Source organism: Narcine bancroftii, chromosome 13 (assembly GCF_036971445.1).
Source record: "Narcine bancroftii isolate sNarBan1 chromosome 13, sNarBan1.hap1, whole genome shotgun sequence".
Classification (NCBI taxonomy): Eukaryota; Metazoa; Chordata; class Chondrichthyes; order Torpediniformes; family Narcinidae; genus Narcine; species Narcine bancroftii.
In genome coordinates, this window is record NC_091481.1 from 55,749,767 (window position 1) to 55,815,144 (window position 65,378).

Sequence of the window (65,378 nt, forward strand, 5' to 3'; positions counted from 1 at the left end):
TGAGTGGAGCAGTGAAGGAGTGGCTCAGTGAGTGAGTGAGTAGAGCAGTGTAGGAGTGGCTCAGTTAGTCAGTGAGTTGAGCAGTGAAGGAGTGGCTTAGTTAGTGAGAGGAGCAGTGAAGGAGTGGCTCATGACTGAGTGAGTGGAGGAGTGAAGGAGTGGCTCAGTGAGTGAGTGGAGCAGTGAAGAAGAGGCTCAGTTAGTGAGTGAGTGGAGCACTGAAGGAGTGGCTCAGTTAGTGAGTGAGTGGAGCAGTGAAGGAGTGGATCAGTGTGTGAGTGGAGCAGTGAAGGAATGGCTCAGTGAGTGAGTGAATAGAGCAGTGAAGGAGTGGCTGAGTAGGTGAGTTGAGCAGTGAAGGTGTGGCTCAGTGAGACAGTGAGTAGATTAGTGAAGGAGTGGCTGATCAGTGAGTGAGTGGAGCAGTGAAGTAGTGGCTCAGTGAGTCAGTGGAGCAGTGAAGGAGTGGCTTAATGAGTGAGTGAGTGGAGCATTGAAGGAGTTGCTCAATTAGTGACTGGAGCAGTGAAGGAGTGGCTCAGTGAGTCAGTGGAGCAGTGAAGGAGTTGCTTACTGAGTGAGTGGAGCCATGAAGGAATGGCTCAGTTAGTGAGTGAGTGGAGCTGTGAAGGAGTGGCTCATGACTGAGTGAGTGGAGGAGTGAAGGAGTGGCTCAGTGAGTGAGTGGAGCAGTGAAGGAGAGGCTCAGTTAGTGAGTGAGTGGAGCACTGAAGGAGTGGCTCAGTGAGTCAGTGGAGCAGTGAATGAGTGGCTTAGTGAGTGAGTGGAGCCATGAAGGAGTGGCTAGTGAGTGAGTGAGTGAGCAGTGAAGGAGTTGCTCAGTTAGTGACTGGAGCAGTGAAGGAGTGGCTCAGTGAGTGAGTGAGTGGAGCTTTGAAGGAGTGGCTCAGTGAGTGAGTGGAGCAATGAAGGAGTGGCTGAGTGAGTGAGTGGAGCAGTGAAGGTGTGGATCAGTTAGTGAGTGGAGAAGTGAAGGAGTGGCTCAGTGAGTGAGTGGAGCAGTGAAGGAATGGCTAGTGAGTGAGTGAGTGAGCAGTGAAGGAGTTGCTCAGTTAGTGACTGGAGCAGTGAAGGAATGGCTCAGTGAGTGAGTGAGTGGAGCTGTGAAAGAGTGGGTCAGTGAGTGAGTGGAGCAGTGAAGGAATGGCTCAGTGAGTGAGTGAGTGGAGCTGTGAAGGAGTGGCTCAGTGAGTGAGTGGAGCAGTGAAGGAGTGGCTCAGTGAGTCAGTGGAGCAGTGAAGGAGTGGCTTTGTGAGTGAGTGGAGCCGTGATGGAATGGCTCAGTTAGTGAGTGAGTGGAGCAGTGAAGGAGTGGATCAGTGAGTGAGTGGAGCAGTGAAGGAATGGCTCAGTGAGTGAGGGAGTGGAGCAGTGAAGGAATTGCTCAGTGAGTGAGTGAGTGGAGCAGTGAAGGAGTTGCTTAGTTAGTGACTGGAACCGTGAAGGAATGGCTCAGTGAGTGAGTGAGTGGAGCTGTGAAGGAGTGGCTCAGTGAGTGAGTGGAGCAATGAAGGAGTGCCTCAGTGAGTGAGTGGAGCAGTGAAGGAGTAGCTCAGTGAGTGAGTGAATAGAGCAGTGAAGGAGTGGCTGAGTAGGTGAGTGGAGCAGTGAAGGTGTGGCTCAGTGAGACAGTGAGTAGAGAAGTGAAGGAGTGGCTCATCAGTGAGTGAGTGGAGCAGTGAAGGAGTGGCTCAGTTAGTGAGTGGAGCAGTGAATGAGTGGCTCAGTGAGTGAGTACAGCAGTGAAGGAGTGGCTCAGTTAGTGAGTGAGTGGAGCAGTGAAGGAGTGGCTAAGTGAGTGAGTGGAGCAGTGAAGGAGTGGCTCAGTTAGTGAGTGAGTGGAGCAGTGAAGGAGTGTTCATTGAGTGACTGAGTGGAGCAGTGAACGAGTGGCTCTGTGAGTGAGTGGAGCAGTTAAGGAGAGCTCAGTTAGTGAGTGAGTGGAGCACTGCAGTGAAGGAGTGGCTCAGTGAGTGAGTGGAGCAGTGAAGGAGTGGCTCAGTTAGTGAGTGAGTGGAGCAGGTAAGGAGTGTTTAGTGAGTGAGTGGAGCAGTGAAGGAGTGGCTTAGTTAGTGAGTGGAGCAGTGAAGGAGTCCCTCAGTGAGTGAGTGAGTGGAGCAGTGAAAGAGTGGCTTAGTTCATGAGTGGAGCAGTGAAGGAGTGGCTCAGTGAGTGAGTGAGTAGAGTAGTGAAGGAGTGGCTCATCAGTGAGTGAGTGGAGCAGTGAAGTAGTGGCTCAGTGAGTCAGTGGAGCAGTGAAGGAGTGGCTTAATGAGTGAGTGGAGCAGTGAAGGAGTTGCTCAGTGAGTGAGTGAGTGGAGCCATGAAGGAATGGCTCAGTTAGTGAGTGAGTGGAGCTGTGAAGGAGTGGCTAGTGAGTGAGTGAGTGAGCAGTGAAGGAGTTGCTCAGTTAGTGACAGGAGCAGTGAAGGAGTGGCTCAGTGAGTGAGTGAGTGGAGCTGTGAAGGAGTGGCTCAGTGAGTGAGTGGAGCAATGAAGGAGTGGCTGAGTGAGTGAGTGGAGCAGTGAAGGTGTGGATCAGTTAGTGAGTGGAGAAGTGAAGGAGTGGCTCAGTGAGTGAGTGGAGCAGTGAAGGAATGGCTAGTGAGTGAGTGAGTGAGCAGTGAAGGAGTTGCTCAGTTCGTGACTGGAGCAGTGAAGGAATGGCTCAGTGAGTGAGTGAGTGGAGCTGTGAAGGAGTGGGTCAGTGAGTGAGTGGAGCAGTGAAGGAATGGCTCAGTGAGTGAGTGAGTGGAGCTGTGAAGGAGTGGCTCAGTGAGTGAGTGGAGCAGTGAAGGAGTGGCTCAGTGAGTCAGTGGAGCAGTGAAGGAGTGGCTTTGTGAGTGAGTGGAGCCGTGATGGAATGGCTCAGTTAGTGAGTGAGTGGAGCAGTGAAGGAGTGGATCAGTGAGTGAGTGGAGCAGTGAAGGAATGGCTCAGTGAGTGAGGGAGTGGAGCAGTGAAGGAGTTGCTCAGTGAGTGAGTGAGTGGAGCAGTGAAGGAGTTGCTTAGTTAGTGACTGGAACCGTGAAGGAATGGCTCAGTGAGTGAGTGAGTGGAGCTGTGAAGGAGTGGCTCAGTGAGTGAGTGGAGCAATGAAGGAGTGCCTCAGTGAGTGAGTGGAGCAGTGAAGGAGTAGCTCAGTGAGTGAGTGAATAGAGCAGTGAAGGAGTGGCTGAGTAGGTGAGTGGAGCAGTGAAGGTGTGGCTCAGTGAGACAGTGAGTAGAGTAGTGAAGGAGTGGCTCATCAGTGAGTGAGTGGAGCAGTGAAGGAGTGGCTCAGTTAGTGAGTGGAGCAGTGAAGGAGTGGCTCAGTGAGTGAGTACAGCAGTGAAGGAGTGGCTCAGTTAGTGAGTGAGTGGAGCAGTGAAGGAGTGGCTCAGTGAGTGAGTGGAGCAGTGAAGGAGTGGCTCAGTTAGTGAGTGAGTGGAGCAGTGAAGGAGTGTTCATTGAGTGACTGAGTGGAGCAGTAAAGGAGTGGCTCTGTGAGTGAGTGGAGCAGTTAAGGAGAGCTCAGTTAGTGAGTGAGTGGAGCACTGCAGTGAAGGAGTGGCTCAGTGAGTGAGTGGAGCAGTGAAGGAGTGGCTCAGTTAGTGAGTGAGTGGAGCAGGTAAGGAGTGTTTAGTGAGTGAGTGGAGCAGTGAAGGAGTGGCTTAGTTAGTGAGTGGAGCAGTGAAGGAGTCCCTCAGTGAGTGAGTGAGTGGAGCAGTGAAAGAGTGGCTTAGTTCATGAGTGGAGCAGTGAAGGAGTGGCTCAGTGAGTGAGTGAGTAGAGCAGTGTAGGAGTGGCTCAGTTAGTCAGTGAGTTGAGCAGTGAAGGAGTGGCTTAGTTAGTGAGAGGAGCAGTGAAGGAGTGGCTCATGACTGAGTGAGTGGAGGAGTGAAGGAGTGGCTCAGTGAGTGAGTGGAGCAGTGAAGAAGAGGCTCAGTTAGTGAGTGAGTGGAGCACTGAAGGAGTGGCTCAGTTAGTGAGTGAGTGGAGCAGTGAAGGAGTGGATCAGTGTGTGAGTGGAGCAGTGAAGGAATGGCTCAGTGAGTGAGTGAATAGAGCAGTGAAGGAGTGGCTGAGTAGGTGAGTTGAGCAGTGAAGGTGTGGCTCAGTGAGACAGTGAGTAGATTAGTGAAGGAGTGGCTGATCAGTGAGTGAGTGGAGCAGTGAAGTAGTGGCTCAGTGAGTCAGTGGAGCAGTGAAGGAGTGGCTTAATGAGTGAGTGGAGCAGTGAAGGAGTTGCTCAGTGAGTGAGTGAGTGGAGCATTGAAGGAGTTGCTCAATTAGTGACTGGAGCAGTGAAGGAGTGGCTCAGTGAGTCAGTGGAGCAGTGAAGGAGTTGCTTACTGAGTGAGTGGAGCCATGAAGGAATGGCTCAGTTAGTGAGTGAGTGGAGCTGTGAAGGAGTGGCTCATGACTGAGTGAGTGGAGGAGTGAAGGAGTGGCTCAGTGAGTGAGTGGAGCAGTGAAGGAGAGGCTCAGTTAGTGAGTGAGTGGAGCACTGAAGGAGTGTCTCAGTGAGTCAGTGGAGCAGTGAATGAGTGGCTTAGTGAGTGAGTGGAGCCATGAAGGAGTGGCTAGTGAGTGAGTGAGTGAGCAGTGAAGGAGTTGCTCAGTTAGTGACTGGAGCAGTGAAGGAGTGGCTCAGTGAGTGAGTGAGTGGAGCTTTGAAGGAGTGGCTCAGTGAGTGAGTGGAGCAATGAAGGAGTGGCTGAGTGAGTGAGTGGAGCAGTGAAGGTGTGGATCAGTTAGTGAGTGGAGAAGTGAAGGAGTGGCTCAGTGAGTGAGTGGAGCAGTGAAGGAATGGCTAGTGAGTGAGTGAGTGAGCAGTGAAGGAGTTGCTCAGTTAGTGACTGGAGCAGTGAAGGAATGGCTCAGTGAGTGAGTGAGTGGAGCTGTGAAAGAGTGGGTCAGTGAGTGAGTGGAGCAGTGAAGGAATGGCTCAGTGAGTGAGTGAGTGGAGCTGTGAAGGAGTGGCTCAGTGAGTGAGTGGAGCAGTGAAGGAGTGGCTCAGTGAGTCAGTGGAGCAGTGAAGGAGTGGCTTTGTGAGTGAGTGGAGCCGTGAAGGAGTGGATCAGTGAGTGAGTGGAGCAGTGAAGGAATGGCTCAGTGAGTGAGGGAGTGGAGCAGTGAAGGAGTTGCTCAGTGAGTGAGTGAGTGGAGCAGTGAAGGAGTTGCTTAGTTAGTGACTGGAACCGTGAAGGAATGGCTCAGTGAGTGAGTGAGTGGAGCTGTGAAGGAGTGGCTCAGTGAGTGAGTGGAGCAATGAAGGAGTGCCTCAGTGAGTGAGTGGAGCAGTGAAGGAGTAGCTCAGTGAGTGAGTGAATAGAGCAGTGAAGGAGTGGCTGAGTAGGTGAGTGGAGCAGTGAAGGTGTGGCTCAGTGAGACAGTGAGTAGAGAAGTGAAGGAGTGGCTCATCAGTGAGTGAGTGGAGCAGTGAAGGAGTGGCTCAGTTAGTGAGTGGAGCAGTGAAGGAGTGGCTCAGTGAGTGAGTACAGCAGTGAAGGAGTGGCTCAGTTAGTGAGTGAGTGGAGCAGTGAAGGAGTGGCTCAGTGAGTGAGTGGAGCAGTGAAGGAGTGGCTCAGTTAGTGAGTGAGTGGAGCAGTGAAGGAGTGTTCATTGAGTGACTGAGTGGAGCAGTGAACGAGTGGCTCTGTGAGTGAGTGGAGCAGTTAAGGAGAGCTCAGTTAGTGAGTGAGTGGAGCACTGCAGTGAAGGAGTGGCTCAGTGAGTGAGTGGAGCAGTGAAGGAGTGGCTCAGTTAGTGAGTGAGTGGAGCAGGTAAGGAGTGTTTAGTGAGTGAGTGGAGCAGTGAAGGAGTGGCTTAGTTAGTGAGTGGAGCAGTGAAGGAGTCCCTCAGTGAGTGAGTGAGTGGAGCAGTGAAAGAGTGGCTTAGTTCATGAGTGGAGCAGTGAAGGAGTGGCTCAGTGAGTGAGTGAGTAGAGCAGTGTAGGAGTGGCTCAGTTAGTCAGTGAGTTGAGCAGTGAAGGAGTGGCTTAGTTAGTGAGAGGAGCAGTGAAGGAGTGGCTCATGACTGAGTGAGTGGAGGAGTGAAGGAGTGGCTCAGTGAGTGAGTGGAGCAGTGAAGAAGAGGCTCAGTTAGTGAGTGAGTGGAGCACTGAAGGAGTGGCTCAGTTAGTGAGTGAGTGGAGCAGTGAAGGAGTGGATCAGTGAGTGAGTGGAGCAGTGAAGGAATGGCTCAGTGAGTGAGTGAATAGAGCAGTGAAGGAGTGGCTGAGTAGGTGAGTGGAGCAGTGAAGGTGTGGCTCAGTGAGACAGTGAGTAGAGTAGTGAAGGAGTGGCTCATCAGTGAGTGAGTGGAGCAGTGAAGTAGTGGCTCAGTGAGTCAGTGGAGCAGTGAAGGCGTGGCTTAATGAGTGAGTGGAGCAGTGAAGGAGTTGCTCAGTGAGTGAGTGAGTGGAGCATTGAAGGAGTTGCTCAATTAGTGACTGGAGCAGTGAAGGAGTGGCTCAGTGAGTCAGTGGAGCAGTGAAGGAGTTGCTTACTGAGTGAGTGGAGCCATGAAGGAATGGCTCAGTTAGTGAGTGAGTGGAGCTGTGAAGGAGTGGCTAGTGAGTGAGTGAGTGAGCAGTGAAGGAGTTGCTCAGTGAGTGACAGGAGCAGTGAAGGAGTGGCTCAGTGAGTGAGTGAGTGGAGCTGTGAAGGAGTGGCTCAGTGAGTGAGTGGAGCAATGAAGGAGTGGCTCAGTTAGTGAGTGAGTGGAGCTGTGAAGGAGTGGGTCAGTGAGTGAGTGGAGCAGTGAAGGAATGGCTCAGTGAGTGAGTGAGTGGAGCTGTGAAGGAGTGGCTCAGTGAGTGAGTGGAGCAATGAAGGATTGCCTCAGTGAGTGAGTGGAGCAGTGAAGGAGTAGCTCTGTGAGTGAGTGAATAGAGCAGTGAAGGAGTGGCTGAGTAGGTGAGTGGAGCAGTGAAGGTGTGGCTCAGTGAGACAGTGAGTAGAGTGGTGAAGGAGTGGCTCAGTGAGTGCCTGAGCGGAGCAGTGTAGGAGTGTCTCAGTGAGTGAGTAGAGCAGTGAAGGAGTGGCTCAGTTAGTGAGAGGAGCAGTGAAGGAGTGGCTCATGACTGAGTGAGTGGAGGAGTGAAGGAGTGGCTCAGTGAGTGAGTGAGTAGAGCAGTGTAGGAGTGGCTCAGTTAATCAGTGAGTTGAGCAGTGAAGGAGTGGCTTAGTTAGTGAGAGGAGCAGTGAAGGAGTGGCTCATGACTGAGTGAGTGGAGGAGTGAAGGAGTGGCTCAGTGAGTGAGTGGAGCAGTGAAAAAGAGGCTCAGTTAGTGAGTGAGTGGAGCACTGAAGGAGTGGCTCAGTTAGTGAGCGAGTGGAGCAGTGAAGGAGTGGATCAGTGAGTGAGTGGAGCAGTGAAGGAATGGCTCAGTGAGTGAGTGCGTGGAGCAGTGAAGGAGTTGCTCAGTTAGTGACTGGAGCAGTGAAGGAATGGCTCAGTGAGTGAGTGAATCGAGCAGTGAAGGAGTAGCTGAGTAGGTGAGTGGAGCAGTGAAGGTGTGGCTCAGTGAGACAGTGAGTAGAGTAGTGAAGGAGTGGCTCATCAGTGAGTGAGTGGAGCAGTGAAGTAATGGCTCAGTGAGTGAGTGGAGCAGTGAAGGAGTTGCTCAGTGAGTGAGTGAGTGGAGCAGTGAAGGAGTTGCTCAGTTAGTGACTGGAGCAGTGAAGGAATGGCTCAGTGAGTGAGTGAGTGGAGCTGTGAAGGAGTGGCTAGTGAGTGAGTGAGTGAGCAGTGAAGGAGTTGCTCAGTTAGTGACTGGAGCAGTGAAGGAGAGGCTCAGTTAGTGAGTGAGTGGAGCACTGAAGGAGTGGCTCAGTGAGTCAGTGGAGCAGTGAATGAGTTGCTTAGTGAGTGAGTGGAGCCATGAAGGAATGGCTCAGTTAGTGAGTGAGTGGAGCTGTGAAGGAGTGGCTAGTGAGTGAGTGAGTGAGCAGTGAAGGAGTTGCTCAGTTAGTGACTGGAGCAGTGAAGGAGTGGCTCAGTGAGTGAGTGAGTGGAGCTTTGAAGGAGTGGCTCAGTGAGTGAGTGGAGCAATGAAGGAGTGGCTGAGTGAGTGAGTGGAGCAGTGAAGGTGTGGATCAGTTAGTGAGTGGAGAAGTGAAGGAGTGGCTCAGTGAGTGAGTGGAGCAGTGAAGGAATGGCTAGTGAGTGAGTGAGTGAGCAGTGAAGGAGTTGCTCAGTTAGTGACTGGAGCAGTGAAGGAATGGCTCAGTGAGTGAGTGAGTGGAGCTGTGAAGGAGTGGGTCAGTGAGTGAGTGGAGCAGTGAAGGAATGGCTCAGTGAGTGAGTGAGTGGAGCTGTGAAGGAGTGGCTCAGTGAGTGAGTGGAGCAGTGAAGGAGTGGCTCAGTGAGTCAGTGGAGCAGTGAAGGAGTGGCTTTGTGAGTGAGTGGAGCCGTGATGGAATGGCTCAGTTAGTGAGTGAGTGGAGCAGTGAAGGAGTGGATCAGTGAGTGAGTGGAGCAGTGAAGGTGTGGCTCAGTGAGACAGTGAGTAGAGTAGTGAAGGAGTGGCTCATCAGTGAGTGAGTGGAGCAGTGAAGTAGTGGCTCAGTGAGTCAGTGGAGCAGTGAAGGAGTGGCTTAATGAGTGAGTGGAGCAGTGAAGGAGTTGCTCAGTGAGTGAGTGAGTGGAGCAGTGAAGGAGTTGCTCAGTTAGTGACTGGAGCAGTGAAGGAGTGGCTCAGTGAGTGAGTGAATAGAGCAGTGAAGGAGTGTCTCAGTGAGTGAGTGGAGCAGTGAAGGAGAGGCTAAGTTAGTGACTGAGTGGAGCACTGAAGGAGTGGCTCAGTGAGTGAGTAGAGCAGTGATGTAGTGTTCATTGAGTGACTGAGTGGAGCAGTGAAGGAGTGGCTCAGTGAGTGAGTAGAGCAGTGAAGGAGAGCTCAGTTAGTGAGTGAGTGGAGCACTGCAGTGAAGGAGTGGCTCAGTGAGTGAGTGGAGCAGTGAAGGAGTGGCTCGATGAGTGATTGAGTGTGTGGAACAGTGAAGGAATGGCTCAGTTAGTGAGTGAGTGGAGCAGGTAAGGAGTGGCTTAGTGAGTGAGTGGAGCAGTGAAGGAGAGGCTTAGTTAGTGAGTGAAGCAGTGAAGGAGTCCCTCAGTGAGTGAGTGAGTGGATCAGTGAAGGAGTGGCTCAATGAGTGAGTGAGTGGAGCAGTGTAGGAGTGGCTCAGTTAGTCAGTGAGTTGAGCAGTGAAGGAGTGGCTCATGACTGAGTGAGTGGAGGAGTGAAGGAGTGGCTCAGTGAGTGAGTGGAGCAGTGAAGGAGAGGCTCAGTTAGTGAGTGAGTGGAGCACTGAAGGAGTGGCTCAGTGAGTCAGTGGAGCAGTGAATGAGTGGCTTAGTGAGTGAGTGGAGCCATGAAGGAATGGCTCAGTTAGTGAGTGAGTGGAGCTGTGAAGGAGTGGCTAGTAAGTGAGTGAGTGAGCAGTGAAGGAGTTGCTCAGTTAGTGACTGGAGCTGTGAAGGAGTGGCTCAGTGAGTGAGTGAGTGGAGCTTTGAAGGAGTGGCTCAGTGAGTGAGTGGAGCAATGAAGGAGTGGCTGAGTGAGTGAGTGGAGCAGTGAAGGTGTGGATCAGTTAGTGAGTGGAGAAGTGAAGGAGTGGCTCAGTGAGTGAGTGGAGCAGTGTAGGAATGGCTAGTGAGTGAGTGAGTGAGCAGTGAAGGAGTTGCTCAGTTAGTGACTGGAGCAGTGAAGGAATGGCTCAGTGAGTGAGTGAGTGGAGCTGTGAAGGAGTGGGTCAGTGAGTGAGTGGAGCAGTGAAGGAATGGCTCAGTGAGTGAGTGAGTGGAGCTGTGAAGGAGTGGCTCAGTGAGTGAGTGGAGCAGTGAAGGAGTGGCTCAGTGAGTCAGTGGAGCAGTGAAGGAGTGGCTTTGTGAGTGAGTGGAGCCGTGATGGAATGGCTCAGTTAGTGAGTGAGTGGAGCAGTGAAGGAGTGGATCAGTGAGTGAGTGGAGCAGTGAAGGAATGGCTCAGTGAGTGAGGGAGTGGAGCAGTGAAGGAGTTGCTCAGTGAGTGAGTGAGTGGAGCAGTGAAGGAGTTGCTTAGTTAGTGACTGGAACCGTGAAGGAATGGCTCAGTGAGTGAGTGAGTGGAGCTGTGAAGGAGTGGCTCAGTGAGTGAGTGGAGCAATGAAGGAGTGCCTCAGTGAGTGAGTGGAGCAGTGAAGGAGTAGCTCAGTGAGTGAGTGAATAGAGCAGTGAAGGAGTGGCTGAGTAGGTGAGTGGAGCAGTGAAGGTGTGGCTCAGTGAGACAGTGAGTAGAGTAGTGAAGGAGTGGCTCATCAGTGAGTGAGTGGAGCAGTGAAGGAGTGGCTCAGTTAGTGAGTGGAGCAGTGAAGGAGTGGCTCAGTGAGTGAGTACAGCAGTGAAGGAGTGGCTCAGTTAGTGAGTGAGTGGAGCAGTGAAGGAGTGTTCATTGAGTGACTGAGTGGAGCAGTGAAGGAGTGGCTCTGTGAGTGAGTGGAGCAGTTAAGGAGAGCTCAGTTAGTGAGTGAGTGGAGCACTGCAGTGAAGGAGTGGCTCAGTGAGTGAGTGGAGCAGTGAAGGAGTGGCTCAGTTAGTGAGTGAGTGGAGCAGGTAAGGAGTGTTTAGTGACTGAGTGGAGCAGTGAAGGAGTGGCTTAGTTAGTGAGTGGAGCAGTGAAGGAGTCCCTCAGTGAGTGAGTGAGTGGAGCAGTGAAAGAGTGGCTTAGTTCATGAGTGGAGCAGTGAAGGAGTGGCTCAGTGAGTGAGTGAGTAGAGCAGTGTAGGAGTGGCTCAGTTAGTCAGTGAGTTGAGCAGTGAAGGAGTGGCTTAGTTAGTGAGAGGAGCAGTGAAGGAGTGGCTCATGACTGAGTGAGTGGAGGAGTGAAGGAGTGGCTCAGTGAGTGAGTGGAGCAGTGAAGAAGAGGCTCAGTTAGTGAGTGAGTGGAGCACTAAAGGAGTGGCTCAGTTAGTGAGTGAGTGGAGCAGTGAAGGAGTGGATCAGTGAGTGAGTGGAGCAGTGAAGGAATGGCTCAGTGAGTGAGTGAATAGAGCAGTGAAGGAGTGGCTGAGTAGGTGAGTGGAGCAGTGAAGGTATGGCTCAGTGAGACAGTGAGTAGAGTAGTGAAGGAGTGGCTCATCAGTGAGTGAGTGGAGCAGTGAAGTAGTGGCTCAGTGAGTCAGTGGAGCAGTGAAGGAGTGGCTTAATGAGTGAGTGGAGCAGTGAAGGAGTTGCTCAGTGAGTGAGTGAGTGGAGCATTGAAGGAGTTGCTCAATTAGTGGCTGGAGCAGTGAAGGAGTGGCTCAGTGAGTCAGTGGAGCAGTGAAGGAGTTGCTTAGTGAGTGAGTGGAGCCATGAAGGAATGGCTCAGTTAGTGAGTGAGTGGAGCTGTGAAGGAGTGGCTAGTGAGTGAGTGAGTGAGCAGTGAAGGAGTGGCTCAGTGAGTGAGTGAGTGGAGCTGTGAAGGAGTGGCTCAGTGAGTGAGTGGAGCAATGAAGGAGTGGCTGAGTGAGTGAGTGGAGCAGTGAAGGTGTGGATCAGTTAGTGAGTGGAGAAGTGAAGGAGTGGCTCAGTGAGTGAGTGGAGCAGTGAAGGAATGGCTAGTGAGTGAGTGAGTGAGCAGTGAAGGAGTTGCTCAGTTCGTGACTGGAGAAGTGAAGCAATGGCTCAGTGAGTGAGTGAGTGGAGCTGTGAAGGAGTGGGTCAGTGAGTGAGTGGAGCAGTGAAGGAATGGCTCAGTGAGTGAGTGAGTGGAGCTGTGAAGGAGTGGCTCAGTGAGTGAGTGGAGCAGTGAAGGAGTGGCTCAGTGAGTCAGTGGAGCAGTGAAGGAGTGGCTTTGTGAGTGAGTGGAGCCGTGATGGAATGGCTCAGTTAGTGAGTGAGTGGAGCAGTGAAGGAGTGGATCAGTGAGTGAGTGGAGCAGTGAAGGAATGGCTCAGTGAGTGAGGGAGTGGAGCAGTGAAGGAGTTGCTCAGTGAGTGAGTGAGTGGAGCAGTGAAGGAGTTGCTTAGTTAGTGACTGGAACCGTGAAGGAATGGCTCAGTGAGTGAGTGAGTGGAGCTGTGAAGGAGTGGCTCAGTGAGTGAGTGGAGCAATGAAGGAGTGCCTCAGTGAGTGAGTGGAGCAGTGAAGGAGTAGCTCAGTGAGTGAGTGAATAGAGCAGTGAAGGAGTGGCTGAGTAGGTGAGTGGAGCAGTGAAGGTGTGGCTCAGTGAGACAGTGAGTAGAGTAGTGAAGGAGTGGCTCATCAGTGAGTGAGTGGAGCAGTGAAGGAGTGGCTCAGTTAGTGAGTGGAGCAGTGAAGGAGTGGCTCAGTGAGTGAGTACAGCAGTGAAGGAGTGGCTCAGTTAGTGAGTGAGTGGAGCAGTGAAGGAGTGGCTCAGTGAGTGAGTGGAGCAGTGAAGGAGTGGCTCAGTTAGTGAGTGAGTGGAGCAGTGAAGGAGTGTTCATTGAGTGACTGAGTGGAGCAGTGAAGGAGTGGCTCTGTGAGTGAGTGGAGCAGTTAAGGAGAGCTCAGTTAGTGAGTGAGTGGAGCACTGCAGTGAAGGAGTGGCTCAGTGAGTGAGTGGAGCAGTGAAGGAGTGGCTCAGTTAGTGAGTGAGTGGAGCAGGTAAGGAGTGTTTAGTGAGTGAGTGGAGCAGTGAAGGAGTGGCTTAGTTAGTGAGTGGAGCAGTGAAGGAGTCCCTCAGTGAGTGAGTGAGTGGAGCAGTGAAAGAGTGGCTTAGTTCATGAGTGGAGCAGTGAAGGAGTGGCTCAGTGAGTGAGTGAGTAGAGCAGTGTAGGAGTGGCTCAGTTAGTCAGTGAGTTGAGCAGTGAAGGAGTGGCTTAGTTAGTGAGAGGAGCAGTGAAGGAGTGGCTCATGACTGAGTGAGTGGAGGAGTGAAGGAGTGGCTCAGTGAGTGAGTGGAGCAGTGAAGAAGAGGCTCAGTTAGTGAGTGAGTGGAGCACTGAAGGAGTGGCTCAGTTAGTGAGTGAGTGGAGCAGTGAAGGAGTGGATCAGTGTGTGAGTGGAGCAGTGAAGGAGTGGCTGAGTAGGTGAGTGGAGCAGTGAAGGTGTGGCTCAGTGAGACAGTGAGTAGATTAGTGAAGGAGTGGCTCATCAGTGAGTGAGTGGAGCAGTGAAGTAGTGGCTCAGTGAGTCAGTGGAGCAGTGAAGGAGTGGCTTAATGAGTGAGTGGAGCCATGAAGGAATGGCTCAGTTAGTGAGTGAGTGGAGCTGTGAAGGAGTTGCTCAGTGAGTGAGTGAGTGGAGCATTGAAGGAGTTGCTCAATTAGTGACTGGAGCAGTGAAGGAGTGGCTCAGTGAGTCAGTGGAGCAGTGAAGGAGTTGCTTACTGAGTGAGTGGAGCCATGAAAGAATGGCTCAGTTAGTGAGTGAGTGGAGCTGTGAAGGAGTGGCTCATGACTGAGTGAGTGGAGGAGTGAAGGAGTGGCTCAGTGAGTGAGTGGAGCAGTGAAGGAGAGGCTCAGTTAGTGAGTGAGTGGAGCACTGAAGGAGTGGCTCAGTGAGTCAGTGGAGCAGTGAATGAGTGGCTTAGTGAGTGAGTGGAGCCATGAAGGAGTGGCTAGTGAGTGAGTGAGTGAGCAGTGAAGGAGTTGCTCAGTTAGTGACTGGAGCAGTGAAGGAGTGGCTCAGTGAGTGAGTGAGTGGAGCTTTGAAGGAGTGGCTCAGTGAGTGAGTGGAGCAATGAAGGAGTGGCTGAGTGAGTGAGTGGAGCAGTGAAGGTGTGGATCAGTTAGTGAGTGGAGAAGTGAAGGAGTGGCTCAGTGAGTGAGTGGAGCAGTGAAGGAATGGCTAGTGAGTGAGTGAGTGAGCAGTGAAGGAGTTGCTCAGTTAGTGACTGGAGCAGTCAAGGAATGGCTCAGTGAGTGAGTGAGTGGAGCTGTGAAGGAGTGGGTCAGTGAGTGAGTGGAGCAGTGAAGGAATAGCTCAGTGAGTGAGTGAGTGGAGCTGTGAAGGAGTGGCTCAGTGAGTGAGTGGAGCAGTGAAGGAGTGGCTCAGTGAGTCAGTGGAGCAGTGAAGGAGTGGCTTTGTGAGTGAGTGGAGCCGTGATGGAATGGCTCAGTTAGTGAGTGAGTGGAGCAGTGAAGGAGTGGATCAGTGAGTGAGTGGAGCAGTGAAGGAATGGCTCAGTGAGTGAGGGAGTGGAGCAGTGAAGGAGTTGCTCAGTGAGTGAGTGAGTGGAGCAGTGAAGGAGTTGCTTAGTTAGTGACTGGAACCGTGAAGGAATGGCTCAGTGAGTGAGTGAGTGGAGCTGTGAAGGAGTGGCTCAGTGAGTGAGTGGAGCAATGAAGGAGTGCCTCAGTGAGTGAGTGGAGCAGTGAAGGAGTAGCTCAGTGAGTGAGTGAATAGAGCAGTGAAGGAGTGGCTGAGTAGGTGAGTGGAGCAGTGAAGGTGTGGCTCAGTGAGACAGTGAGTAGAGTAGTGAAGGAGTGGCTCATCAGTGAGTGAGTGGAGCAGTGAAGGAGTGGCTCAGTTAGTGAGTGGAGCAGTGAAGGAGTGGCTCAGTGAGTGAGTACAGCAGTGAAGGAGTGGCTCAGTTAGTGAGTGAGTGGAGCAGTGAAGGAGTGGCTCAGTGAGTGAGTGGAGCAGTGAAGGAGTGGCTCAGTTAGTGAGTGAGTGGAGCAGTGAAGGAGTGTTCATTGAGTGACTGAGTGGAGCAGTAAAGGAGTGGCTCTGTGAGTGAGTGGAGCAGTTAAGGAGAGCTCAGTTAGTGAGTGAGTGGAGCACTGCAGTGAAGGAGTGGCTCAGTGAGTGAGTGGAGCAGTGAAGGAGTGGCTCAGTTAGTGAGTGAGTGGAGCAGGTAAGGAGTGTTTAGTGAGTGAGTGGAGCAGTGAAGGAGTGGCTTAGTTAGTGAGTGGAGCAGTGAAGGAGTCCCTCAGTGAGTGAGTGAGTGGAGCAGTGAAAGAGTGGCTTAGTTCATGAGTGGAGCAGTGAAGGAGTGGCTCAGTGAGTGAGTGAGTAGAGCAGTGTAGGAGTGGCTCAGTTAGTCAGTGAGTTGAGCAGTGAAGGAGTGGCTTAGTTAGTGAGAGGAGCAGTGAAGGAGTGGCTCATGACTGAGTGAGTGGAGGAGTGAAGGAGTGGCTCAGTGAGTGAGTGGAGCAGTGAAGAAGAGGCTCAGTTAGTGAGTGAGTGGAGCACTGAAGGAGTGGCTCAGTTAGTGAGTGAGTGGAGCAGTGAAGGAGTGGATCAGTGAGTGAGTGGAGCAGTGAAGGAGTGGATCAGTGTGTGAGTGGAGCAGTGAAGGAATGGCTCAGTGAGTGAGTGAATAGAGCAGTGAAGGAGTGGCTGAGTAGGTGAGTTGAGCAGTGAAGGTGTGGCTCAGTGAGACAGTGAGTAGATTAGTGAAGGAGTGGCTGATCAGTGAGTGAGTGGAGCAGTGAAGTAGTGGCTCAGTGAGTCAGTGGAGCAGTGAAGGAGTGGCTTAATGAGTGAGTGGAGCAGTGAAGGAGTTGCTCAGTGAGTGAGTGAGTGGAGCATTGAAGGAGTTGCTCAATTAGTGACTGGAGCAGTGAAGGAGTGGCTCAGTGAGTCAGTGGAGCAGTGAAGGAGTTGCTTACTGAGTGAGTGGAGCCATGAAGGAATGGCTCAGTTAGTGAGTGAGTGGAGCTGTGAAGGAGTGGCTCATGACTGAGTGAGTGGAGGAGTGAAGGAGTGGCTCAGTGAGTGAGTGGAGCAGTGAAGGAGAGGCTCAGTTAGTGAGTGAGTGGAGCACTGAAGGAGTGGCTCAGTGAGTCAGTGGAGCAGTGAATGAGTGGCTTAGTGAGTGAGTGGAGCCATGAAGGAGTGGCTAGTGAGTGAGTGAGTGAGCAGTGAAGGAGTTGCTCAGTTAGTGACTGGAGCAGTGAAGGAGTGGCTCAGTGAGTGAGTGAGTGGAGCTTTGAAGGAGTGGCTCAGTGAGTGAGTGGAGCAATGAAGGAGTGGCTGAGTGAGTGAGTGGAGCAGTGAAGGTGTGGATCAGTTAGTGAGTGGAGAAGTGAAGGAGTGGCTCAGTGAGTGAGTGGAGCAGTGAAGGAATGGCTAGTGAGTGAGTGAGTGAGCAGTGAAGGAGTTGCTCAGTTAGTGACTGGAGCAGTGAAGGAATGGCTCAGTGAGTGAGTGAGTGGAGCTGTGAAAGAGTGGGTCAGTGAGTGAGTGGAGCAGTGAAGGAATGGCTCAGTGAGTGAGTGAGTGGAGCTGTGAAGGAGTGGCTCAGTGAGTGAGTGGAGCAGTGAAGGAGTGGCTCAGTGAGTCAGTGGAGCAGTGAAGGAGTGGCTTTGTGAGTGAGTGGAGCCGTGAAGGAGTGGATCAGTGAGTGAGTGAGTGGAGCAGTGAAGGAGTTGCTTAGTTAGTGACTGGAACCGTGAAGGAATGGCTCAGTGAGTGAGTGAGTGGAGCTGTGAAGGAGTGGCTCAGTGAGTGAGTGGAGCAATGAAGGAGTGCCTCAGTGAGTGAGTGGAGCAGTGAAGGAGTAGCTCAGTGAGTGAGTGAATAGAGCAGTGAAGGAGTGGCTGAGTAGGTGAGTGGAGCAGTGAAGGTGTGGCTCAGTGAGACAGTGAGTAGAGAAGTGAAGGAGTGGCTCATCAGTGAGTGAGTGGAGCAGTGAAGGAGTGGCTCAGTTAGTGAGTGGAGCAGTGAAGGAGTGGCTCAGTGAGTGAGTACAGCAGTGAAGGAGTGGCTCAGTTAGTGAGTGAGTGGAGCAGTGAAGGAGTGGCTCAGTGAGTGAGTGGAGCAGTGAAGGAGTGGCTCAGTTAGTGAGTGAGTGGAGCAGTGAAGGAGTGTTCATTGAGTGACTGAGTGGAGCAGTGAACGAGTGGCTCTGTGAGTGAGTGGAGCAGTTAAGGAGAGCTCAGTTAGTGAGTGAGTGGAGCACTGCAGTGAAGGAGTGGCTCAGTGAGTGAGTGGAGCAGTGAAGGAGTGGCTCAGTTAGTGAGTGAGTGGAGCAGGTAAGGAGTGTTTAGTGAGTGAGTGGAGCAGTGAAGGAGTGGCTTAGTTAGTGAGTGGAGCAGTGAAGGAGTCCCTCAGTGAGTGAGTGAGTGGAGCAGTGAAAGAGTGGCTTAGTTCATGAGTGGAGCAGTGAAGGAGTGGCTCAGTGAGTGAGTGAGTAGAGCAGTGTAGGAGTGGCTCAGTTAGTCAGTGAGTTGAGCAGTGAAGGAGTGGCTTAGTTAGTGAGAGGAGCAGTGAAGGAGTGGCTCATGACTGAGTGAGTGGAGGAGTGAAGGAGTGGCTCAGTGAGTGAGTGGAGCAGTGAAGAAGAGGCTCAGTTAGTGAGTGAGTGGAGCACTGAAGGAGTGGCTCAGTTAGTGAGTGAGTGGAGCAGTGAAGGAGTGGATCAGTGAGTGAGTGGAGCAGTGAAGGAATGGCTCAGTGAGTGAGTGAATAGAGCAGTGAAGGAGTGGCTGAGTAGGTGAGTGGAGCAGTGAAGGTGTGGCTCAGTGAGACAGTGAGTAGAGTAGTGAAGGAGTGGCTCATCAGTGAGTGAGTGGAGCAGTGAAGTAGTGGCTCAGTGAGTCAGTGGAGCAGTGAAGGCGTGGCTTAATGAGTGAGTGGAGCAGTGAAGGAGTTGCTCAGTGAGTGAGTGAGTGGAGCATTGAAGGAGTTGCTCAATTAGTGACTGGAGCAGTGAAGGAGTGGCTCAGTGAGTCAGTGGAGCAGTGAAGGAGTTGCTTACTGAGTGAGTGGAGCCATGAAGGAATGGCTCAGTTAGTGAGTGAGTGGAGCTGTGAAGGAGTGGCTAGTGAGTGAGTGAGTGAGCAGTGAAGGAGTTGCTCAGTGAGTGACAGGAGCAGTGAAGGAGTGGCTCAGTGAGTGAGTGAGTGGAGCTGTGAAGGAGTGGCTCAGTGAGTGAGTGGAGCAATGAAGGAGTGGCTCAGTTAGTGAGTGAGTGGAGCTGTGAAGGAGTGGGTCAGTGAGTGAGTGGAGCAGTGAAGGAATGGCTCAGTGAGTGAGTGAGTGGAGCTGTGAAGGAGTGGCTCAGTGAGTGAGTGGAGCAATGAAGGATTGCCTCAGTGAGTGAGTGGAGCAGTGAAGGAGTAGCTCTGTGAGTGAGTGAATAGAGCAGTGAAGGAGTGGCTGAGTAGGTGAGTGGAGCAGTGAAGGTGTGGCTCAGTGAGACAGTGAGTAGAGTGGTGAAGGAGTGGCTCAGTGAGTGCCTGAGCGGAGCAGTGTAGGAGTGTCTCAGTGAGTGAGTAGAGCAGTGAAGGAGTGGCTCAGTTAGTGAGAGGAGCAGTGAAGGAGTGGCTCATGACTGAGTGAGTGGAGGAGTGAAGGAGTGGCTCAGTGAGTGAGTGAGTAGAGCAGTGTAGGAGTGGCTCAGTTAATCAGTGAGTTGAGCAGTGAAGGAGTGGCTTAGTTAGTGAGAGGAGCAGTGAAGGAGTGGCTCATGACTGAGTGAGTGGAGGAGTGAAGGAGTGGCTCAGTGAGTGAGTGGAGCAGTGAAAAAGAGGCTCAGTTAGTGAGTGAGTGGAGCACTGAAGGAGTGGCTCAGTTAGTGAGCGAGTGGAGCAGTGAAGGAGTGGATCAGTGAGTGAGTGGAGCAGTGAAGGAATGGCTCAGTGAGTGAGTGCGTGGAGCAGTGAAGGAGTTGCTCAGTTAGTGACTGGAGCAGTGAAGGAATGGCTCAGTGAGTGAGTGAATCGAGCAGTGAAGGAGTAGCTGAGTAGGTGAGTGGAGCAGTGAAGGTGTGGCTCAGTGAGACAGTGAGTAGAGTAGTGAAGGAGTGGCTCATCAGTGAGTGAGTGGAGCAGTGAAGTAATGGCTCAGTGAGTGAGTGGAGCAGTGAAGGAGTTGCTCAGTGAGTGAGTGAGTGGAGCAGTGAAGGAGTTGCTCAGTTAGTGACTGGAGCAGTGAAGGAATGGCTCAGTGAGTGAGTGAGTGGAGCTGTGAAGGAGTGGCTAGTGAGTGAGTGAGTGAGCAGTGAAGGAGTTGCTCAGTTAGTGACTGGAGCAGTGAAGGAGAGGCTCAGTTAGTGAGTGAGTGGAGCACTGAAGGAGTGGCTCAGTGAGTCAGTGGAGCAGTGAATGAGTTGCTTAGTGAGTGAGTGGAGCCATGAAGGAATGGCTCAGTTAGTGAGTGAGTGGAGCTGTGAAGGAGTGGCTAGTGAGTGAGTGAGTGAGCAGTGAAGGAGTTGCTCAGTTAGTGACTGGAGCAGTGAAGGAGTGGCTCAGTGAGTGAGTGAGTGGAGCTTTGAAGGAGTGGCTCAGTGAGTGAGTGGAGCAATGAAGGAGTGGCTGAGTGAGTGAGTGGAGCAGTGAAGGTGTGGATCAGTTAGTGAGTGGAGAAGTGAAGGAGTGGCTCAGTGAGTGAGTGGAGCAGTGAAGGAATGAGTAGTGAGTGAGTGAGTGAGCAGTGAAGGAGTTGCTCAGTTAGTGACTGGAGCAGTGAAGGAATGGCTCAGTGAGTGAGTGAGTGGAGCTGTGAAGGAGTGGGTCAGTGAGTGAGTGGAGCAGTGAAGGAATGGCTCAGTGAGTGAGTGAGTGGAGCTGTGAAGGAGTGGCTCAGTGAGTGAGTGGAGCAGTGAAGGAGTGGCTCAGTGAGTCAGTGGAGCAGTGAAGGAGTGGCTTTGTGAGTGAGTGGAGCCGTGATGGAATGGCTCAGTTAGTGAGTGAGTGGAGCAGTGAAGGAGTGGATCAGTGAGTGAGTGGAGCAGTGAAGGTGTGGCTCAGTGAGACAGTGAGTAGAGTAGTGAAGGAGTGGCTCATCAGTGAGTGAGTGGAGCAGTGAAGTAGTGGCTCAGTGAGTCAGTGGAGCAGTGAAGGAGTGGCTTAATGAGTGAGTGGAGCAGTGAAGGAGTTGCTCAGTGAGTGAGTGAGTGGAGCAGTGAAGGAGTTGCTCAGTTAGTGACTGGAGCAGTGAAGGAGTGGCTCAGTGAGTGAGTGAATAGAGCAGTGAAGGAGTGTCTCAGTGAGTGAGTGGAGCAGTGAAGGAGAGGCTAAGTTAGTGACTGAGTGGAGCACTGAAGGAGTGGCTCAGTGAGTGAGTAGAGCAGTGATGTAGTGTTCATTGAGTGACTGAGTGGAGCAGTGAAGGAGTGGCTCAGTGAGTGAGTAGAGCAGTGAAGGAGAGCTCAGTTAGTGAGTGAGTGGAGCACTGCAGTGAAGGAGTGGCTCAGTGAGTGAGTGGAGCAGTGAAGGAGTGGCTCGATGAGTGATTGAGTGTGTGGAACAGTGAAGGAATGGCTCAGTTAGTGAGTGAGTGGAGCAGGTAAGGAGTGGCTTAGTGAGTGAGTGGAGCAGTGAAGGAGAGGCTTAGTTAGTGAGTGAAGCAGTGAAGGAGTCCCTCAGTGAGTGAGTGAGTGGATCAGTGAAGGAGTGGCTCAATGAGTGAGTGAGTGGAGCAGTGTAGGAGTGGCTCAGTTAGTCAGTGAGTTGAGCAGTGAAGGAGTGGCTCATGACTGAGTGAGTGGAGGAGTGAAGGAGTGGCTCAGTGAGTGAGTGGAGCAGTGAAGGAGAGGCTCAGTTAGTGAGTGAGTGGAGCACTGAAGGAGTGGCTCAGTGAGTCAGTGGAGCAGTGAATGAGTGGCTTAGTGAGTGAGTGGAGCCATGAAGGAATGGCTCAGTTAGTGAGTGAGTGGAGCTGTGAAGGAGTGGCTAGTAAGTGAGTGAGTGAGCAGTGAAGGAGTTGCTCAGTTAGTGACTGGAGCTGTGAAGGAGTGGCTCAGTGAGTGAGTGAGTGGAGCTTTGAAGGAGTGGCTCAGTGAGTGAGTGGAGCAATGAAGGAGTGGCTGAGTGAGTGAGTGGAGCAGTGAAGGTGTGGATCAGTTAGTGAGTGGAGAAGTGAAGGAGTGGCTCAGTGAGTGAGTGGAGCAGTGTAGGAATGGCTAGTGAGTGAGTGAGTGAGCAGTGAAGGAGTTGCTCAGTTAGTGACTGGAGCAGTGAAGGAATGGCTCAGTGAGTGAGTGAGTGGAGCTGTGAAGGAGTGGGTCAGTGAGTGAGTGGAGCAGTGAAGGAATGGCTCAGTGAGTGAGTGAGTGGAGCTGTGAAGGAGTGGCTCAGTGAGTGAGTGGAGCAGTGAAGGAGTGGCTCAGTGAGTCAGTGGAGCAGTGAAGGAGTGGCTTTGTGAGTGAGTGGAGCCGTGATGGAATGGCTCAGTTAGTGAGTGAGTGGAGCAGTGAAGGAGTGGATCAGTGAGTGAGTGGAGCAGTGAAGGAATGGCTCAGTGAGTGAGGGAGTGGAGCAGTGAAGGAGTTGCTCAGTGAGTGAGTGAGTGGAGCAGTGAAGGAGTTGCTTAGTTAGTGACTGGAACCGTGAAGGAATGGCTCAGTGAGTGAGTGAGTGGAGCTGTGAAGGAGTGGCTCAGTGAGTGAGTGGAGCAATGAAGGAGTGCCTCAGTGAGTGAGTGGAGCAGTGAAGGAGTAGCTCAGTGAGTGAGTGAATAGAGCAGTGAAGGAGTGGCTGAGTAGGTGAGTGGAGCAGTGAAGGTGTGGCTCAGTGAGACAGTGAGTAGAGTAGTGAAGGAGTGGCTCATCAGTGAGTGAGTGGAGCAGTGAAGGAGTGGCTCAGTTAGTGAGTGGAGCAGTGAAGGAGTGGCTCAGTGAGTGAGTACAGCAGTGAAGGAGTGGCTCAGTTAGTGAGTGAGTGGAGCAGTGAAGGAGTGTTCATTGAGTGACTGAGTGGAGCAGTGAAGGAGTGGCTCTGTGAGTGAGTGGAGCAGTTAAGGAGAGCTCAGTTAGTGAGTGAGTGGAGCACTGCAGTGAAGGAGTGGCTCAGTGAGTGAGTGGAGCAGTGAAGGAGTGGCTCAGTTAGTGAGTGAGTGGAGCAGGTAAGGAGTGTTTAGTGACTGAGTGGAGCAGTGAAGGAGTGGCTTAGTTAGTGAGTGGAGCAGTGAAGGAGTCCCTCAGTGAGTGAGTGAGTGGAGCAGTGAAAGAGTGGCTTAGTTCATGAGTGGAGCAGTGAAGGAGTGGCTCAGTGAGTGAGTGAGTAGAGCAGTGTAGGAGTGGCTCAGTTAGTCAGTGAGTTGAGCAGTGAAGGAGTGGCTTAGTTAGTGAGAGGAGCAGTGAAGGAGTGGCTCATGACTGAGTGAGTGGAGGAGTGAAGGAGTGGCTCAGTGAGTGAGTGGAGCAGTGAAGAAGAGGCTCAGTTAGTGAGTGAGTGGAGCACTAAAGGAGTGGCTCAGTTAGTGAGTGAGTGGAGCAGTGAAGGAGTGGATCAGTGAGTGAGTGGAGCAGTGAAGGAATGGCTCAGTGAGTGAGTGAATAGAGCAGTGAAGGAGTGGCTGAGTAGGTGAGTGGAGCAGTGAAGGTATGGCTCAGTGAGACAGTGAGTAGAGTAGTGAAGGAGTGGCTCATCAGTGAGTGAGTGGAGCAGTGAAGTAGTGGCTCAGTGAGTCAGTGGAGCAGTGAAGGAGTGGCTTAATGAGTGAGTGGAGCAGTGAAGGAGTTGCTCAGTGAGTGAGTGAGTGGAGCATTGAAGGAGTTGCTCAATTAGTGACTGGAGCAGTGAAGGAGTGGCTCAGTGAGTCAGTGGAGCAGTGAAGGAGTTGCTTAGTGAGTGAGTGGAGCCATGAAGGAATGGCTCAGTTAGTGAGTGAGTGGAGCTGTGAAGGAGTGGCTAGTGAGTGAGTGAGTGAGCAGTGAAGGAGTGGCTCAGTGAGTGAGTGAGTGGAGCTGTGAAGGAGTGGCTCAGTGAGTGAGTGGAGCAATGAAGGAGTGGCTGAGTGAGTGAGTGGAGCAGTGAAGGTGTGGATCAGTTAGTGAGTGGAGAAGTGAAGGAGTGGCTCAGTGAGTGAGTGGAGCAGTGAAGGAATGGCTAGTGAGTGAGTGAGTGAGCAGTGAAGGAGTTGCTCAGTTCGTGACTGGAGAAGTGAAGCAATGGCTCAGTGAGTGAGTGAGTGGAGCTGTGAAGGAGTGGGTCAGTGAGTGAGTGGAGCAGTGAAGGAATGGCTCAGTGAGTGAGTGAGTGGAGCTGTGAAGGAGTGGCTCAGTGAGTGAGTGGAGCAGTGAAGGAGTGGCTCAGTGAGTCAGTGGAGCAGTGAAGGAGTGGCTTTGTGAGTGAGTGGAGCCGTGATGGAATGGCTCAGTTAGTGAGTGAGTGGAGCAGTGAAGGAGTGGATCAGTGAGTGAGTGGAGCAGTGAAGGAATGGCTCAGTGAGTGAGGGAGTGGAGCAGTGAAGGAGTTGCTCAGTGAGTGAGTGAGTGGAGCAGTGAAGGAGTTGCTTAGTTAGTGACTGGAACCGTGAAGGAATGGCTCAGTGAGTGAGTGAGTGGAGCTGTGAAGGAGTGGCTCAGTGAGTGAGTGGAGCAATGAAGGAGTGCCTCAGTGAGTGAGTGGAGCAGTGAAGGAGTAGCTCAGTGAGTGAGTGAATAGAGCAGTGAAGGAGTGGCTGAGTAGGTGAGTGGAGCAGTGAAGGTGTGGCTCAGTGAGACAGTGAGTAGAGTAGTGAAGGAGTGGCTCATCAGTGAGTGAGTGGAGCAGTGAAGGAGTGGCTCAGTTAGTGAGTGGAGCAGTGAAGGAGTGGCTCAGTGAGTGAGTACAGCAGTGAAGGAGTGGCTCAGTTAGTGAGTGAGTGGAGCAGTGAAGGAGTGGCTCAGTGAGTGAGTGGAGCAGTGAAGGAGTGGCTCAGTTAGTGAGTGAGTGGAGCAGTGAAGGAGTGTTCATTGAGTGACTGAGTGGAGCAGTGAAGGAGTGGCTCTGTGAGTGAGTGGAGCAGTTAAGGAGAGCTCAGTTAGTGAGTGAGTGGAGCACTGCAGTGAAGGAGTGGCTCAGTGAGTGAGTGGAGCAGTGAAGGAGTGGCTCAGTTAGTGAGTGAGTGGAGCAGGTAAGGAGTGTTTAGTGAGTGAGTGGAGCAGTGAAGGAGTGGCTTAGTTAGTGAGTGGAGCAGTGAAGGAGTCCCTCAGTGAGTGAGTGAGTGGAGCAGTGAAAGAGTGGCTTAGTTCATGAGTGGAGCAGTGAAGGAGTGGCTCAGTGAGTGAGTGAGTAGAGCAGTGTAGGAGTGGCTCAGTTAGTCAGTGAGTTGAGCAGTGAAGGAGTGGCTTAGTTAGTGAGAGGAGCAGTGAAGGAGTGGCTCATGACTGAGTGAGTGGAGGAGTGAAGGAGTGGCTCAGTGAGTGAGTGGAGCAGTGAAGAAGAGGCTCAGTTAGTGAGTGAGTGGAGCACTGAAGGAGTGGCTCAGTTAGTGAGTGAGTGGAGCAGTGAAGGAGTGGATCAGTGAGTGAGTGGAGCAGTGAAGGAGTGGCTAGTGAGTGAGTGAGTGAGCAGTGAAGGAGTTGCTCAGTGAGTGACAGGAGCAGTGAAGGAGTGGCTCAGTGAATGAGTGAGTGGAGCTGTGAAGGAGTGGCTCAGTGAGTGAGTGGAGCAATGAAGGAGTGGCTGAGTGAGTGAGTGGAGCAGTGAAGGTGTGGCTCAGTTAGTGAGTGGAGAAGTGAAGGAGTGGCTCAGTGAGTGAGTGGAGCAGTGAAGGAATGGCTAGTGAGTGAGTGAGTGAGCAGTGAAGGAGTTGCTCAGTTAGTGACTGGAGCAGTGAAGGAATGGCTCAGTGAGTGAGTGAGTGGAGCTGTGAAGGAGTGGGTCAGTGAGTGAGTGGAGCAGTGAAGGAATGGCTCAGTGAGTGAGTGAGTGGAGCTGTGAAGGAGTGGCTCAGTGAGTGAGTGGAACAATGAAGGATTGCCTCAGTGAGTGAGTGGAGCAGTGAAGGAGTAGCTCTGTGAGTGAGTGAATAGAGCAGTGAAGGAGTGGCTGAGTAGGTGAGTGGAGCAGTGAAGGTGTGGCTCAGTGAGACAGTGAGTAGAGTGGTGAAGGAGTGGCTCATCATTGAGTGAGTGGAGCAGTGAAGGAGTGGCTCAGTGAGTGCCTGAGCGGAGCAGTGTAGGAGTGTCTCAGTGAGTGAGTAGAGCAGTGAAGGAGTGGCTCAGTTAGTGAGAGGAGCAGTGAAGGAGTGGCTCATGACTGAGTGAGTGGAGGAGTGAAGGAGTGGCTCAGTGAGTGAGTGAGTAGAGCAGTGTAGGAGTGGCTCAGTTAATCAGTGAGTTGAGCAGTGAAGGAGTGGCTTAGTTAGTGAGAGGAGCAGTGAAGGAGTGGCTCATGACTGAGTGAGTGGAGGAGTGAAGGAGTGGCTCAGTGAGTGAGTGGAGCAGTGAAAAAGAGGCTCAGTTAGTGAGTGAGTGGAGCACTGAAGGAGTGGCTCAGTTAGTGAGTGAGTGGAGCAGTGAAGGAGTGGATCAGTGAGTGAGTGGAGCAGTGAAGGAATGGCTCAGTGAGTGAGTGCGTGGGGCAGTGAAGGAGTTGCTCAGTTAGTGACTGGAGCAGTGAAGGAATGGCTCAGTGAGTGAGTGAATCGAGCAGTGAAGGAGTAGCTGAGTAGGTGAGTGGAGCAGTGAAGGTGTGGCTCAGTGAGACAGTGAGTAGAGTAGTGAAGGAGTGGCTCATCAGTGAGTGAGTGGAGCAGTGAAGTAGTGGCTCAGTGAGTCAGTGGAGCAGTGAAGGAGTGGCTTAATGAGTGAGTGGAGCAGTGAAGGAGTTGCTCAGTGAGTGAGTGAGTGGAGCAGTGAAGGAGTTGCTCAGTTAGTGACTGGAGCAGTGAAGGAATGGCTCAGTGAGTGAGTGAGTGGAGCTGTGAAGGAGTGGCTAGTGAGTGAGTGAGTGAGCAGTGAAGGAGTTGCTCAGTTAGTGACTGGAGCAGTGAAGGAGAGGCTCAGTTAGTGAGTGAGTGGAGCACTGAAGGAGTGGCTCAGTGAGTCAGTGGAGCAGTGAATGAGTGGCTTAGTGAGTGAGTGGAGCCATGAAGGAATGGCTCAGTTAGTGAGTGAGTGGAGCTGTGAAGGAGTGGCTAGTGAGTGAGTGAGTGAGCAGTGAAGGAGTTGCTCAGTTAGTGACTGGAGCAGTGAAGGAGTGGCTCAGTGAGTGAGTGAGTGGAGCTTTGAAGGAGTGGCTCAGTGAGTGAGTGGAGCAATGAAGGAGTGGCTGAGTGAGTGAGTGGAGCAGTGAAGGTGTGGATCAGTTAGTGAGTGGAGAAGTGAAGGAGTGGCTCAGTGAGTGAGTGGAGCAGTGAAGGAATGGCTAGTGAGTGAGTGAGTGAGCAGTGAAGGAGTTGCTCAGTTAGTGACTGGAGCAGTGAAGGAATGGCTCAGTGAGTGAGTGAGTGGAGCTGTGAAGGAGTGGCTCAGTGAGTGAGTGAGTGGAGCTGTGAAGGAGTGGCTCAGTGAGTGAGTAGAGTAGTGAAGGAGTGGCTCATCAGTGAGTGAGTGCAGCAGTGAAGTAGTGGCTCAGTGAGTCAGTGGAGCAGTGAAGGAGTGGCTTAATGAGTGAGTGGAGCAGTGAAGGAGTTGCTCAGTGAGTGAGTGAGTGGAGCAGTGAAGGAGTTGCTCAGTTAGTGACTGGAGCAGTGAAGGAATGGCTCAGTGAGTGAGTGAATAGAGCAGTGAAGGAGTGTCTCAGTGAGTGAGTGGAGCAGTGAAGGAGAGGCTAAGTTAGTGACTGAGTGGAGCACTGAAGGAGTGGGTCAGTGAGTGAGTGGAGCAGTGAAGGAATGGCTCAGTGAGTGAGTGAGTGGAGCTGTGAAGGAGTGGCTCAGTGAGTGAGTGGAGCAATGAAGGATTGCCTCAGTGAGTGAGTGGAGCAGTGAAGGAGTAGCTCTGTGAGTGAGTGAATAGAGCAGTGAAGGAGTGGCTGAGTAGGTGAGTGGAGCAGTGAAGGTGTGGCTCAGTGAGACAGTGAGTAGAGTGGTGAAGGAGTGGCTCATCATTGAGTGAGTGGAGCAGTGAAGGAGTGGCTCAGTGAGTGCCTGAGCGGAGCAGTGTAGGAGTGTCTCAGTGAGTGAGTAGAGCAGTGAAGGAGTGGCTCAGTTAGTGAGAGGAGCAGTGAAGGAGTGGCTCATGACTGAGTGAGTGGAGGAGTGAAGGAGTGGCTCAGTGAGTGAGTGAGTAGAGCAGTGTAGGAGTGGCTCAGTTAATCAGTGAGTTGAGCAGTGAAGGAGTGGCTTAGTTAGTGAGAGGAGCAGTGAAGGAGTGGCTCATGACTGAGTGAGTGGAGGAGTGAAGGAGTGGCTCAGTGAGTGAGTGGAGCAGTGAAAAAGAGGCTCAGTTAGTGAGTGAGTGGAGCACTGAGGGAGTGGCTCAGTTAGTGAGTGAGTGGAGCAGTGAAGGAGTGGATCAGTGAGTGAGTGGAGCAGTGAAGGAATGGCTCAGTGAGTGAGTGAATCGAGCAGTGAAGGAGTAGCTGAGTAGGTGAGTGGAGCAGTGAAGGTGTGGCTCAGTGAGACAGTGAGTAGAGTAGTGAAGGAGTGGCTCATCAGTGAGTGAGTGGAGCAGTGAAGTAGTGGCTCAGTGAGTCAGTGGAGCAGTGAAGGAGTGGCTTAATGAGTGAGTGGAGCAGTGAAGGAGTTGCTCAGTGAGTGAGTGAGTGGAGCAGTGAAGGAGTTGCTCAGTTAGTGACTGGAGCAGTGAAGGAATGGCTCAGTGAGTGAGTGAGTGGAGCTGTGAAGGAGTGGCTAGTGAGTGAGTGAGTGAGCAGTGAAGGAGTTGCTCAGTTAGTGACTGGAGCAGTGAAGGAGAGGCTCAGTTAGTGAGTGAGTGGAGCACTGAAGGAGTGGCTCAGTGAGTCAGTGGAGCAGTGAATGAGTGGCTTAGTGAGTGAGTGGAGCTGTGAAGGAGTGGCTAGTGAGTGAGTGAGTGAGCAGTGAAGGAGTTGCTCAGTTAGTGACTGGAGCAGTGAAGGAGTGGCTCAGTGAGTGAGTGAGTGGAGCTTTGAAGGAGTGGCTCAGTGAGTGAGTGGAGCAATGAAGGAGTGGCTGAGTGAGTGAGTGGAGCAGTGAAGGTGTGGATCAGTTAGTGAGTGGAGAAGTGAAGGAGTGGCTCAGTGAGTGAGTGGAGCAGTGAAGGAATGGCTAGTGAGTGAGTGGAGCAGTGAAGGAGTAGCTCAGTGAGTGAGTGAATAGAGCAGTGAAGGAGTGGCTGAGTAGGTGAGTGGAGCAGTGAAGGTGTGGCTCAGTGAGACAGTGAGTAGAGTAGTGAAGGAGTGGCTCATCAGTGAGTGAGTGGAGCAGTGAAGGAGTGGCTCAGTTAGTGAGTGGAGCAGTGAAGGAGTGGCTCAGTGAGTGAGTACAGCAGTGAAGGAGTGGCTCAGTTAGTGAGTGAGTGGAGCAGTGAAGGAGTGGCTCAGTGAGTGAGTGGAGCAGTGAAGGAGTGGCTCAGTTAGTGAGTGAGTGGAGCAGTGAAGGAGTGTTCATTGAGTGACTGAGTGGAGCAGTGAAGGAGTGGCTCTGTGAGTGAGTGGAGCAGTTAAGGAGAGCTCAGTTAGTGAGTGAGTGGAGCACTGCAGTGAAGGAGTGGCTCAGTGAGTGAGTGGAGCAGTGAAGGAGTGGCTCAGTTAGTGAGTGAGTGGAGCAGGTAAGGAGTGTTTAGTGAGTGAGTGGAGCAGTGAAGGAGTGGCTTAGTTAGTGAGTGGAGCAGTGAAGGAGTCCCTCAGTGAGTGAGTGAGTGGAGCAGTGAAAGAGTGGCTTAGTTCATGAGTGGAGCAGTGAAGGAGTGGCTCAGTGAGTGAGTGAGTAGAGCAGTGTAGGAGTGGCTCAGTTAGTCAGTGAGTTGAGCAGTGAAGGAGTGGCTTAGTTAGTGAGAGGAGCAGTGAAGGAGTGGCTCATGACTGAGTGAGTGGAGGAGTGAAGGAGTGGCTCAGTGAGTGAGTGGAGCAGTGAAGAAGAGGCTCAGTTAGTGAGTGAGTGGAGCACTGAAGGAGTGGCTCAGTTAGTGAGTGAGTGGAGCAGTGAAGGAGTGGATCAGTGAGTGAGTGGAGCAGTGAAGGAGTGGCTAGTGAGTGAGTGAGTGAGCAGTGAAGGAGTTGCTCAGTGAGTGACAGGAGCAGTGAAGGAGTGGCTCAGTGAATGAGTGAGTGGAGCTGTGAAGGAGTGGCTCAGTGAGTGAGTGGAGCAATGAAGGAGTGGCTGAGTGAGTGAGTGGAGCAGTGAAGGTGTGGCTCAGTTAGTGAGTGGAGAAGTGAAGGAGTGGCTCAGTGAGTGAGTGGAGCAGTGAAGGAATGGCTAGTGAGTGAGTGAGTGAGCAGTGAAGGAGTTGCTCAGTTAGTGACTGGAGCAGTGAAGGAATGGCTCAGTGAGTGAGTGAGTGGAGCTGTGAAGGAGTGGGTCAGTGAGTGAGTGGAGCAGTGAAGGAATGGCTCAGTGAGTGAGTGAGTGGAGCTGTGAAGGAGTGGCTCAGTGAGTGAGTGGAACAATGAAGGATTGCCTCAGTGAGTGAGTGGAGCAGTGAAGGAGTAGCTCTGTGAGTGAGTGAATAGAGCAGTGAAGGAGTGGCTGAGTAGGTGAGTGGAGCAGTGAAGGTGTGGCTCAGTGAGACAGTGAGTAGAGTGGTGAAGGAGTGGCTCATCATTGAGTGAGTGGAGCAGTGAAGGAGTGGCTCAGTGAGTGCCTGAGCGGAGCAGTGTAGGAGTGTCTCAGTGAGTGAGTAGAGCAGTGAAGGAGTGGCTCAGTTAGTGAGAGGAGCAGTGAAGGAGTGGCTCATGACTGAGTGAGTGGAGGAGTGAAGGAGTGGCTCAGTGAGTGAGTGAGTAGAGCAGTGTAGGAGTGGCTCAGTTAATCAGTGAGTTGAGCAGTGAAGGAGTGGCTTAGTTAGTGAGAGGAGCAGTGAAGGAGTGGCTCATGACTGAGTGAGTGGAGGAGTGAAGGAGTGGCTCAGTGAGTGAGTGGAGCAGTGAAAAAGAGGCTCAGTTAGTGAGTGAGTGGAGCACTGAAGGAGTGGCTCAGTTAGTGAGTGAGTGGAGCAGTGAAGGAGTGGATCAGTGAGTGAGTGGAGCAGTGAAGGAATGGCTCAGTGAGTGAGTGCGTGGGGCAGTGAAGGAGTTGCTCAGTTAGTGACTGGAGCAGTGAAGGAATGGCTCAGTGAGTGAGTGAATCGAGCAGTGAAGGAGTAGCTGAGTAGGTGAGTGGAGCAGTGAAGGTGTGGCTCAGTGAGACAGTGAGTAGAGTAGTGAAGGAGTGGCTCATCAGTGAGTGAGTGGAGCAGTGAAGTAGTGGCTCAGTGAGTCAGTGGAGCAGTGAAGGAGTGGCTTAATGAGTGAGTGGAGCAGTGAAGGAGTTGCTCAGTGAGTGAGTGAGTGGAGCAGTGAAGGAGTTGCTCAGTTAGTGACTGGAGCAGTGAAGGAATGGCTCAGTGAGTGAGTGAGTGGAGCTGTGAAGGAGTGGCTAGTGAGTGAGTGAGTGAGCAGTGAAGGAGTTGCTCAGTTAGTGACTGGAGCAGTGAAGGAGAGGCTCAGTTAGTGAGTGAGTGGAGCACTGAAGGAGTGGCTCAGTGAGTCAGTGGAGCAGTGAATGAGTGGCTTAGTGAGTGAGTGGAGCCATGAAGGAATGGCTCAGTTAGTGAGTGAGTGGAGCTGTGAAGGAGTGGCTAGTGAGTGAGTGAGTGAGCAGTGAAGGAGTTGCTCAGTTAGTGACTGGAGCAGTGAAGGAGTGGCTCAGTGAGTGAGTGAGTGGAGCTTTGAAGGAGTGGCTCAGTGAGTGAGTGGAGCAATGAAGGAGTGGCTGAGTGAGTGAGTGGAGCAGTGAAGGTGTGGATCAGTTAGTGAGTGGAGAAGTGAAGGAGTGGCTCAGTGAGTGAGTGGAGCAGTGAAGGAATGGCTAGTGAGTGAGTGAGTGAGCAGTGAAGGAGTTGCTCAGTTAGTGACTGGAGCAGTGAAGGAATGGCTCAGTGAGTGAGTGAGTGGAGCTGTGAAGGAGTGGGTCAGTGAGTGAGTGGAGCAGTGAAGGAATGGCTCAGTGAGTGAGTGAGTGGAGCTGTGAAGGAGTGGCTCAGTGAGTGAGTGGAGCAGTGAAGGAGTGGCTCAGTGAGTCAGTGGAGCAGTGAAGGAGTGGCTTTGTGAGTGAGTGGAGCCGTGATGGAATGGCTCAGTTAGTGAGTGAGTGGAGCAGTGAAGGAGTGGATCAGTGAGTGAGTGGAGCAGTGAAGGTGTGGCTCAGTGAGACAGTGAGTAGAGTAGTGAAGGAGTGGCTCATCAGTGAGTGAGTGCAGCAGTGAAGTAGTGGCTCAGTGAGTCAGTGGAGCAGTGAAGGAGTGGCTTAATGAGTGAGTGGAGCAGTGAAGGAGTTGCTCAGTGAGTGAGTGAGTGGAGCAGTGAAGGAGTTGCTCAGTTAGTGACTGGAGCAGTGAAGGAATGGCTCAGTGAGTGAGTGAATAGAGCAGTGAAGGAGTGTCTCAGTGAGTGAGTGGAGCAGTGAAGGAGAGGCTAAGTTAGTGACTGAGTGGAGCACTGAAGGAGTGGCTCAGTGAGTGAGTAGAGCAGTGATGTAGTGTTCATTGAGTGACTGAGTGGAGCAGTGAAGGAGTGGGTCAGTGAGTGAGTGGAGCAGTGAAGGAATGGCTCAGTGAGTGAGTGAGTGGAGCTGTGAAGGAGTGGCTCAGTGAGTGAGTGGAGCAATGAAGGATTGCCTCAGTGAGTGAGTGGAGCAGTGAAGGAGTAGCTCTGTGAGTGAGTGAATAGAGCAGTGAAGGAGTGGCTGAGTAGGTGAGTGGAGCAGTGAAGGTGTGGCTCAGTGAGACAGTGAGTAGAGTGGTGAAGGAGTGGCTCATCATTGAGTGAGTGGAGCAGTGAAGGAGTGGCTCAGTGAGTGCCTGAGCGGAGCAGTGTAGGAGTGTCTCAGTGAGTGAGTAGAGCAGTGAAGGAGTGGCTCAGTTAGTGAGAGGAGCAGTGAAGGAGTGGCTCATGACTGAGTGAGTGGAGGAGTGAAGGAGTGGCTCAGTGAGTGAGTGAGTAGAGCAGTGTAGGAGTGGCTCAGTTAATCAGTGAGTTGAGCAGTGAAGGAGTGGCTTAGTTAGTGAGAGGAGCAGTGAAGGAGTGGCTCATGACTGAGTGAGTGGAGGAGTGAAGGAGTGGCTCAGTGAGTGAGTGGAGCAGTGAAAAAGTGGCTCAGTTAGTGAGTGAGTGGAGCAGTGAAGGAGTGGATCAGTGAGTGAGTGGAGCAGTGAAGGAATGGCTCAGTGAGTCAGTGCGTGGAGCAGTGAAGGAGTTGCTCAGTTAGTGACTGGAGCAGTGAAGGAATGGCTCAGTGAGTGAGTGAATCGAGCAGTGAAGGAGTAGCTGAGTAGGTGAGTGGAGCAGTGAAGGTGTGGCTCAGTGAGACAGTGAGTAGAGTAGTGAAGGAGTGGCTCATCAGTGAGTGAGTGGAGCAGTGAAGTAGTGGCTCAGTGAGTCAGTGGAGCAGTGAAGGAGTGGCTTAATGAGTGAGTGGAGCAGTGAAGGAGTTGCTCAGTGAGTGAGTGAGTGGAGCAGTGAAGGAGTTGCTCAGTTAGTGACTGGAGCAGTGAAGGAATGGCTCAGTGAGTGAGTGAGTGGAGCTGTGAAGGAGTGGCTAGTGAGTGAGTGAGTGAGCAGTGAAGGAGTTGCTCAGTTAGTGACTGGAGCAGTGAAGGAGAGGCTCAGTTAGTGAGTGAGTGGAGCACTGAAGGAGTGGCTCAGTGAGTCAGTGGAGCAGTGAATGAGTGGCTTAGTGAGTGAGTGGAGCCATGAAGGAATGGCTCAGTTAGTGAGTGAGTGGAGCTGTGAAGGAGTGGCTAGTGAGTGAGTGAGTGAGCAGTGAAGGAGTTGCTCAGTTAGTGACTGGAGCAGTGAAGGAGTGGCTCAGTGAGTGAGTGAGTGGAGCTTTGAAGGAGTGGCTCAGTGAGTGAGTGGAGCAATGAAGGAGTGGCTGAGTGAGTGAGTGGAGCAGTGAAGGTGTGGATCAGTTAGTGAGTGGAGAAGTGAAGGAGTGGCTCAGTGAGTGAGTGGAGCAGTGAAGGAATGGCTAGTGAGTGAGTGAGTGAGCAGTGAAGGAGTTGCTCAGTTAGTGACTGGAGCAGTGAAGGAATGGCTCAGTGAGTGAGTGAGTGGAGCTGTGAAGGAGTGGGTCAGTGAGTGAGTGGAGCAGTGAAGGAATGGCTCAGTGAGTGAGTGAGTGGAGCTGTGAAGGAGTGGCTCAGTGAGTGAGTGGAGCAGTGAAGGAGTGGCTCAGTGAGTCAGTGGAGCAGTGAAGGAGTGGCTTTGTGAGTGAGTGGAGCCGTGATGGAATGGCTCAGTTAGTGAGTGAGTGGAGCAGTGAAGGAGTGGATCAGTGAGTGAGTGGAGCAGTGAAGGTGTGGCTCAGTGAGACAGTGAGTAGAGTAGTGAAGGAGTGGCTCATCAGTGAGTGAGTGGAGCAGTGAAGTAGTGGCTCAGTGAGTCAGTGGAGCAGTGAAGGAGTGGCTTAATGAGTGAGTGGAGCAGTGAAGGAGTTGCTCAGTGAGTGAGTGAGTGGAGCAGTGAAGGAGTTGCTCAGTTAGTGACTGGAGCAGTGAAGGAATGGCTCAGTGAGTGAGTGAATAGAGCAGTGAAGGAGTGTCTCAGTGAGTGAGTGGAGCAGTGAAGGAGAGGCTAAGTTAGTGACTGAGTGGAGCACTGAAGGAGTGGCTCAGTGAGTGAGTAGAGCAGTGATGTAGTGTTCATTGAGTGACTGAGTGGAGCAGTGAAGGAGTGGCTCAGTGAGTGAGTAGAGCAGTGAAGGAGAGCTCAGTTTGTGAGTGAGTGGAGCACTGCAGTGAAGGAGTGGCTCAGTGAGTGAGTGGAGCAGTGAAGGAGTGGCTCGATGAGTGATTGAGTGTGTGGAACAGTGAAGGAATGGCTCAGTTAGTGAGTGAGTGGAGCAGGTAAGGAGTGGCTTAGTGAGTGAGTGGAGCAGTGAAGGAGAGGCTTAGTTAGTGAGTGAAGCAGTGAAGGAGTCCCTCAGTGAGTGAGTGAGTGGATCAGTGAAGGAGTGGCTCAATGAGTGAGTGAGTGGAGCAGTGAAAGAGTGGCTTAGTTAGTGAGTGGAGCAGTGAAGGATTGTCTCAGTGAGTGAGTGAGTAGAGCAGTGTAGGAGTGGCTCAGTTAGTCAGTGAGTTGAGCAGTGAAGGAGTGGCTTAGTTAGTGAGTGGAGCAGTGAAGGAGTGGCTCATGACTGAGTGAGTGGAGGAGTGAAGGAGTGGCTCAGTGAGTGAGTGGAGCAGTGAAGGAGAGGCTCAGTTAGTGAGTGAGTGGAGCACTGAAGGAGTGGCTCAGTGAGTCAGTGGAGCAGTGAATGAGTGGCTTAGTGAGTGAGTGGAGCCATGAAGGAATGGCTCAGTTAGTGAGTGAGTGGAGCTGTGAAGGAGTGGCTAGTGAGTGAGTGAGTGAGCAGTGAAGGAGTTGCTCAGTTAGTGACTGGAGCTGTGAAGGAGTGGCTCAGTGAGTGAGTGAGTGGAGCTTTGAAGGAGTGGCTCAGTGAGTGAGTGGAGCAATGAAGGAGTGGCTGAGTGAGTGAGTGGAGCAGTGAAGGTGTGGATCAGTTAGTGAGTGGAGAAGTGAAGGAGTGGCTCAGTGAGTGAGTGGAGCAGTGTAGGAATGGCTAGTGAGTGAGTGAGTGAGCAGTGAAGGAGTTGCTCAGTTAGTGACTGGAGCAGTGAAGGAATGGCTCAGTGAGTGAGTGAGTGGAGCTGTGAAGGAGTGGGTCAGTGAGTGAGTGGAGCAGTGAAGGAATGGCTCAGTGAGTGAGTGAGTGGAGCTGTGAAGGAGTGGCTCAGTGAGTGAGTGGAGCAGTGAAGGAGTGGCTCAGTGAGTCAGTGGAGCAGTGAAGGAGTGGCTTTGTGAGTGAGTGGAGCCGTGATGGAATGGCTCAGTTAGTGAGTGAGTGGAGCAGTGAAGGAGTGGATCAGTGAGTGAGTGGAGCAGTGAAGGAATGGCTCAGTGAGTGAGGGAGTGGAGCAGTGAAGGAGTTGCTCAGTGAGTGAGTGAGTGGAGCAGTGAAGGAGTTGCTTAGTTAGTGACTGGAACCGTGAAGGAATGGCTCAGTGAGTGAGTGAGTGGAGCTGTGAAGGAGTGGCTCAGTGAGTGAGTGGAGCAATGAAAGAGTGCCTCAGTGAGTGAGTGGAGCAGTGAAGGAGTAGCTCAGTGAGTGAGTGAATAGAGCAGTGAAGGAGTGGCTGAGTAGGTGAGTGGAGCAGTGAAGGTGTGGCTCAGTGAGACAGTGAGTAGAGTAGTGAAGGAGTGGCTCATCAGTGAGTGAGTGGAGCAGTGAAGGAGTGGCTCAGTTAGTGAGTGGAGCAGTGAAGGAGTGGCTCAGTGAGTGAGTACAGCAGTGAAGGAGTGGCTCAGTTAGTGAGTGAGTGGAGCAGTGAAGGAGTGGCTCAGTGAGTGAGTGGAGCAGTGAAGGAGTGGCTCAGTTAGTGAGTGAGTGGAGCAGTGAAGGAGTGTTCATTGAGTGACTGAGTGGAGCAGTGAAGGAGTGGCTCTGTGAGTGAGTGGAGCAGTTAAGGAGAACTCAGTTAGTGAGTGAGTGGAGCACTGCAGTGAAGGAGTGGCTCAGTGAGTGAGTGGAGCAGTGAAGGAGTGGCTCAGTTAGTGAGTGAGTGGAGCAGGTAAGGAGTGTTTAGTGAGTGAGTGGAGCAGTGAAGGAGTGGCTTAGTTAGTGAGTGGAGCAGTGAAGGAGTCCCTCAGTGAGTGAGTGAGTGGAGCAGTGAAAGAGTGGCTTAGTTCATGAGTGGAGCAGTGAAGGAGTGGCTCAGTGAGTGAGTGAGTAGAGCAGTGTAGGAGTGGCTCAGTTAGTCAGTGAGTTGAGCAGTGAAGGAGTGGCTTAGTTAGTGAGAGGAGCAGTGAAGGAGTGGCTCATGACTGAGTGAGTGGAGGAGTGAAGGAGTGGCTCAGTGAGTGAGTGGAGCAGTGAAGAAGAGGCTCAGTTAGTGAGTGAGTGGAGCACTGAAGGAGTGGCTCAGTTAGTGAGTGAGTGGAGCAGTGAAGGAGTGGATCAGTGAGTGAGTGGAGCAGTGAAGGAATGGCTCAGTGAGTGAGTGAATAGAGCAGTGAAGGAGTGGCTGAGTAGGTGAGTGGAGCAGTGAAGGTATGGCTCAGTGAGACAGTGAGTATAGTAGTGAAGGAGTGGCTCATCAGTGAATGAGTGGAGCAGTGAAGTAGTGGCTCAGTGAGTCAGTGGAGCAGTGAAGGAGTGGCTTAATGAGTGAGTGGAGCAGTGAAGGAGTTGCTCAGTGAGTGAGTGAGTGGAGCATTGAAGGAGTTGCTCAATTAGTGACTGGAGCAGTGAAGGAGTGGCTCAGTGAGTCAGTGGAGCAGTGAAGGAGTTGCTTAGTGAGTGAGTGGAGCCATGAAGGAATGGCTCAGTTAGTGAGTGAGTGGAGCTGTGAAGGAGTGGCTAGTGAGTGAGTGAGTGAGCAGTGAAGGAGTTGCTCAGTTAGTGACAGGAGCAGTGAAGGAGTGGCTCAGTGAGTGAGTGAGTGGAGCTGTGAAGGAGTGGCTCAGTGAGTGAGTGGAGCAATGAAGGAGTGGCTGAGTGAGTGAGTGGAGCAGTGAAGGTGTGGATCAGTTAGTGAGTGGAGAAGTGAAGGAGTGGCTCAGTGAGTGAGTGGAGCAGTGAAGGAATGGCTAGTGAGTGAGTGAGTGAGCAGTGAAGGAGTTGCTCAGTTCGTGACTGGAGCAGTGAAGGAATGGCTCAGTGAGTGAGTGAGTGGAGCTGTGAAGGAGTGGGTCAGTGAGTGAGTGGAGCAGTGAAGGAATGGCTCAGTGAGTGAGTGAGTGGAGCTGTGAAGGAGTGGCTCAGTGAGTGAGTGGAGCAGTGATGGAGTGGCTCAGTGAGTCAGTGGAGCAGTGAAGGAGTGGCTTTGTGAGTGAGTGGAGCCGTGATGGAATGGCTCAGTTAGTGAGTGAGTGGAGCAGTGAAGGAGTGGATCAGTGAGTGAGTGGAGCAGTGAAGGAATGGCTCAGTGAGTGAGGGAGTGGAGCAGTGAAGGAGTTGCTCAGTGAGTGAGTGAGTGGAGCAGTGAAGGAGTTGCTTAGTTAGTGACTGGAACCGTGAAGGAATGGCTCAGTGAGTGAGTGAGTGGAGCTGTGAAGGAGTGGCTCAGTGAGTGAGTGGAGCAATGAAGGAGTGCCTCAGTGAGTGAGTGGAGCAGTGAAGGAGTAGCTCAGTGAGTGAGTGAATAGAGCAGTGAAGGAGTGGCTGAGTAGGTGAGTGGAGCAGTGAAGGTGTGGCTCAGTGAGACAGTGAGTAGAGTAGTGAAGGAGTGGCTCATCAGTGAGTGAGTGGAGCAGTGAAGGAGTGGCTCAGTTAGTGAGTGGAGCAGTGAAGGAGTGGCTCAGTGAGTGAGTACAGCAGTGAAGGAGTGGCTCAGTTAGTGAGTGAGTGGAGCAGTGAAGGAGTGGCTCAGTGAGTGAGTGGAGCAGTGAAGGAGTGGCTCAGTTAGTGAGTGAGTGGAGGAGTGAAGGAGTGGCTCAGTGAGTGAGTGGAGCAGTGAAGGAGAGGCTCAGTTAGTGAGTGAGTGGAGCACTGAAGGAGTGGCTCAGTGAGTCAGTGGAGCAGTGAATGAGTGGCTTAGTGAGTGAGTGGAGCCATGAAGGAGTGGCTAGTGAGTGAGTGAGTGAGCAGTGAAGGAGTTGCTCAGTTAGTGACTGGAGCAGTGAAGGAGAGGCTCAGTGAGTGAGTGAGTGGAGCTTTGAAGGAGTGGCTCAGTGAGTGAGTGGAGCATTGAAGGAGTGGCTGAGTGAGTGAGTGGAGCAGTGAAGGTGTGGATCAGTTAGTGAGTGGAGAAGTGAAGGAGTGGCTCAGTGAGTGAGTGGAGCAGTGAAGGAATGGCTAGTGAGTGAGTGAGTGAGCAGTGAAGGAGTTGCTCAGTTAGTGACTGGAGCAGTGAAGGAATGGCTCAGTGAGTGAGTGAGTGGAGCTGTGAAGGAGTGGGTCAGTGAGTGAGTGGAGCAGTGAAGGAATGGCTCAGTGAGTGAGTGAGTGGAGCTGTGAAGGAGTGGCTCAGTGAGTGAGTGGAGCAGTGAAGGAGTGGCTCAGTGAGTCAGTGGAGCAGTGAAGGAGTGGCTTTGTGAGTGAGTGGAGCCGTGATGGAATGGCTCAGTTAGTGAGTGAGTGGAGCAGTGAAGGAGTGGATCAGTGAGTGAGTGGAGCAGTGAAGGAATGGCTCAGTGAGTGAGGGAGTGGAGCAATGAAGGAGTTGCTCAGTGAGTGAGTGAGTGGAGCAGTGAAGGAGTTGCTTAGTTAGTGACTGGAACCGTGAAGGAATGGCTCAGTGAGTGAGTGAGTGGAGCTGTGAAGGAGTGGCTCAGTGAGTGAGTGGAGCAATGAAGGAGTGCCTCAGTGAGTGAGTGGAGCAGTGAAGGAGTAGCTCAGTGAGTGAGTGAATAGAGCAGTGAAGGAGTGGCTGAGTAGGTGAGTGGAGCAGTGAAGGTGTGGCTCAGTGAGACAGTGAGTAGAGTAGTGAAGGAGTGGCTCATCAGTGAGTGAGTGGAGCAGTGAAGGAGTGGCTCAGTTAGTGAGTGGAGCAGTGAAGGAGTGGCTCAGTGAGTGAGTACAGCAGTGAAGGAGTGGCTCAGTTAGTGAGTGAGTGGAGCAGTGAAGGAGTGGCTCAGTGAGTGAGTGGAGCAGTGAAGGAGTGGCTCAGTTAGTGAGTGAGTGGAGCAGTGAAGGAGTGTTCATGGAGTGACTGAGTGGAGCAGTGAAGGAGTGGCTCTGTGAGTGAGTGGAGCAGTTAAGGAGAGCTCAGTTAGTGAGTGAGTGGAGCACTGCAGTGAAGGAGTGGCTCAGTGAGTGAGTGGAGCAGTGAAGGAGTGGCTCAGTTAGTGAATGAGTGGAGCAGGTAAGGAGTGTTTAGTGAGTGAGTGGAGCAGTGAAGGAGTGGCTTAGTTAGTGAGTGGAGCAGTGAAGGAGTCCCTCAGTGAGTGAGTGAGTGGAGCAGTGAAAGAGTGGCTTAGTTCATGAGTGGAGCAGTGAAGGAGTGGCTCAGTGAGTGAGTGAGTAGAGCAGTGTAGGAGTGGCTCAGTTAGTCAGTGAGTTGAGCAGTGAAGGAGTGGCTTAGTTAGTGAGAGGAGCAGTGAAGGAGAGGCTCATGACTGAGTGAGTGGAGGAGTGAAGGAGTGGCTCAGTGAGTGAGTGGAGCAGTGAAGAAGAGGCTCAGTTAGTGAGTGAGTGGAGCACTGAAGGAGTGGCTCAGTTAGTGAGTGAGTGGAGCAGTGAAGGAGTGGATCAGTGAGTGAGTGGAGCAGTGAAGGAATGGCTCAGTGAGTGAGTGAATAGAGCAGTGAAGGAGTGGCTGAGTAGGTGAGTGGAGCAGTGAAGGTGTGGCTCAGTGAGACAGTGAGTAGAGTAGTGAAGGAGTGGCTCATCAGTGAGTGAGTGGAGCAGTGAAGTAGTGGCTCAGTGAGTCAGTGGAGCAGTGAAGGAGTGGCTTAATGAGTGAGTGGAGCAGTGAAGGAGTTGCTCAGTGAGTGAGTGAGTGGAGCATTGAAGGAGTTGCTCAATTAGTGACTGGAGCAGTGAAGGAGTGGCTCAGTGAGTCAGTGGAGCAGTGAAGGAGTTGCTTACTGAGTGAGTGGAGCCATGAAGGAATGGCTCAGTTAGTGAGTGAGTGGAGCTGTGAAGGAGTGGCTAGTGAGTGAGTGAGTGAGCAGTGAAGGAGTTGCTCAGTGAGTGACAGGAGCAGTGAAGGAGTGGCTCAGTGAGTGAGTGAGTGGAGCTGTTAAGGAGTGGCTCAGTGAGTGAGTGGAGCAATGAAGGAGTGGCTGAGTGAGTGAGTGGAGAGTTAAGGTGTGGATCAGTTAGTGAGTGGAGAAGTGAAGGAGTGGCTCAGTGAGTGAGTGGAGCAGTGAAGGAATGGCTAGTGAGTGAGTGAGTGAGCAGTGAAGGAGTTGCTCAGTTAGTGACTGGAGCAGTGAAGGAATGGCTCAGTGAGTGAGTGAGTGGAGCTGTGAAGGAGTGGGTCAGTGAGTGAGTGGAGCAGTGAAGGAATGGCTCAGTGAGTGAGTGAGTGGAGCTGTGAAGGAGTGGCTCAGTGAGTGAGTGGAGCAATGAAGGATTGCCTCAGTGAGTGAGTGGAGCAGTGAAGGAGTAGCTCTGTGAGTGAGTGAATAGAGCAGTGAAGGATTGGCTGAGTAGGTGAGTGGAGCAGTGAAGGTGTGGCTCAGTGAGACAGTGAGTAGAGTGGTGAAGGAGTGGCTCATCATTGAGTGAGTGGAGCAGTGAAGGAGTGGCTCAGTGAGTGCCTGAGCGGAGCAGTGTAGGAGTGTCTCAGTGAGTGAGTATAGCAGTGAAGGAGTGGCTCAGTTAGTGAGAGGAGCAGTGAAGGAGTGGCTCATGACTGAGTGAGTGGAGGAGTGAAGGAGTGGCTCAGTGAGTGAGTGAGTAGAGCAGTGTAGGAGTGGCTCAGTTAATCAGTGAGTTGAGCAGTGAAGGAGTGGCTTAGTTAGTGAGTGGAGCAGTGAAGGAGTGGATCAGTGAGTGAGTGGAGCAGTGAAGGAATGGCTCAGTGAGTGAGTGCGTGGAGCAGTGAAGGAGTTGCTCAGTTAGTGACTGGAGCAGTGAAGGAATGGCTCAGTGAGTGAGTGAATCGAGCAGTGAAGGAGTAGCTGAGTAGGTGAGTGGAGCAGTGAAGGTGTGGCTCAGTGAGACAGTGAGTAGAGTAGTGAAGGAGTGGCTCATCAGTGAGTGAGTGGAGCAGTGAAGTAGTGGCTCAGTGAGTCAGTGGAGCAGTGAAGGAGTGGCTTAATGAGTGAGTGGAGCAGTGAAGGAGTTGCTCAGTGAGTGAGTGAGTGGAGCAGTGAAGGAGTTGCTCAGTTAGTGACTGGAGCAGTGAAGGAATGGCTCAGTGAGTGAGTGAGTGGAGCTGTGAAGGAGTGGCTAGTGAGTGAGTGAGTGAGCAGTGAAGGAGTTGCTCAGTTAGTGACTGGAGCAGTGAAGGAGAGGCTCAGTTAGTGAGTGAGTGGAGCACTGAAGGAGTGGCTAGTGAGTGAGTGAGTGAGCAGTGAAGGAGTTGCTCAGTTAGTGACTGGAGCAGTGAAGGAGTGGCTCAGTGAGTGAGTGAGTGGAGCTTTGAAGGAGTGGCTCAGTGAGTGAGTGGAGCAATGAAGGAGTGGCTGAGTGAGTGAGTGGAGCAGTGAAGGTGTGGATCAGTTAGTGAGTGGAGAAGTGAAGGAGTGGCTCAGTGAGTGAGTGGAGCAGTGAAGGAATGGCTAGTGAGTGAGTGAGTGAGCAGTGAAGGAGTTGCTCAGTTAGTGACTGGAGCAGTGAAGGAATGGCTCAGTGAGTGAGTGAGTGGAGCTGTGAAGGAGTGGGTCAGTGAGTGAGTGGAGCAGTGAAGGAATGGCTCAGTGAGTGAGTGAGTGGAGCTGTGAAGGAGTGGCTCAGTGAGTGAGTGGAGCAGTGAAGGAGTGGCTCAGTGAGTCAGTGGAGCAGTGAAGGAGTGGCTTTGTGAGTGAGTGGAGCCGCGATGGAATGGCTCAGTTAGTGAGTGAGTGGAGCAGTGAAGGAGTGGATCAGTGAGTGAGTAGAGCAGTGAAGGAATGGCTCAGTGAGTGAGGGAGTGGAGCAGTGAAGGAGTTGCTCAGTGAGTGAGTGAGTGGAGCAGTGAAGGAGTTGCTTAGTTAGTGACTGGAACCGTGAAGGAATGGCTCAGTGAGTGAGTGAGTGGAGCTGTGATGGAGTGGCTCAGTGAGTGAGTGGAGCAATGAAGGAGTGCCTCAGTGAGTGAGTGGAGCAGTGAAGGAGTAGCTCAGTGAGTGAGTGAATAGACCAGTGAAGGAGTGGCTGAGTAGGTGAGTGGAGCAGTGAAGGTGTGGCTCAGTGAGACAGTGAGTAGCGTAGTGAAGGAGTGGCTCATCAGTGAGTGAGTGGAGCAGTGAAGGAGTGGCTCAGTTAGTGAGTGGAGCAGTGAAGGAGTGGCTCAGTGAGTGAGTACAGCAGTGAAGGAGTGGCTCAGTTAGTGAGTGAGTGGAGCAGTGAAGGAGTGGCTCAGTGAGTGAGTGGAGCAGTGAAGGAGTGGCTCAGTTAGTGAGTGAGTGGAGCAGTGAAGGAGTGTTCATTGAGTGACTGAGTGGAGCAGTGAAGGAGTGGCTCTGTGAGTGAGTGGAGCAGTTAAGGAGAGCTCAGTTAGTGAGTGAGTGGAGCACTGCAGTGAAGGAGTGGCTCAGTGAGTGAGTGGAGCAGTGAAGGAGTGGCTCAGTTAGTGAGTGAGTGGAGCAGGTAAGGAGTGTTTAGTGAGTGAGTGGAGCAGTGAAGGAGTGGCTTAGTTAGTGAGTGGAGCAGTGAAGGAGTCCCTCAGTGAGTGAGTGAGTGGAGCAGTGAAAGAGTGGCTTAGTTCATGAGTGGAGCAGTGAAGGAGTGGATCAGTGAGCGAGTGAGTAGAGCAGTGTAGGAGTGGCTCAGTCAGTCAGTGAGTTGAGCAGTGAAGGAGTGGCTTAGTTAGTGAGAGGAGCAGTGAAGGAGTGGCTCATGACTGAGTGAGTGGAGGAGTGAAGGAGTGGCTCAGTGAGTGAGTGGAGCAGTGAAGAAGAGGCTCAGTTAGTGAGTGAGTGGAGCACTGAAGGAGTGGCTCAGTTAGTGAGTGAGTGGAGCAGTGAAGGAGTGGATCAGTGAGTGAGTGGAGCAGTGAAGGAATGGCTCAGTGAGTGAGTGAATAGAGCAGTGAAGCAGTGGCTGAGTAGGTGAGTGGAGCAGTGAAGGTGTGGCTCAGTGAGACAGTGAGTAGAGTAGTGAAGGAGTGGCTCATCAGTGAGTGAGTGGAGCAGTGAAGTAGTGGCTCAGTGAGTCAGTGGAGCAGTGAAGGAGTTGCTGACTGAGTGAGTGGAGCCATGAAGGAATGGCTCAGTTCGTGAGTGAGTGGAGCTGTGAAGGAGTGGCTAGTGAGTGAGTGAGTGAGCAGTGAAGGAGTTGCTCAGTTAGTGACAGGAGCAGTGAAGGAGTGGCTCAGTGAGTGAGTGAGTGGAGCTGTGAAGGAGTGGCTCAGTGAGTGAGTGGAGCAATGAAGGAGTGGCTGAGTGAGTGAGTGGAGCAGTGAAGGTGTGGATCAGTTAGTGAGTGGAGAAGTGAAGGAGTGGCTCAGTGAGTGAGTGGAGCAGTGAAGGAATGGCTAGTGAGTGAGTGAGTGAGCAGTGAAGGAGTTGCTCAGTTAGTGACTGGAGCAGTGAAGGAATGGCTCAGTGAGTGAGTGAGTGGAGCTGTGAAGGAGTGGGTCAGTGAGTGAGTGGAGCAGTGAAGGAATGGCTCAGTGAGTGAGTGAGTGGAGCTGTGAAGGAGTGGCTCTGAGTGAGTGGAGCAGTGAAGGAGTGGCTCAGTGAGTCAGTGGAGCAGTGAAGGAGTGGCTTTGTGAGTGAGTGGAGCCGTGATGGAATGGCTCAGTTAGTGAGTGAGTGGAGCAGTGAAGGAGTGGATCAGTGAGTGAGTGGAGCAGTGAAGGAATGGCTCAGTGAGTGAGGTAGTGGAGCAGTGAAGGAGTTGCTCAGTGAGTGAGTGAGTGGAGCAGTGAAGGAGTTGCTTAGTTAGTGACTGGAACCGTGAAGGAATGGCTCAGTGAGTGAGTGAGTGGAGCTGTGAAGGAGTGGCTCAGTGAGTGAGTGGAGCAATGAAGGAGTGCCTCAGTGAGTGAGTGGAGCAGTGAAGGAGTAGCTCAGTGAGTGAGTGAATAGACCAGTGAAGGAGTGGCTGAGTAGGTGAGTGGAGCAGTGAAGGTGTGGCTCAGTGAGACAGTGAGTAGAGTAGTGAAGGAGTGGCTCATCAGTGAGTGAGTGGAGCAGTGAAGGAGTGGCTCAGTTAGTGAGTGGAGCAGTGAAGGAGTGGCTCAGTGAGTTAGTACAGCAGTGAAGGAGTGGCTCAGTTAGTGAGTGAGTGGAGCAGTGAAGGAGTGGCTCAGTGAGTGAGTGGAGCAGTGAAGGAGTGGCTCAGTTAGTGAGTGAGTGGAGCAGTGAAGGAGTGTTCATTGAGTGACTGAGTGGAGCAGTGAAGGAGTGGCTCTGTGAGTGAGTGGAGCAGTTAAGGAGAGCTCAGTTAGTGAGTGAGTGGAGCACTGCAGTGAAGGAGTGGCTCAGTGAGTGAGTGGAGCAGTGAAGGAGTGGCTCAGTTAGTGAGTGAGTGGAGCAGGTAAGGAGTGTTTAGTGAGTGAGTGGAGCAGTGAAGGAGTGGCTTAGTTAGTGAGTGGAGCAGTGAAGGAGTCCCTCAGTGAGTGAGTGAGTGGAGCAGTGAAAGAGTGGCTTAGTTCATGAGTGGAGCAGTGAAGGAGTGGATCAGTGAGTGAGTGAGTAGAGCAGTGTAGGAGTGGCTCAGTCAGTCAGTGAGTTGAGCAGTGAAGGAGTGGCTTAGTTAGTGAGAGGAGCAGTGAAGGAGTGGCTCATGACTGAGTGAGTGGAGGAGTGAAGGAGTGGCTCAGTGAGTGAGTGGAGCAGTGAAGAAGAGGCTCAGTTAGTGAGTGAGTGGAGCACTGAAGGAGTGGCTCAGTTAGTGAGTGAGTGGAGCAGTGAAGGAGTGCATCAGTGAGTGAGTGGAGCAGTGAAGGAATGGCTGAGTAGGTGAGTGGAGCAGTGAAGGTGTGGCTCAGTGAGACAGTGAGTAGAGTAGTGAAGGAGTGGCTCATCAGTGAGTGAGTGGAGCAGTGAAGTAGTGGCTCAGTGAGTCAGTGGAGCAGTGAAGGAGTGGCTTAATGAGTGAGTGGAGCAGTGAAGGAGTTGCTCAGTGAGTGAGTGAGTGGAGCATTGAAGGAGTTGCTCAATTAGTGACTGGAGCAGTGAAGGAGTGGCTCAGTGAGTCAGTGCAGCAGTGAAGGAGTTGCTTACTGAGTGAGTGGAGCCATGAAGGAATGGCTCAGTTCGTGAGTGAGTGGAGCTGTGAAGGAGTGGCTAGTGAGTGAGTGAGTGAGCAGTGAAGGAGTTGCTCAGTTAGTGACAGGAGCAGTGAAGGAGTGGCTCAGTGAGTGAGTAAGTGGAGCTGTGAAGGAGTGGCTCAGTGAGTGAGTGGAGCAATGAAGGAGTGGCTGAGTGAGTGAGTGGAGCAGTGAAGGTGTGGATCAGTTAGTGAGTGGAGAAGTGAAGGAGTGGCTCAGTGAGTGAGTGGAGCAGTGAAGGAATGGCTAGTGAGTGAGTGAGTGAGCAGTGAAGGAGTTGCTCAGTTAGTGACTGGAGCAGTGAAGGAATGGCTCAGTGAGTGAGTGAGTGGAGCTGTGAAGGAGTGGGTCAGTGAGTGAGTGGAGCAGTGAAGGAATGGCTCAGTGAGTGAGTGAGTGGAGCTGTGAAGGAGTGGCTCAGTGAGTCAGTGGAGCAGTGAAGGAGTGGCTTTGTGAGTGAGTGGAGCCGTGATGGAATGGCTCAGTTAGTGAGTGAGTGGAGCAGTGAAGGAGTGGATCAGTGAGTGAGTGGAGCAGTGAAGGAATGGCTCAGTGAGTGAGGGAGTGGAGCAGTGAAGGAGTTGCTCAGTGAGTGAGTGAGTGGAGCAGTGAAGGAGTTGCTTAGTTAGTGACTGGAACCGTGAAGGAATGGCTCAGTGAGTGAGTGAGTGGAGCTGTGAAGGAGTGGCTCAGTGAGTGAGTGGAGCAATGAAGGAGTGCCTCAGTGAGTGAGTGGAGCAGTGAAGGAGTAGCTCAGTGAGTGAGTGAATAGAGCAGTGAAGGAGTGGCTGAGTAGGTGAGTGGAGCAGTGAAGGTGTGGCTCAGTGAGACAGTGAGTAGAGTAGTGAAGGAGTGGCTCATCAGTGAGTGAGTGGAGCAGTGAAGGAGTGGCTCAGTTAGTGAGTGGAGCAGTGAAGGAGTGGCTCAGTGAGTGAGTACAGCAGTGAAGGAGTGGCTCAGTTAGTGAGTGAGTGGAGCAGTGAAGGAGTGGCTCAGTGAGTGAGTGGAGCAGTGAAGGAGTGGCTCAGTTAGTGAGTGAGTGGAGCAGTGAAGGAGTGTTCATTGAGTGACTGAGTGGAGCAGTGAAGGAGTGGCTCTGTGAGTGAGTGGAGCAGTTAAGCAGAGCTCAGTTAGTGAGTGAGTGGAGCACTGCAGTGAAGGAGTGGCTCAGTGAGTGAGTGGAGCAGTGAAGGAGTGGCTCAGTTAGTGAGTGAGTGGAGCAGGTAAGGAGTGTTTAGTGAGTGAGTGGATCAGTGAAAGAGTGGCTTAGTTCATGAGTGGAGCAGTGAAGGAGTGGCTCAGTGAGTGAGTGAGTAGAGCAGTGTAGGAGTGGCTCAGTTAGTCAGTGAGTTGAGCAGTGAAGGAGTGGCTTAGTTAGTGAGAGGAGCAGTGAAGGAGTGGCTCATGACTGAGTGAGTGGAGGAATGAAGGAGTGGCTCAGTGAGTGAGTGGAGCAGTGAAGAAGAGGCTCAGTTAGTGAGTGAGTGGAGCACTGAAGGAGTGGCTCAGTTAGTGAGTGAGTGGAGCAGTGAAGGAGTGGATCAGTGAGTGAGTGGAGCAGTGAAGGAATGGCTCAGTGAGTGAGTGAATAGAGCAGTGAAGGAGTGGCTGAGTAGGTGAGTGGAGCAGTGAAGATGTGGCTCAGTGAGACAGTGAGTAGAGTAGTGAAGGAGTGGCTCATCAGTGAGTGAGTGGAGCAGTGAAGTAGTGGCTCAGTGAGTCAGTGGAGCAGTGAAGGAGTGGCTTAATGAGTGAGTGGAGCAGTGAAGGAGTTGCTCAGTGAGTGAGTGAGTGGAGCATTGAAGGAGTTGCTCAATTAGTGACTGGAGCAGTGAAGGAGTGGCTCAGTGAGTCAGTGGAGCAGTGAAGGAGTTGCTTACTGAGTGAGTGGAGCCATGAAGGAATGGCTCAGTTAGTGAGTGAGTGGAGCTGTGAAGGAGTGGCTAGTGAGTGAGTGAGTGAGCAGTGAAGGAGTTGCTCAGTTAGTGACAGGAGCAGTGAAGGAGTGGCTCAGTGAGTGAGTGAGTGGAGCTGTGAAGGAGTGGCTCAGTGAGTGAGTGGAGCAATGAAGGAGTGGCTGAGTGAGTGAGTGGAGCAGTGAAGGTGTGGATCAGTTAGTGAGTGGAGAAGTGAAGGAGTGGCTCAGTGAGTGAGTGGAGCAGTGAAGGAATGGCTAGTGAGTGAGTGAGTGAGCAGTGAAGGAGTTGCTCAGTTAGTGACTGGAGCAGTGAAGGAATGGCTCAGTGAGTGAGTGAGTGGAGCTGTGAAGGAGTGGGTCAGTGAGTGAGTGGAGCAGTGAAGGAATGGCTCAGTGAGTGAGTGAGTGGAGCTGTGAAGGAGTGGCTCAGTGAGTGAGTGGAGCAATGAAGGATTGCCTCAGTGAGTGAGTGGAGCAGTGAAGGAGTAGCTCTGTGAGTGAGTGAATAGAGCAGTGAAGGAGTGGCTGAGTAGGTGAGTGGAGCAGTGAAGGTGTGGCTCAGTGAGACAGTGAGTAGAGTGGTGAAGGAGTGGCTCATCATTGAGTGAGTGGAGCAGTGAAGGAGTGGCTCAGTGAGTGCCTGAGCGGAGCAGTGTAGGAGTGTCTCAGTGAGTGAGTAGAGCAGTGAAGGAGTGGCTCAGTTAGTGAGAGGAGCAGTGAAGGAGTGGCTCATGACTGAGTGAGTGGAGGAGTGAAGGAGTGGCTCAGTGAGTGAGTGAGTAGAGCAGTGTAGGAGTGGCTCAGTTAGTCAGTGAGTTGAGCAGTGAAGGAGTGGCTTAGTTAGTGAGAGGAGCAGTGAAGGAGTGGCTCATGACTGAGTGAGTGGAGGAGTGAAGGAGTGGCTCAGTGAGTGAGTGGAGCAGTGAAAAAGAGGCTCAGTTAGTGAGTGAGTGGAGCACTGAAGGAGTGGCTCAGTTAGTGAGTGAGTGGAGCAGTGAAGGAGTGGATCAGTGAGTGAGTGGAGCAGTGAAGGAATGGCTCAGTGAGTGAGTGCGTGGAGCAGTGAAGGAGTTGCTCAGTTAGTGACTGGAGCAGTGAAGGAATGGCTCAGTGAGTGAGTGAATCGAGCAGTGAAGGAGTGGCTGAGTAGGTGAGTGGAGCAGTGAAGGTGTGGCTCAGTGAGACAGTGAGTAGAGTAGTGAAGGAGTGGCTCATCAGTGAGTGAGTGGAGCAGTGAAGTAGTGGCTCAGTGAGTCAGTGGAGCAGTGAAGGAGTGGCTTAATGAGTGAGTGGAGCAGTGAAGGAGTTGCTCAGTGAGTGAGTGAGTGGAGCAGTGAAGGAGTTGCTCAGTTAGTGACTGGAGCAGTGAAGGAATGGCTCAGTGAGTGAGTGAATAGAGCAGTGAAGGAGTGTCTCAGTGAGTGAGTGGAGCAGTGAAGGAGAGGCTAAGTTAGTGACTGAGTGGAGCACTGAAGGAGTGGCTCAGTGAGTGAGTAGAGCAGTGATGGAGTGTTCATTGAGTGACTGAGTGGAGCAGTGAAGGAGTGGCTCAGTGAGTGAGTAGAGCAGTGAAGGAGAGCTCAGTTAGTGAGTGAGTGGAGCACTGCAGTGAAGGAGTGGCTCAGTGAGTGAGTGGAGCAGTGAAGGAGTGGCTCGATGAGTGATTGAGTGTGTGGAACAGTGAAGGAATGGCTCAGTTAGTGAGTGAGTGGAGCAGTTAAGGAGTGGCTTAGTGAGTGAGGGGAGCAGTGAAGGAGAGGCTTAGTTAGTGAGTGAAGCAGTGAAGGAGTCCCTCAGTGAGTGAGTGAGTGGATCAGTGAAGGAGTGGCTCAATGAGTGAGTGAGTGGAGCAGTGAAAGAGTGGCTTAGTTAGTGAGTGGAGCAGTGAAGGATTGTCTCAGTGAGTGAGTGAGTAGAGCAGTGTAGGAGTGGCTCAGTTAGTCAGTGAGTTGAGCAGTGAAGGAGTGGCTTAGTTAGTGAGTGGAGCAGTGAAGGAGTGGCTCATGACTGAGTGAGTGGAGGAGTGAAGGAGTGGCTCAGTGAGTGAGTGGAGCAGTGAAGGAGAGGCTCAGTTAGTGAGTGAGTGGAGCACTGAAGGAGTGGCTCAGTGAGTCAGTGGAGCAGTGAATGAGTGGCTTAGTGAGTGAGTGGAGCCATGAAGGAATGGCTCAGTTAGTGAGTGAGTGGAGCTGTGAAGGAGTGGCTAGTGAGTGAGTGAGTGAACAGTGAAGGAGTTGCTCAGTTAGTGACTGGAGCAGTGAAGGAGTGGCTCAGTGAGTGAGTGAGTGGAGCTTTGAAGGAGTGGCTCAGTGAGTGAGTGGAGCAATGAAGGAGTGGCTGAGTGAGTGAGTGGAGCAGTGAAGGTGTGGATCAGTTAGTGAGTGGAGAAGTGAAGGAGTGGCTCAGTTAGTGAGTGGAGCAGTGAAGGAATGGCTAGTGAGTGAGTGAGTGAGCAGTGAAGGAGTTGCTCAGTTAGTGACTGGAGCAGTGAAGGAATGGCTCAGTGAGTGAGTGAGTGGAGCTGTGAAGGAGTGGATCAGTGAGTGAGTGGAGCAGTGAAGGAATGGCTCAGTGAGTGAGTGAGTGGAGCTGTGAAGGAGTGGCTCAGTGAGTGAGTGGAGCAGTGAAGGAGTGGCTCAGTGAGTCAGTGGAGCAGTGAAGGAGTGGCTTTGTGAGTGAGTGGAGCCGTGATGGAATGGCTCAGTTAGTGAGTGAGTGGAGCAGTGAAGGAGTGGATCAGTGAGTGAGTGGAGCAGTGAAGGAATGGCTCAGTGAGTGAGGGAGTGAAGCAGTGAAGGAGTTGCTCAGTGAGTGAGTGAGTGGAGCAGTGAAGGAGTTGCTTAGTTAGTGACTGGAACCGTGAAGGAATGGCTCAGTGAGTGAGTGAGTGGAGCTGTGAAGGAGTGGCTCAGTGAGTGAGTGGAGCAATGAAGGAGTGCCTCAGTGAGTGAGTGGAGCAGTGAAGGAGTAGCTCAGTGAGTGAGTGAATAGAGCAGTGAAGGAGTGGCTGAGTAGCTGAGTGGAGCAGTGAAGGTGTGGCTCAGTGAGACAGTGAGTAGAGTAGTGAAGGAGTGGCTCATCAGTGAGTGAGTGGAGCAGTGAAGGAGTGGCTCAGTTAGTGAGTGGAGCAGTGAAGGAGTGGCTCAGTGAGTGAGTACAGCAGTGAAGGAGTGGCTCAGTTAGTGAGTGAGTGGAGCAGTGAAGGAGTGGCTCAGTGAGTGAGTGGAGCAGTGAAGGAGTGGCTCAGTTAGTGAGTGAGTGGAGCAGTGAAGGAGTGTTCATTGAGTGACTGAGTGGAGCAGTGAAGGAGTGGCTCTGTGAGTGAGTGGAGCAGTTAAGGAGAGCTCAGTTAGTGAGTGAGTGGAGCACTGCAGTGAAGGAGTGGCTCAGTGAGTGAGTGGAGCAGTGAAGGAGTGGCTCAGTTGGTGAGTGAGTGGAGCAGGTAAGGAGTGTTTAGTGAGTGAGTGGAGCAGTGAAGGAGTGTCTGTGAGTGAGTGGAGCAGTGAAGGAGAGGCTAAGTTAGTGACTGAGTGGAGCACTGAAGGAGTGGCTCAGTGAGTGAGTAGAGCAGTGATGGAGTGTTCATTGAGTGACTGAGTGGAGCAGTGAAGGAGTGGCTCAGTGAGTGAGTAGAGCAGTGAAGGAGAGCTCAGTTAGAGAGTGAGTGGAGCACTGCAGTGAAGGAGTGGCTCAGTGAGTGAGTGGAGCAGTGAAGGATTGCCTCAGTGAGTGAGTGGAGCAGTGAAGGAGTAGCTCTGTGAGTGAGTGAATAGAGCAGTGAAGGAGTGGCTGAGTAGGTGAGTGTAGCAGTGAAGGTGTGGCTCAGTGAGACAGTGAGTAGAGTGGTGAAGGAGTGGCTCATCAGTGAGTGAGTGGAGCAGTGAAGGAGTGGCTCAGTGAGTGCCTGAGCGGAGCAGTGAAGGAGTGTCTCAGTGAGTGAGTAGAGCAGTGAAGAAGTGGCTCAGTTAGTGAGTGAGTGGAGCAGTGAAGGAGTTGCTCATTGAGTGAGTGAGTGGAGCAGTGAAGGAGTTGCTCAGTTAGTAACTGGAGCAGTGAAGGAATGGCTCAGTGAGTGAGTGAGTGGAGCTGTGAAGGAGTGGCTCAGCGAGTGAGTGGAGCAGTGAAGGAGTGGCTCAGTGAGTCAGTGGAGCAGTGAAGGAGTGGCTTTGTGAGTGAGTGGAGCCGTGATGGAATGGCTCAGTTAGTGAGTGAGTGGAGCAGTGAAGGAGTGGATCAGTGAGTGAGTGGAGCAGTGAAGGAATGGCTCAGTGGGTGAGGGAGTGGAGCAGTGAAGGAGTTGCTCAGTGAGTGAGTGAGTGGAGCAGTGAAGGAGTTGCTTAGTTAGTGACTGGAACCGTGAAGGAATGGCTCAGTGAGTGAGTGAGTGGAGCTGTGAAGGAGTGGCTCAGTGAGTGAGTGGAGCAATGAAGGAGTGCCTCAGTGAGTGAGTGGAGCAGTGAAGGAGTAGCTCAGTGAGTGAGTGAATAGAGCAGTGAAGGAGTGGCTGAGTAGGTGAGTGGAGCAGTGAAGGTGTGGCTCAGTGAGACAGTGAGTAGAGTAGTGAAGGAGTGGCTCATCAGTGAGTGAGTGGAGCAGTGAAGGAGTGGCTCAGTTAGTGAGTGGAGCAGTGAAGGAGTGGCTCAGTGAGTGAGTACAGCAGTGAAGGAGTGGCTCAGTTAGTGAGTGAGTGGAGCAGTGAAGGAGTGGCTCAGTGAGTGAGTGGAGCAGTGAAGGAGTGGCTCAGTTAGTGAGTGAGTGGAGCAGAGAAGGAGTGTTCATTGAGTGACTGAGTGGAGCAGTGAAGGAGTGGCTCTGTGAGTGAGTGGAGCAGTTAAGGAGAGCTCAGTTAGTGAGTGAGTGGAGCACTGCAGTGAAGGAGTGGCTCAGTGAGTGAGTGGAGCAGTGAAGGAGTGGCTCAGTTAGTGAGTGAGTGGAGCAGGTAAGGAGTGTTTAGTGAGTGAGTGGAGCAGTGAAGGAGTGGCTTAGTTAGTGAGTGGAGCAGTGAAGGAGTCCCTCAGTGAGTGAGTGAGTGGAGCAGTGAAAGAGTGGCTTAGTTCATGAGTGGAGCAGTGAAGGAGTGGCTCAGTGAGTGAGTGAGTAGAGCAGTGTAGGAGTGGCTCAGTTAGTCAGTGAGTTGAGCAGTGAAGGAGTGGCTTAGTTAGTGAGAGGAGCAGTGAAGGAGTGGCTCATGACTGAGTGAGTGGAGGAGTGAAGGAGTGGCTCAGTGAGTGAGTGGAGCAGTGAAGAAGAGGCTCAGTTAGTTAGTGAGTGGAGCACTGAAGGAGTGGCTCAGTTAGTGAGTGAGTGGAGCAGTGAAGGAGTGGGTCAGTGAGTGAGTGGAGCAGTGAAGGAATGGCTCAGTGAGTGAGTGAATAGAGCAGTGAAGGAGTGGCTGAGTAGGTGAGTGGAGCAGTGAAGGTTTGACTCAGTGAGACAGTGAGTAGAGTAGTGAAGGAGTGGCTCATCAGTGAGTGAGTGGAGAAGTGAAGTAGTGGCTCAGTGAGTCAGTGGAGCAGTGAAGGAGTGGCTTAATGAGTGAGTGGAGCAGTGAAGGAGTTGCTCAGTGAGTGAGTGAGTGGAGCATTGAAGGAGTTGCTCAATTAGTGACTGGAGCAGTGAAGGAGTGGCTCAGTGAGTCAGTGGAGCAGTGAAGGAGTTGCTTAGTGAGTGAGTGGAGCCATGAAGGAATGGCTCAGTTAGTGAGTGAGTGGAGCTGTGAAGGAGTGGCTAGTGAGTGAGTGAGTGAGCAGTGAAGGAGTTGCTCAGTTAGTGACAGGAGCAGTGAAGGAGTGGCTCAGTGAGTGAGTGAGTGGAGCTGTGAAGGAGTGGCTCAGTGAGTGAGTGGAGCAATGAAGGAGTGGCTGAGTGAGTGGGTGGAGCAGTGAAGGTGTGGATCAGTTAGTGAGTGGAGAAGTGAAGGAGTGGCTCAGTGAGTGAGTGGAGCAGTGAAGGAATGGCTAGTGAGTGAGTGAGTGAGCAGTGAAGGAGTTGCTCAGTTCGTGACTGGAGCAGTGAAGGAATGGCTCAGTGAGTGAGTGAGTGGAGCTGTGAAGGAGTGGGTCAGTGAGTGAGTGGAGCAGTGAAGGAATGGCTCAGTGAGTGAGTGAGTGGAGCTGTGAAGGAGTGGCTCAGTGAGTGAGTGGAGCAATGAAGGATTGCCTCAGTGAGTGAGTGGAGCAGTGAAGGAGTAGCTCTGTGAGTGAGTGAATAGAGCAGTGAAGGAGTGGCTGAGTAGGTGAGTGGAGCAGTGAAGGTGTGGCTCAGTGAGACAGTGAGTAGAGTGGTGAAGGAGTGGCTCATCATTGAGTGAGTGGAGCAGTGAAGGAGTGGCTCAGTGAGTGCCTGAGCGGAGCAGTGAAGGAGTGTCTCAGTGAGTGAGTAGAGCAGTGAAGGAGTGGCTCAGTTAGTGAGTGAGTGGAGCAGTGAAGGAGTTGCTCATTGAGTGAGTGAGTGGAGCAGTGAAGGAGTTGCTCAGTTAGTGACTGGAGCAGTGAAGGAATGGCTCAGTGAGTGAGTGAGTGGAGCTGTGAAGGAGTGGCTCAGTGAGTGAGTGGAGCAGTGAAGGAGTGGCTCAGTGAGTCAGTGGAGCAGTGAAGGAGTGGCTTTGTGAGTGAGTGGAGCCGTGATGGAATGGCTCAGTTAGTGAGTGAGTGGAGCAGTGAAGGAGTGGATCAGTGAGTGAGTGGAGCAGTGAAGGAGTTGCTCAGTGAGTAAGTGAGTGGAGCAGTGAAGGAGTGGCTCAGTGAGTGAGTGGAGCAATGAAGGAGTGCCTCAGTGAGTGAGTGGAGCAGTGAAGGAGTAGCTCAGTGAGTGAGTGAATAGAGCAGTGAAGGAGTGGCTGAGTAGGTGAGTGGAGCAGTGAAGGTGTGGCTCAGTGAGACAGTGAGTAGAGTAGTGAAGGAGTGGCTCATCAGTGAGTGAGTGGAGCAGTGAAGGAGTGGCTCAGTTAGTGAGTGGAGCAGTGAAGGAGTGGCTCAGTGAGTCAGTGGAGCAGTGAAGGAGTGGCTCAGTTAGTGAGTGAGTGGAGCAGTGAAGGAGTGTTCATTGAGTGACTAAGTGGAGCAGTGAAGGAGTGGCTCTGTGAGTGAGTGGAGCAGTGAAGGAGAGGCTAAGTTAGTGACTGAGTGGAGCACTGAAGGAGTGGCTCAGTGAGTGAGTAGAGCATTGATGGATTGTTCATTGAGTGACTGAGTGGAGCAGTGAAGGAGAGGCTAAGTTAGTGACTGAGTGGAGCACTGAAGGAGTGGCTCAGTGAGTGAGTGGAGCAGTGAAGGAGTGGCCCGATGCGTGATTGAGTGTGTGGAGCAGTGAAGGAATGGCTCAGTTAGTGAGTGAGTGGAGCAGGTAAGGAGTGGCTTAGTGAGTGAGTGGAGCAGTGAAGGAGTGGCTTAGTTAGTGAGTGGAGCAGTGAAGGAGTCCCTCAGTGAGTGAGTGAGTGGAGCAGTGAAGGAGAGGCTCAATGAGTGAGTGAGTGGAGCAGTGAAGGAGTGGCTCAGTGAGTGAGTGAGTAGAGCAGTGTAGGAGTGGCTCAGTTAGTCAGTGAGTTGAGCAGTGAAGGAGTGGCTTAGTTAGTGAGAGGAGCAGTGAAGGAGTGGCTCATGACTGAGTGAGTGGAGGAGTGAAGGAGTGGCTCAGTGAGTGAGTGGAGCAGTGAAAAAGATGCTCAGTTAGTGAGTGAGTGGAGCACTGAAGGAGTGGCTCAGTTAGTGAGTGAGTGGAGCACTGAAGGAGTGGCTCAGTTAGTGAGTGAGTGGAGCAGTGAAGGAGTGGATCAGTGAGTGAGTGGAGCAGTGAAGGAATGGCTCAGTGAGTGAGTGCGTGGAGCAGTGAAGGAGTTGCTCAGTTAGTGACTGGAGCAGTGAAGGAGTGGCTCAGTTAGTGAGTGAGTGGAGCAGGTAAGGAGTGTTTAGTGAGTGAGTGGAGCAGTGAAGGAGTGGCTTAGTTAGTGAGTGGAGCAGTGAAGGAGTCCCTCAGTGAGTGAGTGAGTGGAGCAGTGAAAGAGTGGCTTAGTTCATGAGTGGAGCAGTGAAGGAGTGGCTCAGTGAGTGAGTGAGTAGAGCAGTGTAGGAGTGGCTCAGTCAGTCTGTGAGTTGAGCAGTGAAGGAGTGGCTTAGTTAGTGAGAGGAGCAGTGAAGGAGTGGCTCATGACTGAGTGAGTGGAGGAGTGAAGGAGTGGCTCAGTGAGTGAGTGGAGCAGTGAAGAAGAGGCTCAGTTAGTGAGTGAGTGGAGCACTGAAGGAGTGGCTCAGTTAGTGAGTGAGTGGAGCAGTGAAGGAGTGGATCAGTGAGTGAGTGGAGCAGTGAAGGAATGGCTCAGTGAGTGAGTGAATAGAGCAGTGAAGGAGTGGCTGAGTAGGTGAGTGGAGCAGTGAAAGTGTGGCTCAGTGAGACAGTGAGTAGAGTAGTGAAGGAGTGGCTCATCAGTGAGTGAGTGGAGCAGTGAAGTAGTGGCTCAGTGAGTCAGTGGAGCAGTGAAGGAGTGGCTTAATGAGTGAGTGGAGCAGTGAAGGAGTTGCTCAGTGAGTGAGTGAGTGGAGCATTGAAGGAGTTGCTCAATTAGTGACTGGAGCAGTGAAGGAGTGGCTCAGTGAGTCAGTGGAGCAGTGAAGGAGTTGCTTAGTGAGTGAATGGAGCCATGAAGGAATGGCTCAGTTAGTGAGTGAGTGGAGCTGTGAAGGAGTGGCTAGTGAGTGAGTGAGTGAGCAGTGAAGGAGTTGCTCAGTTAGTGACAGGAGCAGTGAAGGAGTGGCTCTGTGAGTGAGTGAGTGGAGCTGTGAAGGAGTGGCTCAGTGAGTGAGTGGAGCAATGAAGGAGTGGCTGAGTGAGTGAGTGGAGCAGTGAAGGTGTGGATCAGTTAGTGAGTGGAGAAGTGAAGGAGTGGCTCAGTGAGTGAGTGGAGCAGTGAAGGAATGGCTAGTGAGTGAGTGAGTGAGCAGTGAAGGAGTTGCTCAGTTAGTGACTGGAGCAGTGAAGGAATGGCTCAGTGAGTGAGTGAGTGGAGCTGTGAAGGAGTGGGTCAGTGAGTGAGTGGAGCAGTGAAGGAATGGCTCAGTGAGTGAGTGAGTCGAGCTGTGAAGGAGTGGCTCAGTGAGTGAGTGGAGCAAAGAAGGATTGCCTCAGTGAGTGAGTGGAGCAGTGAAGGAGTAGCTCTGTGAGTGAGTGAATAGAGCAGTGAAGGAGTGGCTGAGTAGGTGAGTGGAGCAGTGAAGGTGTGGCTCAGTGAGACAGTGAGTAGAGTGGTGAAGGAGTGGCTCATCATTGAGTGAGTGGAGCAGTGAAGGAGTGGCTCAGTGAGTGCCTGAGCGGAGCAGTGAAGGAGTGTCTCAGTGAGTGAGTAGAGCAGTGAAGGAGTGGCTCAGTTAGTGAGAGGAGCAGTGAAGGAGTGGCTCATGACTGAGTGAGTGGAGGAGTGAAGGAGTGGCTCAGTGAGTGAGTGAGTAGAGCAGTGTAGGAGTGGCTCAGTTAGTCAGTGAGTTGAGCAGTGAAGGAGTGGCTTAGTTAGTGAGAGGAGCAGTGAAGGAGTGGCTGAGTAGGTGAGTGGAGCAGTGAAGGTGTGGCTCAGTGAGACAGTGAGTAGAGTAGTGAAGGAGTGGCTCATCAGTGAGTGAGTGGAGCAGTGAAGTAGTGGCTCAGTGAGTCAGTGGAGCAGTGAAGGAGTGGCTTAATGAGTGAGTGGAGCAGTGAAGGAGTTGCTCAGTGAGTGAGTGAGTGGAGCATTGAAGGAGTTGCTCAATTAGTGACTGGAGCAGTGAAGGAGTGGCTCAGTGAGTCAGTGGAGCAGTGAAGGAGTTGCTTAGTGAGTGAGTGGAGCCATGAAGGAATGGCTCAGTTAGTGAGTGAGTGGAGCTGTGAAGGAGTGGCTAGTGAGTGAGTGAGTGAGCAGTGAAGGAGTTGCTCAGTTAGTGACAGGAGCAGTGAAGGAGTGGCTCAGTGAGTGAGTGAGTGGAGCTGTGAAGGAGTGGCTCAGTGAGTGAGTGGAGCTGTGAAGGAGTGGCTGAGTGAGTGAGTGGAGCAGTGAAGGAGTGGCTCAGTGAGTCAGTGGAGCAGTGAAGGAGTGGCTTTGTGAGTGAGTGGAGCCGTGATGGAATGGCTCAGTTAGTGAGTGAGTGGAGCAGTGAAGGAGTGGATCAGTGAGTGAGTGGAGCAGTGAAGGAATGGCTCAGTGAGTGAGGGAGTGGAGCAGTGAAGGAGTTGCTCAGTGAGTGAGTGAGTGGAGCAGTGAAGGAGTTGCTTAGTTAGTGACTGGAACCGTGAAGGAATGGCTCAGTGAGTGAGTGAGTGGAGCTGTGAAGGAGTGGCTCAGTGAGTGAGTGGAGCAATGAAGGAGTGCCTCAGTGAGTGAGTGGAGCAGTGAAGGAGTAGCTCAGTGAGTGAGTGAATAGAGCAGTGAAGGAGTGGCTGAGTAGGTGAGTGGAGCAGTGAAGGTGTGGCTCAGTGAGACAGTGAGTAGAGTAGTGAAGGAGTGGCTCATCAGTGAGTGAGTGGAGCAGTGAAGGAGTGGCTCAGTTAGTGAGTGGAGCAGTGAAGGAGTGGCTCAGTGAGTGAGTACAGCAGTGAAGGAGTGGCTCAGTTAGTGAGTGAGTGGAGCAGTGAAGGAGTGGCTTAGTGAGTGAGTGGAGCAGTGAAGGAGTGGCTCAGTTAGTGAGTGAGTGGAGCAGTGAAGGAGTGTTCATTGAGTGACTGAGTGGAGCAGTGAAGGAGTGGCTCTGTGAGTGAGTGGAGCAGTTAAGGAGAGCTCAGTTAGTGAGTGAGTGGAGCACTGCAGTGAAGGAGTGGCTCAGTGAGTGAGTGGAGCAGTGAAGGAGTGGCTCAGTTAGTGAGTGAGTGGAGCAGGTAAGGAGTGTTTAGTGAGTGAGTGGAGCAGTGAAGGAGTGGCTTAGTTAGTGAGTGGAGCAGTGAAGGAGTCCCTCAGTGAGTGAGTGAGTGGAGCAGTGAAAGAGTGGCTTAGTTCATGAGTGGAGCAGTGAAGGAGTGGCTCAGTGAGTGAGTGAGTAGAGCAGTGTAGGAGTGGCTCAGTTAGTCAGTGAGTTGAGCAGTGAAGGAGTGGCTTAGTTAGTGAGAGGAGCAGTGAAGGAGTGGCTCATGACTGAGTGAGTGGAGGAGTGAAGGAGTGGCTCAGTGAGTGAGTGGAGCAGTGAAGAAGAGGCTCAGTTAGTGAGTGAGTGGAGCACTGAAGGAGTGGCTCAGTTAGTGAGTGAGTGGAGCAGTGAAGGAGTGGATCAGTGAGTGAGTGGAGCAGTGAAGGAATGGCTCAGTGAGTGAGTGAATAGAGCAGTGAAGGAGTGGCTGAGTAGGTGAGTGGAGCAGTGAAGGTGTGGCTCAGTGAGACAGTGAGTAGAGTAGTGAAGGAGTGGCTCATCAGTGAGTGAGTGGAGCAGTGAAGTAGTGGCTCAGTGAGTCAGTGGAGCAGTGAAGGAGTGGCTTAATGAGTGAGTGGAGCAGTGAAGGAGTTGCTCAGTGAGTGAGTGAGTGGAGCATTGAAGGAGTTGCTCAATTAGTGACTGGAGAAGTGAAGGAGTGGCTCAGTGAGTCAGTGGAGCAGTAAAGGAGTTGCTTAGTGAGTGAGTGGAGCCATGAAGGAATGGCTCAGTTAGTGAGTGAGTGGAGCTGTGAAGGAGTGGCTAGTGAGTGAGTGAGTGAGCAGTGAAGGAGTTGCTCAGTTAGTGACAGGAGCAGTGAAGGAGTGGCTCAGTGAGTGAGTGAGTGGAGCTGTGAAGGAGTGGCTCAGTGAGTGAGTGGAGCAATGAAGGAGTGGCTGAGTGAGTGAGTGGAGCAGTGAAGGTGTGGATCAGTTAGTGAGTGGAGAAGTGAAGGAGTGGCTCAGTGAGTGAGTGGAGCAGTGAAGGAATGGCTAGTGAGTGAGTGAGTGAGCAGTGAAGGAGTTGCTCAGTTAGTGACTGGAGCAGTGAAGGAATGGCTCAGTGAGTGAGTGAGTTGAGCTGTGAAGGAGTGGGTCAGTGAGTAAGTGGAGCAGTGAAGGAATGGCTCAGTGAGTGAGTGAGTGGAGCTGTGAAGGAGTGGCTCAGTGAGTGAGTGGAGCAGTGAAGGAGTGGCTCAGTGAGTCAGTGGAGCAGTGAAGGAGTGGCTTTGTGAGTGAGTGGAGCCGTGATGGAATGGCTCAGTTAGTGAGTGAGTGGAGCAGTGAAGGAGTGGATCAGTGAGTGAGTGGAGCAGTGAAGGAATGGCTCAGTGAGTGAGGGAGTGGAGCAGTGAAGGAGTTGCTCAGTGAGTGAGTGAGTGGAGCAGTGAAGGAGTTGCTTAGTTAGTGACTGGAACCGTGAAGGAATGGCTCAGTGAGTGAGTGAGTGGAGCTGTGAAGGAGTGGCTCAGTGAGTGAGTGGAGCAATGAAGGAGTGCCTCAGTGAGTGAGTGGAGCAGTGAAGGAGTAGCTCAGTGAGTGAGTGAATAGAGCAGTGAAGGAGTGGCTGAGTAGGTGAGTGGAGCAGTGAAGGTGTGGCTCAGTGAGACAGTGAGTAGAGTAGTGAAGGAGTGGCTCATCAGTGAGTGAGTGGAGCAGTGAAGGAGTGGCTCAGTTAGTGAGTGGAGCAGTGAAGGAGTGGATCAGTTAGTGAGTGAGTGGAGCACTGCAGTGAAGGAGTGGCTCAGTGAGTGAGTGGAGCAGTGAAGGAGTGGCTCAGTTAGTGAGTGAGTGGAGCAGGTAAGGAGTGTTTAGTGAGTGAGTGGAGCAGTGAAGGAGTGGCTTAGTTAGTGAGTGGAGCAGTGAAGGAGTCCCTCAGTGAGTGAGTGAGTGGAGCAGTGAAAGAGTGGCTTAGTTCATGAGTGGAGCAGTGAAGGAGTGGCTCAGTGAGTGAGTGAGTAGAGCAGTGTAGGAGTGGCTCAGTCAGTCAGTGAGTTGAGCAGTGAAGGAGTGGCTTAGTTAGTGAGAGGAGCAGTGAAGGAGTGGCTCATGACTGAGTGAGTGGAGGAGTGAAGGAGTGGCTCAGTGAGTGAGTGGAGCAGTGAAGAAGAGGCTCAGTTAGTGAGTGAGTGGAGCACTGAAGGAGTGGCTCAGTTAGTGAGTGAGTGGAGCAGTGAAGGAGTGGATCAGTGAGTGAGTGGAGCAGTGAAGGAATGGCTCAGTGAGTGAGTGAATAGAGCAGTGAAGGAGTGGCTGAGTAGGTGAGTGGAGCAGTGAAGGTGTGGCTCAGTGAGACAGTGAGTAGAGTAGTGAAGGAGTGGCTCATCAGTGAGTGAGTGGAGCAGTGAAGTAGTGGCTCAGTGAGTCAGTGGAGCAGTGAAGGAGTGGCTTAATGAGTGAGTGGAGCAGTGAAGGAGTTGCTCAGTGAGTGAGTGAGTGGAGCATTGAAGGAGTTGCTCAATTAGTGACTGGAGCAGTGAAGGAGTGGCTCAGTGAGTCAGTGGAGCAGTGAAGGAGTTGCTTAGTGAGTGAGTGGAGCCATGAAGGAATGGCTCAGTTAGTGAGTGAGTGGAGCTGTGAAGGAGTGGCTTGTGAGTGAGTGAGTGAGCAGTGAAGGAGTTGCTCAGTTAGTGACAGGAGCAGTGAAGGAGTGGCTCAGTGAGTGAGTGAGTGGAGCTGTGAAGGAGTGGCTCAGTGAGTGAGTGGAGCAATGAAGGAGTGGCTGAGTGAGTGAGTGGAGCAGTGAAGGTGTGGATCAGTTAGTGTGTGGAGAAGTGAAGGAGTGGCTCAGTGAGTGAGTGGAGCAGTGAAGGAATGGCTAGTGAGTGAGTGAGTGAGCAGTGAAGGAGTTGCTCAGTTAGTGACTGGAGCAGTGAAGGAATGGCTCAGTGAGTGAGTGAGTGGAGCTGTGAAGGAGTGGGTCAGTGAGTGAGTGGAGCAGTGAAGGAATGGCTCAGTGAGTGAGTGAGTGGAGCTGTGAAGGAGTGGCTCAGTGAGTGAGTGGAGCAAAGAAGGATTGCCTCAGTGAGTGAGTGGAGCAGTGAAGGAGTAGCTCTGTGAGTGAGTGAATAGAGCAGTGAAGGAGTGGCTGAGTAGGTGAGTGGAGCAGTGAAGGTGTGGCTCAGTGAGACAGTGAGTAGAGTGGTGAAGGAGTGGCTCATCATTGAGTGAGTGGAGCAGTGAAGGAGTGGCTCAGTGAGTGCCTGAGCGGAGCAGTGAAGGAGTGTCTCAGTGAGTGAGTAGAGCAGTGAAGGAGTGGCTCAGTTAGTGAGAGGAGCAGTGAAGGAGTGGCTCATGACTGAGTGAGTGGAGGAGTGAAGGAGTGGCTCAGTGAGTGAGTGAGTAGAGCAGTGTAGGAGTGGCTCAGTTAGTCAGTGAGTTGAGCAGTGAAGGAGTGGCTTAGTTAGTGAGAGGAGCAGTGAAGGAGTGGCTGAGTAGGTGAGTGGAGCAGTGAAGGTGTGGCTCAGTGAGACAGTGAGTAGAGTAGTGAAGGAGTGGCTCATCAGTGAGTGAGTGGAGCAGTGAAGTAGTGGCTCAGTGAGTCAGTGGAGCAGTGAAGGAGTGGCTTAATGAGTGAGTGGAGCAGTGAAGGAGTTGCTCAGTGAGTGAGTGAGTGGAGCATTGAAGGAGTTGCTCAATTAGTGACTGGAGCAGTGAAGGAGTGGCTCAGTGAGTCAGTGGAGCAGTGAAGGAGTGGCTAGTGAGTGAGTGAGTGAGCAGTGAAGGAGTTGCTCAGTTAGTGACAGGAGCAGTGAAGGAGTGGCTCAGTGAGTGAGTGAGTGGAGCTGTGAAGGAGTGGCTCAGTGAGTGAGTGGAGCTGTGAAGGAGTGGCTGAGTGAGTGAGTGGAGCAGTGAAGGAGTGGCTCAGTGAGTCAGTGGAGCAGTGAAGGAGTGGCTTTGTGAGTGAGTGGAGCCGTGATGGAATGGCTCAGTTAGTGAGTGAGTGGAGCAGTGAAGGAGTGGATCAGTGAGTGAGTGGAGCAGTGAAGGAATGGCTCAGTGAGTGAGGGAGTGGAGCAGTGAAGGAGTTGCTCAGTGAGTGAGTGAGTGGAGCAGTGAAGGAGTTGCTTAGTTAGTGACTGGAACCGTGAAGGAATGGCTCAGTGAGTGAGTGAGTGGAGCTGTGAAGGAGTGGCTCAGTGAGTGAGTGGAGCAATGAAGGAGTGCCTCAGTGAGTGAGTGGAGCAGTGAAGGAGTAGCTCAGTGAGTGAGTGAATAGAGCAGTGAAGGAGTGGCTGAGTAGGTGAGTGGAGCAGTGAAGGTGTGGCTCAGTGAGACAGTGAGTAGAGTAGTGAAGGAGTGGCTCATCAGTGAGTGAGTGGAGCAGTGAAGGAGTGGCTCAGTTAGTGAGTGGAGCAGTGAAGGAGTGGCTCAGTGAGTGAGTACAGCAGTGAAGGAGTGGCTCAGTTAGTGAGTGAGTGGAGCAGTGAAGGAGTGGCTCAGTGAGTGAGTGGAGCAGTGAAGGAGTGGCTCAGTTAGTGAGTGAGTGGAGCAGTGAAGGAGTGTTCATTGAGTGACTGAGTGGAGCAGTGAAGGAGTGGCTCTGTGAGTGAGTGGAGCAGTTAAGGAGAGCTCAGTTAGTGAGTGAGTGGAGCACTGCAGTGAAGGAGTGGCTCAGTGAGTGAGTGGAGCAGTGAAGGAGTGGCTCAGTTAGTGAGTGAGTGGAGCAGGTAAGGAGTGTTTAGTGAGTGAGTGGAGCAGTGAAGGAGTGGCTTAGTTAGTGAGTGGAGCAGTGAAGGAGTCCCTCAGTGAGTGAGTGAGTGGAGCCATGAAGGAATGGCTCAGTTAGTGAGTGAGTGGAGCTGTGAAGGAGTGGCTAGTGAGTGAGTGAGTGAGCAGTGAAGGAGTTGCTCAGTTAGTGACAGGAGCAGTGAAGGAGTGGCTCAGTGAGTGAGTGAGTGGAGCTGTGAAGGAGTGGCTCAGTGAGTGAGTGGAGCTGTGAAGGAGTGGCTGAGTGAGTGAGTGGAGCAGTGAAGGAGTGGCTCAGTGAGTCAGTGGAGCAGTGAAGGAGTGGCTTTGTGAGTGAGTGGAGCCGTGATGGAATGGCTCAGTTAGTGAGTGAGTGGAGCAGTGAAGGAGTGGATCAGTGAGTGAGTGGAGCAGTGAAGGAATGGCTCAGTGAGTGAGGGAGTGGAGCAGTGAAGGAGTTGCTCAGTGAGTGAGTGAGTGGAGCAGTGAAGGAGTTGCTTAGTTAGTGACTGGAACCGTGAAGGAATGGCTCAGTGAGTGAGTGAGTGGAGCTGTGAAGGAGTGGCTCAGTGAGTGAGTGGAGCAATGAAGGAGTGCCTCAGTGAGTGAGTGGAGCAGTGAAGGAGTAGCTCAGTGAGTGAGTGAATAGAGCAGTGAAGGAGTGGCTGAGTAGGTGAGTGGAGCAGTGAAGGTGTGGCTCAGTGAGACAGTGAGTAGAGTAGTGAAGGAGTGGCTCATCAGTGAGTGAGTGGAGCAGTGAAGGAGTGGCTCAGTTAGTGAGTGGAGCAGTGAAGGAGTGGCTCAGTGAGTGAGTACAGCAGTGAAGGAGTGGCTCAGTTAGTGAGTGAGTGGAGCAGTGAAGGAGTGGCTCAGTGAGTGAGTGGAGCAGTGAAGGAGTGGCTCAGTTAGTGAGTGAGTGGAGCAGTGAAGGAGTGTTCATTGAGTGACTGAGTGGAGCAGTGAAGGAGTGGCTCTGTGAGTGAGTGGAGCAGTTAAGGAGAGCTCAGTTAGTGAGTGAGTGGAGCACTGCAGTGAAGGAGTGGCTCAGTGAGTGAGTGGAGCAGTGAAGGAGTGGCTCAGTTAGTGAGTGAGTGGAGCAGGTAAGGAGTGTTTAGTGAGTGAGTGGAGCAGTGAAGGAGTGGCTTAGTTAGTGAGTGGAGCAGTGAAGGAGTCCCTCAGTGAGTGAGTGAGTGGAGCAGCGAAAGAGTGGCTTAGTTCATGAGTGGAGCAGTGAAGGAGTGGCTCAGTGAGTGAGTGAGTAGAGCAGTGTAGGAGTGGCTCAGTCAGTCAGTGAGTTGAGCAGTGAAGGAGTGGCTCGATGAGTGATTGAGTGTGTGGAACAGTGAAGGAATGGCTCAGTTAGTGAGTGAGTGGAGCAGGTAAGGAGTGGCTTAGTGAGTGAGTGGAGCAGTGAAGGAGAGGCTTAGTTAGTGAGTGAAGCAGTGAAGGAGTCCCTCAGTGAGTGAGTGAGTGGATCAGTGAAGGAGTGGCTCAATGAGTGAGTGAGTGGAGCAGTGAAAGAGTGGCTTAGTTAGTGAGTGGAGCAGTGAAGGATTGTCTCAGTGAGTGAGTGAGTAGAGCAGTGTAGGAGTGGCTCAGTTAGTCAGTGAGTTGAGCAGTGAAGGAGTGGCTTAGTTAGTGAGTGGAGCAGTGAAGGAGTGGCTCATGACTGAGTGAGTGGAGGAGTGAAGGAGTGGCTCAGTGAGTGAGTGGAGCAGTGAAGGAGAGGCTCAGTTAGTGAGTGAGTGGAGCACTGAAGGAGTGGCTCAGTGAGTCAGTGGAGCAGTGAATGAGTGGCTTAGTGAGTGAGTGGAGCCATGAAGGAATGGCTCAGTTAGTGAGTGAGTGGAGCTGTGAAGGAGTGGCTAGTGAGTGAGTGAGTGAGCAGTGAAGGAGTTGCTCAGTTAGTGACTGGAGCAGTGAAGGAGTGGCTCAGTGAGTGAGTGGAGCAATGAAGGAGTGGCTGAGTGAGTGAGTGGAGCAGTGAAGGTGTGGATCAGTTAGTGAGTGGAGAAGTGAAGGAGTGGCTCAGTGAGTGAGTGGAGCAGTGAAGGAATGGCTAGTGAGTGAGTGAGTGAGCAGTGAAGGAGTTGCTCAGTTAGTGACTGGAGCAGTGAAGGAATGGCTCAGTGAGTGAGTGAGTGGAGCTGTGAAGGAGTGGGTCAGTGAGTGAGTGGAGCAGTGAAGGAATGGCTCAGTGAGTGAGTGAGTGGAGCTGTGAAGGAGTGGCTCAGTGAGTGAGTGGAGCAGTGAAGGAGTGGCTCAGTGAGTCAGTGGAGCATTGAAGGAGTGGCTTTGTGAGTGAGTGGAGCCGTGATGGAATGGCTCAGTTAGTGAGTGAGTGGAGCAGTGATGGAGTGGATCAGTGAGTGAGTGGAGCAGTGAAGGAATGGCTCAGTGAGTGAGGGAGTGGAGCAGTGAAGGAGTTGCTCAGTGAGTGAGTGAGTGGAGCAGTGAAGGAGTTGCTTAGTTAGTGACTGGAACCGTGAAGGAATGGCTCAGTGAGTGATTGAGTGGAGCTGTGAAGGAGTGGCTCAGTGAGTGAGTGGAGCAATGAAGGAGTGCCTCAGTGAGTGAGTGGAGCAATGAAGGAGTAGCTCAGTAAGTGAATGAATAGAGCAGTGAAGGAGTGGCTGAGTAGGTGAGTGGAGCAGTGAAGGTGTGGCTCAGTGAGACAGTGAGTAGAGTAGTGAAGGAGTGGCTCATCAGTGAGTGAGTGGAGCAGTGAAGGAGTGGCTCAGTTAGTGAGTGGAGCAGTGAAGGAGTGGCTCAGTGAGTGAGTACAGCAGTGAAGGAGTGGCTCAGTTAGTGAGTGAGTGGAGCAGTGAAGGAGTGGCTCAGTGAGTGAGTGGAGCAGTGAAGGAGTGGCTCAGTTAGTGAGTGAGTGGAGCAGTGAAGGAGTGTTCATTGAGTGACTGAGTGGAGCAGTGAAGGAGTGGCTCTGTGAGTGAGTGGAGCAGTTAAGGAGAGCTCAGTTAGTGAGTGAGTGGAGCACTGCAGTGAAGGAGTGGCTCAGTGAGTGAGTGGAGCAGTGAAGGAGTGGCTCAGTTAGTGAGTGAGTGGAGCAGGTAAGGAGTGTTTAGTGAGTGAGTGGAGCAGTGAAGGAGTGGCTTAGTTAGTGAGTGGAGCAGTGAAGGAGTCCCTAAGTGAGTGAGTGAGTGGAGCAGTGAAAGAGTGGCTTAGTTCATGAGTGGAGCAGTGAAGGAGTGGCTCAGTGAGTGAGTGAGTAGAGCAGTGTAGGAGTGGCTCAGTTAGTCAGTGAGTTGTGCAGTGAAGGAGTGGCTTAGTTAGTGAGAGGAGCAGTGAAGGAGTGGCTCATGACTGAGTGAGTGGAGGAGTGAAGGAGTGGCTCAGTGAGTGAGTGGAGCAGTGAAGAAGAGGCTCAGTTA